This window comes from Pantherophis guttatus, chromosome 3 (genome assembly GCF_059756535.1).
Source record: "Pantherophis guttatus breed Tessera chromosome 3, ASM5975653v1, whole genome shotgun sequence".
Taxonomy (NCBI): Eukaryota; Metazoa; Chordata; class Lepidosauria; order Squamata; family Colubridae; genus Pantherophis; species Pantherophis guttatus.
In genome coordinates this window covers 18,585,479-18,657,567 of record NC_142065.1, presented here as the reverse complement: position 1 = coordinate 18,657,567, position 72,089 = coordinate 18,585,479, and the positions used below count along the sequence as shown (strand labels likewise).

Genomic DNA, 72,089 nt, shown 5'->3' with positions numbered 1-72,089 from the left:
CATAAGTCTATAAAGCTTTCTTTCTATGAATTTACAGTATTATCTATATACCAGCCAGTATAAAATACACATACTTCTCCAGTCTTTTTTACTAGCATATCTTTTTTTGTTTTTCTGTATCCCTTATACTTAAATTGAATCAGTTTTCATTCCCCTTTCATATAGGCTAAATTGTTCAATTACATAATCCTTCAGTTTTTCCGGGCCATGAAAATCACATTTATTTAATAAAAACAGCCTGTATTTACTCTACCTGTAGCAGCAAGCAGTTTTCACTTTCCTAAAGACAGATTAGAGTTGACTGCCCACTCTATTTTTTTTTAATAACTATTATACTACAACCGCACAAGTTTACAAATCAGAATTGAATTACCAAACTGAGGGAAATAACCATTATTCCTGAGGGAGCTGTGCAGGTTCTTGACTTGTTTTCTTTTAAGGGAAAGTTTTAAGAATTAGCAATAAATGTGATCAGCTATAGCTAAAAAATGATGCTGAGTTATTATTTTGTGAAAATCTTCAGGGGTCGCATAAAAAACAAATTTGGTAACTGATCCTTTGGAGGAAATATATATATATATATTCATACACGTGTGTGTGTGTGTGTGTGTGTGTGTGTGTATGTATATATACTCTGCCTTCCCCAAAATAAAACATCCCCTGATAATAAGCCCAATTGGGCTTTTGAGCACATGGCAATAAGGCCAAACGCTTATTTCATGGTTCAAAAAAAATATAAGACAGGGTCTTATTTTCAGGGAAACATGGTTTTCTATCGAAGCAACCTGGTCTACCCAAATATGGGAAGGAGCATACTGCTTCCTTTCGCCTTTCAGCCCCAATCCAGGAGCCCTCAGTCAGTCGCTTTCACGACAAACTATTTATTTTGTGTTAAATTTATATTTGCTGACAAAGAAATAAAGGGAGATTAGTATAGATCTATTTCAAGCTATTTAGCTCTCATCAGCTACCCATACCCAGGATTCGACCTGGGCTTGCTTGCATATTAGGCAGATGTATTAATCTTTTTTAACCAGATTAATACAGGGTATGGCTTGTGAGGGGAATTCTGTTTGAAAAATAAAAGACTGTGTAGTTAACATTTGTCAAAATCCACGTTCTAACAAAACCAGGATAAAAGTTATGACATCTTGAGGAAACTTAAACTTCTTCTTTTTTTTCAACTCCTACTGCGAATACTACTCCAAGCGCTCCAAGATTAACATATCAGAGCTGCAAAATTCCAAATGACCACTAGGTGGGAGCAAAAGACCCCCAAAGCTCAAATATTTGCTGCTATCTAGAGATCAGATCTGATATAACTCTAAACAGTTCCTTCCAATTTCTCTCTTAATAATATATTAGCAATCACTTTAAATAGGTCTATATCATAGCTGCAAAATTTAGATGACTCCTACATAGAAGCAAAAAAAAAAAAGAAGACCACTCTAAATTTTGGCTGCCGTCTAGGGAGCCTACAGATTTTTACAGCATTGATCAGCAGTTTGTTAAGTAACTATTCTCATCCTATTGGACTGTGGCCAAAAGTCATTCTTTAATAAAGAATTTTTAAGAAGCTACTTTTAGATCACATTATGATGAAGTATAATCATCTACTTTTGGTCTGAGCTGAATTGGAAGTGTCACTGCAGGGTTTAAGACATTTCTTCATTGAGCATTAGGAGAAACATTCACACTTTTACTTTTTCATTATTATTCGTATCACTTTCCAAGATCCTTGCCTTTTTCTATGACACAGTGGAAACTGTGACACTGTGTTCTTTCTCAACAGCTGAGAAGAATCTGAACTTATTTCCTTTTCTTTTCCCACATTATAACCGCCTTAGTAGGAAGGTTGGCCTCTTGTGCAAATACCACAATTCACCCCAGCTACATTGTTTCCGTGCAATTATAATGTAAAATTAATGTATGAAGACAATAAAATTTAAATATATTTAATGAGAGGGGAAAGGAATTTTACTATCCCAAAGCAATTTCATTGTAATTTGGAAATGTAAAATACCCCCAAAGAAAAATACATACTTGTAAATGATACTTGAAAAGAAAAGAAAGTCTTAAGCTGCCTCTTCCACATCAATTTTGCTTTAATAAAATAATAAAACAATAAAATAATAAAATAAAATAAATAAAACAAAATAATAAAATAAAATAAAAATGTTTCAGCTGTTTATATTAGGTAAGACTCCCCAAAATGGGAGGGGGAAGTAGTGCATTTTATTAAGCTTTCAACATATTGCCATAAACATTTCTCGAGAAAAAAAAGCAGGTTAAAGATAAACATTTCCCCTATCCATTTGTGTTTGGTGCTCATCTCTGTTTCTTAGCTGAGGAAGCCAGCATTGTCCGAAGACACTTCCATGGTCATGTGGCCATCATGACTATATGCACGGAAGGTTGTTACCTTCGCACCAAAGTGGTACCTATTTATCTACTTGCATCTGCATGCTTTCGAACCGCTAAGTAGGCAAGAGCTGGAGCAAATAACGGAAGCTCACCCCATCGCACATCGCTTAGGAAAACAGATTCCAGGTCCCTTCCCTGAAACGTTGCCTCAAGTGGGGTCTCAGAAATGTGCTTTTTTTCCAAGGCTGCCCCTACCTTGTGAAATATCTCTTCCAGAAATCCAGAAGGATCCCACCCTTTTCCCTTTCCCTTCCCTTTCCCTTTTCCCCGCTTATGTAGCTTTTGGGATTAGTGATCTTCAAGTCAGTCTTGATGCCTGCATTCATGCAGTTTTCTTGGCCCACATTTTCATAACGGTTTGCCATTCCCTTCTTCCTGGCCCAAAGGCAGCTATGCTTAAGGCAGAACTACCCTGTTTCCCCAAAAATAAGACCCAACTGGAAAATAAGTCCTAGAATGATTTTACAGGATGCTCGTAATATAACCGGCCAGTTCGCTCCCACAGAGAGGGTCTCCTCAGGGTGCCATTGGCCAAATTATGTCAGCTGGCGATACCCAGGGGGAGGGCCTTCTCTGTGGGAGCCCCTGCCCTTTGGAATGAACTGCCCCCAGAAATTCGTAAAATCTCTGATCTCTGTGTATTTCGCTGTGCCCTCAAAACCATGTTGTTCCGCCAGGCTGGGCTATCAATGTAAAGATTTTAATTAGTTTTAAATGGGATTTTAAATTTGGGGTTTTATAAATTGGGCCTATTATTTAATAATTTTAATTATTTTTAAATTTTGTCTGTCATTGTGTTTTTAATTAGGCTGTACACTGCCCTGAGTCCTTCGGGAGAAGGGCGGTATAGAAATTAAATAAATAAATAAATAAATAAATAAATAAATAAATAAATAAATAAATAAATAAATAAATAAGCCCTACCCTCAAAATAAGTCCCAGTTAAGATTGTCAGCCAGATGGGTGCATTTAGTACTGTATTTCCCCAAAAATAAGACCTAATGCATCTTTTGGAGCAAAAATTAATATAAGACCTGGTCTTATTTTGAGGGAAACATGGTAGTATTCTAAGTTTATAATCCAGTGTCTTTAACCACTGCACCCAACTGTCACTTGTATACCAATTACTACAATGTAAAAACAATATCTGGTTTACAGAAATAAAAATATAAATGGTAAATGATTCAAATATGGGATTTATTTATTTATTTTTTAGCTACTGTACAAAGCTGCAGTATGGAACAAGACATTATTAAATAGATGGAGGGTGGATGAATGGATGGATGGATTGAAGGATGATTCTTTGGCTGAGCTTAAAATGTGAGGCCCTCCAGCTTTTGTTTGTTAACCATCATCCTTTCTTGGAATTAACTCTCATATAATCAAAATCTGAAACGAATCATTACAGGTAATCCTTGACTTACAACAGTTCATTTAGTGAACAGTTCATTTAGTGATCATTTAAAGTTGCAACGTCACTGAAAAAAAAGTGACAGATGACCATTTTTCACAGTTACAACTTCTGTAGCGTCCCCATGATCATGTGATCAAAATTCAGATGGCAACTGGTTCACACTTATGACCATTGCTGTCGTGTGATTCCCTCTTTACAACCTTTTTGACAAGCAAAGTCAAGGGGGAAGCCAGATTCGCTTAACAACCGGGTTTCTAACTTATCAACTGCAGTCATTCACTTCACAACTGTGGCAAGAAAGGTTGTAAAATGGGGCAAAACTCACTGAACAAATGTCTCACTTAACAACAGAAATTGCAGTCGTTAAGTCAAAGGCTACCTGTACATGAATCAGCATTATGAGCCACAGTGGCACAGTGGTTAGAGTGCAATACTGCAGGCTCAAATCTCACCAGGCTCAAGGTTGATTCAGCCTTCCATCCTTCCAAGCTGAGTAAAAGAAGGACTCAGATTGTTGCGGGCAATAGGCTGATTCTGTGAACAGCTTAGAGAGGGCTGTAAAGGACTGTAAAGCAGTATATAAGTTTAAGTGCTATTGCTAAAACATATGAAGAATGGTTACATGAACTGGGCATGGCTAGTCTAGTGAAGAGAAGGACCAGGGGAGACATGATAGCAGTCTTCCAATATTTGAGGGGCTGCCTCAGAGAAGAGGGGGTCAAGCTATTTTCCAAAGCATCCAAAAGTCAGACAAGGAATAATGGATGGAAACTGATCAAGGAGAGATTCAACCTAGAAATAAGGAGAAATTTTCTGACAATGAGAACAATCAACCAATGGAACAGCTTTTCTTCAGAAGTTGTGGGAGCTTCATCACTGGAGGCTTTCAAGAAGAGATTGGACTGACATTTGTCAGAAATGGTGTAGGGTCTCCTGCTTGGGCGGGGGGGGGGGGGGGGTTTGGACTAGATGACCTACAAGGTCCCTTCCAACTGTTAATCTGTTATAAATGCTATTGCTATCTGTGAATTGTGCATAGGAAAATATGAAAGTAGCACAAATGATATCAGGGATGCTGTGCAGGCAATTTAGAATTGGTTCATAGAAATCCAAAATGAGTCTTGTGCATGAAAATAGCATTGTACTGATATCCAATCTCATGGCCCATGATATATCTCATTGGTTGAAAGCAGATCCTTGGTCTGTTGATTTACTAGTTTGCTACTTGTTTGTACTATTTGTCATAGCCTGATGAATTGTTATTGGGAAGCCAAGGTAGCCTCCAAGTCTAATATTTCTGTTTCAAACTGTCAACTTTATATAATTAAATGGCCCAGCAAAATCTCCCAGTAACCTGAAAAGAAATTCATTTCCCCTTATCATTCAGTATAATAATTTGCATGCCTATTCCAAATCAACAGTTGAATCAGGCTTCATGTATCATTGCTTAAAAATAAATAAGTGTGGCTACTTTCTTTAATCTGCACTGAATAAGAGAGATAGTCTGTAAGTTATCTTTGAAGATTCGACGATGATGGGGGGGAGGAGGAGGAGGAGGAGGAGGAGGAGGAGGAGGAGGAGGAGCAGGAGGAGGAGGAGGAGGAGGAGCAGGAGGAGCAGGAGCAGGAGCAGGAGCAGGAGCAGGAGCAGGAGCAGGAGGAAAACAGAAAACCAAAACAGAAAAATGGTGAAAACATGGTTTATTTTTGTCCTGCCGTAATAAACTGCCCCCATCCTTCTATATTTAAGATAAGTCATTAATCAAAACTCAGTTCTTTGAGTTATTCTTATTTTCCACTTGTGAAAATCTAACTTGAATTTATTTCAGTCCCACAAAGTGCCTTCTGCATTACAACTTAATGACTTTTTAACTAAATCTAGAGAGTGTTATCCTCTCCCTTGCCAGCTCTATCTGTTCCTCAAATTGATCAAACTTTCCTAACTGGAGGGTTACTTTGACTATTACAATGCCCATTCTGTATTTCATCATATTATCACATAATGATAAAGGCTTAGCAACAGTCAAAGATACTGAGGTGGCCATTTTAGGAATACTTGTGAGATCTGGCGATCTTGTGAGATCCGGCCATGAGTGGTGTATATGGGTTTTTTAATGTCTTTTATTGTATATTGTTCTTATTGTTTTTGTTGTAAGATGCCCAGAGTCCTCAGAGAGTTGGGCGGCATAGAAATACAAATAATAAATAAATAAATAAATAAATAAATAAATAAATAAATAAATAAATACATACATACATACATACATACATACATACATACATACATACATACAAACTATTCCATAGAAAGTAGGAAAGAAGAAGGGACATAACCATCTTAAGGTATTTTTAAGAAAGTTCATCATAGATATATTTTAACTAAGAAAGCTAGGATCGGTTATAGTGGGCCCTTCATAAACTGTAAGACAACTGTAAAGTTCTCCTGAGTCCATCATTTTCAGCAAAGAAACTCCATGAAAATCAAAATATTGGGGACACTTGTATACAAATGGATTGCATTTGCATGGCAAAAACATATAGGAAAACATTCAGGAAAAATGAACAGAAACAAAAGATACATCAAAGTACTGTAGAGATAATGGGTTGCTGATTAAAAAACACCATTAAAAATGCACGTATTACAAAACTCTAGCATCGGCATTTTTATGGTATGGTGGTGTTTGTGGAAAAATTGGGCAACTTGGAATATGATATAGTAGTGATATCAACCAGATTAATAGGGTTCCATACATTCCTATCATCCTACCAAATGTCTGCTTTTTAGGAGGTTAATTGTTTAATTTATCCAAAAGTATAGCTTCGAACCTCATTTTGAATCTCAATACCTTTCCAGATTTGGCCTCTTTTTTATTTTAACAGCAAATGTGCTTCTGCAATGTGATCAAACCGATAAAGATGTGAAATGAGCTCTGAACTGACCCAGGTAAAAATAAATCAAGTATATCACAGAATGACCACTAAAAAGATCACTATTATATATCACTGAATGTCACTGAATGATGCCAGGCTAGAAAGTGGGAGATTGTGAATTCAAGTCTTGTCTTAGCCATGAAAGCCAGGTGGGTGACTTTGAGCCAGTCACTATGTCTCTCAACCCAACCCACCTCACAGGCTTGTTGTTGTAGGGAAAATAGGAGGAGAAAGGTGTATTGGATATGTTTGCCACATTGAGTTATTTATAAAAGTAATAAAGGTAGGATAGAAAAGGTATATAAATAAATATATAATATATAATATAAATAAATATATAAATAAATATATACACTGCCACAGTGGCTCAGTGGCTAAGACGTTGAGCTTGTTGATTGAAAGGTCGGCAGTTCAGCAGTTCGAATCCCTAGTGCCGTGTAACGGGATGAACTCCCGTTGCTTGTCCCGGCTTCTGCCAACCTAGCAGTTTGAAAGCACATAAAAAATGCAAATAGAAAAATAGGGACCACCTTTGGTGGGAAGGTAACAGTGTTCAGTGCGCCTTTGGCGTTTAGTCATGGCGGCCACATGACCACGGAGATGTCTTCGGACAGCGCTGGCTCTTCGGCTTTGAAACGGAGATGAGCACCGCCCCCTAGAGTTGGGAATGACTAGCACATGTGTGCGAGGGGAACTTTTACCTTTATCTTCTTATAAATAAATAAAATTTAAATAAATAAAATTTAAATAAATAAATAAGGTGGGTTACATTATCACACAATGGGTTTAAATAGGCAACTAGTATGCCACCCAATAATCCACTTTATAAATATAATCTTCTAAACTGCTAAGGATGATCTACGCTGTCTGTGGTTTCTGGAAGCAAACAAAAAAAATGGAATGGAAATCTAATATGGTTTAGCATGACCGGGGAATGTGTATTGGCTGCCATTCAAGAGGAAGTCAACCTCGAGACAATTGCCAAATATACCATTCTAGCATGAATTAGGCCATTGTAGAAAATTTTTTCCTTGACTACGTTTGAGTTGGAGACGGACAAACATGTTTGTCCCAAAGGTGCTTTTTCAAGAGGCAACTGGACTGTCGTGTTTTTCTTTGAAGACGTTTCGCTTCTCATCCAAGAAGCTTCTTCAGCTCTGACTGGATGGTGGGGAATGGAAGGATTTATATTCCTTGCAGACAGCTGGTCATTTGCATCCTTTTTAGAGAGTTGTTGAGGCCACTTGGGGGTTTGTTGTGTCCTCAGGGTCTTCTTGGAACTTGGAAAGGACTATGTTGGGAAGCTGTGGTTTCTGCAGGATATTTCTGACATTTAGCTATGCCCTTTGGGATGAACACCCTTCGAATGGTATGGGAAAATGAATAGATTTCCCAAACAATGCAGACTACAGGAATCATTTGCGCTTCAGTTCGAGATGCAGACATCACAGACTCATCTCCAACACCCAGTGAAGGGACACAGGGCAGAAATATCCTGCAGAAACCACAGCTTCACAAATCGTCCTTTCATCAGAAGGCACCACACCCATTTGCATTACTCAGGGACCCTGAGGCCACAGACAAACTCCCAAGTGGCCTCAACGACTCACTAAAAAAATGCAAATGACCAGCTGTCTGCAAGGAATATAAATCTTTCCATTCCCCTCCATCCAGTCAGAGCTGAAGAAGCTTCTTGGATGAGAAGCAAAACGTCGTCAAAGAAAAACACAAAAGTTCAGTCGCCTCTTGAAAAAATATCTTTGGACCTCCTTGGACTAATTTAGAAATAATTCAACCAATCTTTCTTTCTTTCTTTCTTTCTTTCTTTCTTTCTTTCTTTCTTTCTTTCTTTCTTTTTTCCTTCCTTCCTTCCTTTCTTTTCTTTTCTTTTCTTTTTCTTTCCTTCCTTCCTTCTCTCTCCCTCCCTCCCTCCCTCCCTCCCTTTCTTTGAAAAAGGATTTTGCCATTTTTGTAACTTCCTGACTCCATCATTGCAGGTTCAGGCTTTTTATTGGTATTCTGTTTTAGTGATATGCCCCTATTTTCATTTTTTTAAAACTTTTCCCTCTTGTCCCTTAGTTTTTAAGAGACCTCTTTGTGTAACCATGTTGGTCTCATCTGGTGTCTTTTGTTTCTTTCTCTCTGATATTGTTGTTGTTTGGACCATTAATATTTTGCTTTTGAGAGTTTCCCATGCACATTGAACTGCTTTTCCTCCTAGGATTTCCTTCATGGAATCCTTCCTAATCTCTCTCTTAGTTTGTTTAAATCAGCTCTCTTAAAGTCTAAAATGACAGGATAACTGTCTTCTGGTATTTGAGGGGCTGTCAGAGAAGAGGGAGACTAATTCTCCAAAGCACCTGAAAGCAGAACAGAAGTGATGGGTAGAAATTCATTAAAACAAGATCCAGCCTGGAACTAAGGATAAATTTCCTGACAGTTAAAAAAATAATAATCTATGGAACAGCTTGCATCCTGGATTTGTGGATGCTTTATCGCTGGAGGTCTTCAAAAAAGAGTGGACAACCATTTGTCCAGGATGCAATAAGGTCCCCTGCTTTGGGCAGGGGGTTGGATTAGAAGACCTCTGAGGTCCCCTCCTGCTCTATGACTCCATGAAGAACAGAAAAATAACCCATCTCCCCCAACAATTCGCAGATGGTGTTTAAATTGAGAAATCAGATCAGCCTCCACTTGGGGTTAACATTTGGGAGCAATTACTGGAATCTGGGTGCCAAGGAAATTGTGGCAAGAAGACAGGAGGTTGCTATTATTGAAGGAATAAGGAAAATTAGGAGCCTCAGAGTAAATAGGAAGTAAGAATCAGAGATGAGATAGAGTACTGTTGCAATGATAGTAGAAATAAGACAAGCTCAATATTAAGGACCCTAAAAGCTAATTATCAAAGAAGATCAAAATTTAGGGAAACAGAATGAGAACATAAATGTGAGTGTGAAGTTAGAAAAGACAGGAAAGAACAACAAAGTTTTAAAAATGAAAAAAAGGAGTACAGATGAATATATTAGAAAGGTGTATGGCCTAAGGAAGGCAAATCAGGGATGAAATCCAGCAGGTTCTGGAGAAATTTTGAGTAGTTCGGAGAACCGGCAAATACCACCTCTGGCTGGCTCCAGAGTGGGGTGGGAATGGAGATTATGCAATATCCTTCCCCTAGGAATGTGGAGGGAATGGGAATTTTGCAGTATCCTTCCCCTGCCATGCCCACCAAGCCACATCACACCCATCAAGCCACAGAACTGGTAGTAAAAATATTTGAATTTCACCACTGAGGCAAAAGGATATCCTAAAACTGAGTGTAAAGAAAAGGAGGGGGGATGTTAAACAAAACAAAACAACAAGTAGGAATAAGGAAAAAACAGAAAGGTCCTTCTTGCTATAAGAAAAAGAAAATCAAGAAGATAAAGTATAACAGAGAGGAAAAGTCTTTGAGTTGTTCAGTTGTGGGAAATAATTGTGTACATTTGTTTAATTAGTACTATAGTTTAAAACTGCAAACTACAGTGGAGAAGCAGAGACTAGTTTTAAAGGTATTAAAGGTGAAGCAAGGAGGGGGGAGGGAGGGAGAGAGGGAGGGGGAGAGAATGTATGCACAAGGCTGAGTGTTAGTTTTGCAGCCTCAGCCTCATTTAGTAACAAAACATTGATTTCTAATAAGTTCCTGTTTGCTTTAACCATTTATTCTGTATCAGAGCTAAAAGGATTATACTGGGTTAACATTTCCTTTGAAAAATAGTTTGAATAATGCTAAAGGTATATCTGTTTATCATTCACAACCAAGAAATGCATTTTCCAATATTTTATTGGATTTCCCAGGGATGAGGATGAAAATTGATCCATTATGCCCATCAGTCTAAAAGGATGCATTGCATTGTTGCTAGATTTATTTTCGGGGGAAAAAAACCTGTAAACTGGGAAGCGTTCAGCAGAAGTTCTTGCACAATCCAATTCCCAAGCCACAGTTTAAGGGAGAAGGAAATGCATGAGCTATGTCGACATTCCAGGGGTCAAGAACAGAGGCCCAAGAAGCTGAATAAAAGTTAACTCTAAGTTGAAATAGAATAGAATAGAGTAGAGTAGAGTAGAGTAGAGTAGAGTAGAGTAGAATAGAATAGAATAGAATAGAATAGAATAGAATAGAATAGAATAGAATAGAATAGAATAGAATAGAATAGAATAGAATAGAATTCTTTATTGGCCAAGTGTGATTGGACACACAAGGAATTTGTCTTGGTGCATATGTTCTCAGTGTACATAAAAGAAAAGACACGTTCATCAAGAATCATAAGATACAACACTTAATGATAGTCATAGGGTACAAATAAGCAATCAGGAAACAATATCAATATAAATTGTAAGGATCCAAGCAACAAAGTTACAGTCATACAGTTATAAGTGGAAGGAGATGGGTGATGGGAACAATGAGAAGATTAATAGTAGTGCAGATTTAGTAAATAGTTTGACGGTGTTGAGGGAATTATTTGTTTAGCAGAGTGATGGCATTTGGGAAAAAACGGTTCTTGTGTCTAGTTGTTCTGGTGTGCAGTGCTCTATAGTGTCGTTTTGAGAGTAGAAGTTGAAACAGTTTTTGTCCAGGATGCGAGGGGTCTGTAAATATTTTCACAGCCCTCTTTTTGACCCGTGCAGTATATAGGTCCTCAATGGAAGGCAGGTTGGTAGCAATTGTTATTTTCTGCAGAAATAAAACATATAAAGGAAAATTGTTCAGAGAAAAGATGGAAGGATGAGAGTAGAAACCTCTTCTTCAGCCTAGCTATTTTTGGCTGGTAAGACTCCGGAACCAGAACACACAAGCGGATAATGGTTTACTGACTTAACCCATTTTTTATTTATTTCGTATGGTGTAACAGAATATAGTGTTAACCATTGTTTTTATTTTATGGTACTCATGCTGCTGCTTCTTGCTGGGAGATCCTTGTGAGGTCCAGCAGCCAAAATATGTTATTTAGCCATGACAAAGTCACATTGCCTGGGGTGCATCACAAGGAGGCTAGTCTATATGGCACCCAATAGTCTATATTGTGGATTCACACAATACTTGTAAACCATTAAGAGCTGCGCTATCAAAAATTCTAAGCCACAGAAGTCTGTCTGTCTGTCTGTCTGTCTGTCTGTCTATCTATCTATCTATCTATCTATCTATCTATCTATGTGGTACAGTGGCTTAGAGGTGGAGCTCTCGCCTCACAATCAGAGTTCAATCCTAGGTAGAGGCAGCTATTTCTCTCTCTGGGCACACTGAGAATATATCTGCTGGGAAAAAAATCTGCATTGGTGACAGGAAGGGCATCTGGTCAGTAAACACTCAGCTCCATTCAGTTGCCCAGACTCCGCCCTGCAAGGGATTATGGGGTTGTTAAAAGAGGATGATCTATCTATCTATCTATCTATCTATCTATCTATCTATCTATCTATCTCTCCCTCCCTCCCTCCCTCCCTCCATCTATCATCTATCATCTATCATCTATCATCTATCATCTATCATCTATCATCTATCTATCTATCTATCTATCTATCTATCTATCTATCTATCTATCTATCCATCCATCCATCCCTCCTTTCCTCCCTCCCTCTATCAGCTATCATCTATCATCTATCATCTGTCATCTGTCATCTATCATCTATCATCTATCTATCTATCTATCTATCTATCTATCTATCTATCTATCTATCTATCCACCTATCCACCTATCCACCTATCATCTATTAAATTTATTGGCCGCACATCTTACCATAGGGTAACTCTGGGCATCTTAAAGTTGCATAAAATCTAAAACATAAAACGTTAAAAACAAACATTAAAACCAAAAACATATATGGGGGAGGGCAGGGGCAGAGTGGGGAGGAGGAGGTGGGATCTGTTATTTTTCACCGGAATTTCCTGAAAACCTTTTAAAGTTTTTTTTTTCCACTGATGCTAGAAATCAATTAGAAAATCTCCATCAAACCTCCAAAGTTCTCTTTTAGTGAAACCTCTTTATCACAGATACTTAATCCCAAACTCTGCTTTTAAGGTGATTTTGTGAGTCCATGAAATCCTACAAAAATCCAAATCAAGCTTGACTGTCAAGGGGACTGTTTTGTACAGATCAGGACCTCTAAGGGCTGCTCTTCTAAGACATCACTTCTGAAAAATGTTGCTGAAAAAAAATGTTGCTTTCACTTCGCATTTCTTTGTAAAATGCCAAAATGAAGAAGATGGAAGGAAAATAAGTGGAGAGGAGTGACTGAGAGGTTCACCTCCTAATCACCAAGGGGATGACATAGTGAGGACTTTCTAATCATGGCATTTAGCGGAAGTCCTTCACTTTTGGTAAAAGCCATCAGATTTTCTCTAAAAGAACAAATATTTTAGAAACTTCCCTCTTTTTTTAAAAAAAATCAGAATTAACAGGGACTCAATTTCAATTTCCACTTCCAGCTTTACTAGGTTATTTGCCAAATTCATTTTTTTAAATTTTATCTATTTATTTATTTCCCACCTTTATTATTTTGATAAATAATTGAGGGTGGTTGATTATGAGGCGAATTGAGTTTAGAGAGAGAGAGAGAGAGAGACTGGCCCAAAGTCATCTAGCCAGCCATCATGTCTAGAATAAGACTAGAATTCACAATCTCCTGGTGTCTAGCCTGGCACCTTAACTACTTGGCAAAACTGGCTCTTCGTAGCATTTTTGCAGCATCTTTCCATTTTCGTAGACATTATCCCATCAAATGATAAAGTCCCTATGGAGCTACCATATTTTGCCCCTGATTCGTAGATATACTCTGTGTGCAAAAGTAGTGGAAAAGTGTGTGCATGCATATGTGCGTATGTGTGTGTGTGTGTGTATAGCTTCACAGGAAGGATAACTAAGCTTGCAAATGACATATAGAGTTACTTGAACGAAATTTCAGATGCTTCATTCTTTTAAAAACAAAAAAGGAAACTAAGAAGGTAAGACTTTGAACTAGGTGGCCTCTGATTCAGTCCAGACCGAATCAAGTTATTTTCTAAAGATACTGAATTGGAGCCAGACAAAAACTTTCTGGCTGGTGGGTGCACAGCTCTAGTTTGAGGCAAAGCAATGGAATCCACACAAGGAATTTTACAGATGGATCAAGGCAGATTCAGATAACGATGCCTTCTAATACCTTGTGCTCTTCTACTTCTTTCCTCTTAACACAATCGCTCGCTCTCTCCCTCTCTCTCTCTTCTTTCTCTTTCTCTTTCTCTCTCTCTCATGCGCACCAATTAGGTAGAGAAAGATGGAAGGCCTGAATATTTTTCTTTTGATAGCACCAGAAGCAGATCTTAATCAGTGGCACTTCTTCCTCATCCTCCCCTCCCTCCCTCCCTTCCCTTCCCTTCCTTTCTCTTCTCTTCCTTCCTTCCTTCCCTTCCTTTCTTTCTCCCTTCCTTTCCTTCTTTCTCTCTTTCCTTCCTTCCTTCCTTCCTTCCCTTCCTTCCTCCCTTCCCTTCCTCCCTTCCTCCCTTCCTTCTTTCTTTCTTTCCTTTCTTCCTTCCTTTTCTCTCCTTTCTTCCCTCCCTCCCTCCTTTCTTCCCTTTCTCTCTCTCTTTCTTTCTCCTACACAGACATACAGAATGAGACAGAGAAAGAGAGAGGGGGAGGGAGGGAGGGAGGGAGGGAGAGAGGGAGAGAAGAGAGAGAGACCTGCTATACTAAACTCAGTCCACAGGGGAAGTAACCTGGAGTTCATCATCAGGACATATCCTTCAAAGAGAAGTCTTGTCTCTGTCATGATGGATTGGCATTGCTTCTCGGTTACTAGATTTCACCTTAAGAATGAATGCAATGAGGCAGTTGCCCTTCAGGTCAGAATTAAGTTCCAGCTATATAGATTTAATCCTCCTTCTTTTGAAAACAGTGTTTAAAAAGGAACTGGGTGCTGCACAATAGATGGCTGCAGATCGTACTTGCACCGACGCAAGAGAGAGAGAAAAAATAGGCCACGATAAGTGGCTGAAAGCATGCTTTGTGACATTCAGAATAATGTAGGAAACATGCCAGAATCAATTTAATTGCCTTGTGTTTAAATATACAGAAAAGTGCAGGTGCATTTTCATATGTCCCCCCTCCTTTTTTATTTTATTTTATTTTATTTTTTTGGCAGCCTACTCTCTACTTAATTGCATGTTCTTAAAAGGAAAGAAATTTAGCCGACCTGTTTACAGAAAATACTGCTCTCCAAAATTTATTTTAAGAAATTGCTCATTATATATACATAACATATCTATAATGTATGCAACACCTTGCCTTTAATGGCCCGCTGGCTTATTATAAATAGATGACCATTTGCTTATATATATAAAACCATTATTCTAGGTTAATACTAGAATATCACCATATAAGTGGGTAGCATCAAAGCACTGTTTGCTGAGTCAATATTTTCTAAAGCCTTCAAGATTTATTTCTCTGGATTCTTTTTATGACCAAGAAAGATAGTCCAGGGTGGGGCACTGGGGCAAGAGGCTGGGGGAGATTTGAAAAGAGGCCAGCTGGAGAGGGCTTGATTTTCAATGAGTTCATCTAGCTGTGATTAAGACTGGCCATTCATATCAAATTCTCACATGAGCAAGAAAATGGTTAGTTGGAAAAGAGGGAACTTGGTTTTTCCTATCAAATAGCCTTTAAAAAATGTTTCTGTACATAATGCGGTGTTTTACAAACCTGAGTACATTACCCAAAATTGGCTAAAAATGATTTTTCTATGAGTAATACAGATTTACACAGATTCATTATCATTATATCATTATAGTGGAAGAACTTGCCTCCAGAAGTTCTGAGTGCTGCTGCGATGGGATTCAATTTTTTTTACTGCCGGTTCTGTGGGCGTGGCTTGGTGGGCGTGGCATGAAAGATAAGGACACGCCGGCAGAATAGAAATTTAAAAAGTTTTCCTACCGGGTTCTGTGGGCGTGGCTTGATGGGAAGGGGTCTTGTGACTGAGTGGGCATGGCTATGAGTGACATCAAGTTGGCCATGCCCACTCAGTCACAAGACACCCCCCTCCACCAAGCCAGGCCCACAGAACCGGTAGGGAAAAAATTTAGATTTCACCCCTGCATGGCATGGCATGGCATGTCTTGGTGGGCATGGTTGGTTGGCACGGCAGGGGAAGGTTACTGCAAAATCCCCATTTGCTCCTGATCAGCTGGGACTCGGGAGGCAGAGAATAGATGGGGGCGGGGCAAGTCAGAGGTGGTGTTCACCGGTTCTCTGAACTACTCAAAATTTCCACTACTGGTTCTCCAGAACTGGTCAGAACCTTCTGAATACCATCTTTGGTGCTGCAGCATTGGTGGTTTTTAAGAAGAGAATTGACAACCATTTGTCTGAAATGGTATAGGATTTCCTGCTTGAGCAGTGGGCTGGACTAGAAGACCTCCAAGGTCCCTTCCAACTCTGTTGTTATTCTGTTCTATTATTTTGTCACTCTGTTATCTTTTATAATAGTTGTATTTAAATTGACTTAAAGACTGCCATGGGTACTAACATACATTTGAAAATCTCCCAAAGTGTTCCTATTAAGACAAAAAAAATTGATGAAATTAACAATGGTAAATGAATGGTAAATGGGTTGAAATGAATAGAATAGAATAGAATAGAATAGAATAGAATAGAATAGAATAGAATAGAATAGAATAGAATAGAATAGAATAGAATAGAATAGAATTTTTTTTATTGGCCAAGTGTGATTGGACACACAAGGAATTTGTCTTGGTACATATGCTCTCAATGTACATAAAAGAAAAGATACATTCATCAAGAATCATAAGGTACAACACTTAATGACATAATGACATAAAGATCATTCTATGATCGTACTTTTTATAATATGTCATTGAGTTATGATCATTCTTTCAGCAACTGTTCAAATGACAGAGCTGAAGGAAGGCACTTATGACCAGTTCTTGCAGCTCCTTAAGACTTTCTGATAAGTGATTTTAGATAATGAAGGGAAAATTTGGGAAGCAATGACATGATGGAAGGTGGAACAGCATACCCATAGCAATACCTGAAGCTGTAATGCAATGTTCAGCTCATTGGCCCGTAATTATTGCCACCATCAAGAGAGGGCAATCTGAATTCTTCCATCTGTTGCTCTACTATAACTCCCAGATTTGCTCACCATTTCACTTAACCACATTAGTTGGCTGCTAAAAGTAATACAGGTAGTCCTCCACTTACAACTGTTCGTTTAGTGACCGTTTGAAGTTACAACGACACTGAAAAAAGTGACTTATGACCGTTTTTTCGCACTGATGACTGTTGCAGCATCCCCATGGTCACGTGATTTAAATTCAGATGCCTGGCAATTGGTTCATACTTATGACCTTTGCAGCATCCCTGGGTCATGTGATCCTCTTTTGCGACCTTCTGACAAAGCAAAACCATTGAGGAAACCAGATCCACTGAAGAACCGTGTTAGTAATTTGACAACTGCAGTGATTCACTTAACAAATGTGGAGAGAAAAGTTGTAAAACGGGACAAAGCTCACTTAACAAATTTCTGACTTAACAACATAAATGCTGGGCTCAGTTGTGGTCGTAAGTTAAGGACTACCTGTAGTTCAGCAAATTGTAGAGATTGACAAGTTCACGACCTCTGTTTTACAGTAGTTTGGGCACAGGCTTTTCCAGTACTAAACCTAGGTGTTTACAGGCAAGGCATGTACTTTGTCATCAAATTATTATTAATTTTCCCTTGCAGGCATCTGTATGTACATTTGCTCATCATCCATATGTAACTCTCGGGGGAGGGGGGCAAAATCTGAGCACTATGGAATTTGAAGGGTCATTTAGGTCATCGGATCCGACGTAAGAATGCTAATTCAGGCCATCCCCATTCGATTGCCGTTCAGCCTATGCTCGTCCACCGCCAGTGACACATCCAGGCCATCTCCTCCCTAGATATAGATCTGTAAAGCATAGAAATGATTTTGAGAAATGGTGAGCCATTTAATTCTGCACCATGCATCTTTTGTTGTTTGTTGCTAACTTTCTGTTACCATTAGGATTTGGGTTTAGAAAGGAGCGCTGAAAATCTGTCTTCCAAATATTGTCCCAGCCTTTCGGTAATTTAAGCTCGAGGCAACTGCAAATATTTGTGGAGCCTAGATTGATGAATAATTCCTGCCAACTACAGAAAGGAAGGAAAACTGAGTTGAAGATGGTCTTTAAAGCTATGACACTGCAACAAAGTTCCTGAGCAATGAAGGAACCACTTTACAGAACTTCTGCATCGCAAGCATTTCTCCTGCTATCACCAATTTTTTCACCAATAAGTTTGCGATTGACACACACCTCTTTTTTTTATTATTATTATTTCTGCTGACCTAAAACTGCAGAGAACATAGAAAGAATGCTACCTGATTTCATCTGTGTCCATTTTCTTTTGTTCCAGTTAACCAACAACAGATTGCAAGGCCTGTCATTGAACCATAATCCTAACCTCTCATTTGCTAATAATGCAGCAAAATGACAAAACAAAAAAATAACCTAAAGCACTCTGCACACAAAAAAGGAAATGAAATGAAATTGCTAACTTCTGTCCCCTGTTCTTTCTCCCCCCCCCCACCCGCAATACGCATATTTGTCTCATCTGGTGGTTTAGATTAAAAAAATATGTCTACAGGCTCACTACTGTAGTGTTGTGGTCTGTCAGCCACCGGCCCCTCCAGCAGCTAAATCAGATGAGGAGGCGGAGTGGGAGTCGGGGCCAGGATAATCTGAGAGCTCCAAGGGGGAAGAGGGAATGCAGCTGTGCAAGACAGAGACAGAGGCAGAGCCTGGGACATCTATTAGCCCCCAGACAGAGAGTCAACAGCCCCCAGATCCAGAGGAGGATGAAGGCGAAGAGGAGAAACAGTCCTGTGCCTGACGCGCGGATGCGTAGAAGGCAGAAGAGAGGAGAACAGCGGGACTTTATGGGCCGGTCCTCGGGATGGAAGAGGCACAGCTGCTAGCTTTTTTTTTTTTTTTTTAAATTTGATTTATATGCCGCCCTTCTCCGGAGACTCAGGGCAGCTTACAATGCGTTAAGCAATAGCCTTCATACTTTTCTATATTTTATACAAAGTCAGCTTATTGCCCCCACAATCTGGGTCCTCATTTCACCTACCTTAGAAAGGATGGAAAGCTGAGTCAACCTTGAGCCTTGGAGAGAATTGAACCAGCAGTAATTGCAGGCAGCTGTGTTAATAACAGGGTGCTTAGACCACTGTACTATCAAGGCTCCTAGCTAAACCCCACCCTAGCTCTGGGGATAAAAGGCAGGGGGCAGAGACGAATAGGTGCGGCAGACAACTATTAGACTCCACGTCGGTCAGCCACTGATAGTCCAAATTTCTGAATCTTTTCTGGAACTGTATCAGATTTCTTTCTTAGAATCTGTGGCATTGAGAGGTGCAGTTCAGAGTGTGTGTGTGTGTGTGTGTGTGTACATGTGTCTCTGCTATTGGAAAAAGGGTGGGGGATGGTGAACAGAGGTGAAAAATAGACATTCCACAAGATCTGCCGAAGCTACTCAATGGAAAATGCAATTTTCTACAGTTTCAGACCAAACGGATCAGAAGAAGAAATAATTGAACTCCGTTTCCCCCCAAAAGCAATGCAGTGAGGGAGAATCAGATCTAGACTTCTTCCCAAAGTGATGCAAAACCAGACATGTTGAAGTATTCTTAGAAGTCGCTATAAGAACCTCGTGGGCTAGCATTTGTCTTTGCCAGTGAGCCAACGTAAGCTGACTTGGCTGCCAAAGTAGCACTCCAAGCAAAACTGTGCCGCCAGACCTCTATTTTTTAAATTAACATTGCTATCTTGGCAGTATGGGTAGTTAAATCAATGACCGTGCTCACTCAAAGGAAAACAAAGGCAGGTGATATTGGTGGCCCTGGAAACAGTCCAGACCTTGACAAGATGATATTATAGGCAGCAGCAGTTGTAATGGCACAATGTCCAAAGCAGGAATATCTGTTTTAAGTCAAGGAGAAAAATATACATATTCTGCTAAGAAGCCATGACTGAAGAAATAAAAGGAAATCAAGCAGCACAAATTAAGATTATGGTCCTTGGGAGATATTATGTTTAGCTGCAGTTATGAACATTATTTTGTTTATTTATTTATTTGATTTTTATCTCACCTTTATTAATTTATAAGTAATTCAAGGTAATAGATATGTTATTGTTAGTTGCAAAGTCGTGTCTGACCCATTGCGATCCCATGGACAACGTTCCTCCAGGCTTTCTTGTCCTCTACCATCCTCTGGAGTCCATTGAAGCTCACGCCGACTGCTTCAGTGACTCCATCCAGCCACCTCGTTCTCTGTCGTCCCCTTCTTCTTTTACTCTCAATCTTTCCCAGCATTAGGCTCTTCTCCAGGGAGTCCTTCCTTCTCATTAGGCAGCCAAAGTATTTGAGTTGTAATAGATATAGTTATGGATATAAATATATAGAGATGTAGAGAGAGATAAAGAGAGATAGAGAGAGATAGAGAGAGATAGAGGTAGAAATGATAAAAGATAGAGATAGAGATATATAATATCTAGATAGATGTCAGATCTCTGTATCTGCATTTCTCCAGAAGGGGGCATCTTTAATTACTTTCTTTAACTTATTACTTTCTTTCCTATGTATCTTCTATCCTGTAATTTATTGATTTTTAACTTTTAGCCTGGTGCCTAAGAGCCCTGGAAATTTTCACACCTTTTGGGAATGTAAGGTAAGGAAGGGCCATGTGGGTTACATCACTTGAAAGCTGCTGGAGGATGACCCTGAGAAAGTTCCCTTATCAGTTTTTCAGAGCGGCCGGTACAGTAACATCTTCGGACCTGCGGATTGGCTGAATCCACATTGGACTGTTGGGAGGGGTTTCCAATTCCTTTATTCTAACTGCATGGCCTGAGGGTCCCTCAGAGCCTGCTTTCTTTTCACCCTGCTATCACCCCTGTTCAATAAAAGGTTCCTTTTGAAATGGTAAGTTTTGAGTGTCTTTACTTTCTTGAATAAGGGGCAGAGGCCGGGCCTTACATAAGATGTGGCTATGGATATGGAAATTGATATGGAAATAGATATGGATATGGATAGATGACATGGATATAGATGATATAGGTATAGGTATAGGTATAGGTATAGGTATAGGTATAGGAATAGAATAGAATAGAATAGAATAGAATAGAATAGAATAGAATAGAATAGAATAGAATAGAAGGGACCTTGGAGGTCTTCTAGTCCAACCCTCTGCTTAGGCAGGAAACCCTACACCACTTCAGACAAATAGTTATCCAACATCTTAAAAACTTCCAGTGTTGGAGCATTCACAACCTCTGGGGGCAAGTTGTTCCACTGATTAATTGTTGTAACTGTCAGGAAATTTCTCCTTAGTTCTAAGTTGTTTCTCTCCTTCATTAGTTTCCACCCATTGCTTCTTGTCCTGCCCTCTCCTGCTTTGGAGAATAGCTTGACTCCCTCTTCTTTGTGGCAGCCCCTGAGATATTGGAACACTGCTATCATGTCTCCCCTAGTCCTTCTCTTCATTAAACTAGACATACCCAGACATATATATATATATACATATATATATATATACATATATATATATATATATATATATATATATATATATATATACACACATACATACATATATATATATATATATATATATATATATATATATATATATGCAAGAATTAGTAAAAAATACTCCCCAATTTGTTGGAAATGTGAGGCAGATCTAAGGTCATATTACCATATGTGGTGGGAGTGCTCAAAAGCAAAAAGTTTGGCAGCAAATAAGGAGCTGGTTAGAAGAGATGTTAATGTTCAAAATAGAAGTCAAGCCAGAATTTTTCTTACTGGGCATGACAGATGGCAAATATGACAAAAATGTAACCTATTTAATATTGCACATACTTACCGCAGCAAGACTAGCATTTACTCAAAAATGGAAGTGTAAAGAAATACCCTCAGAAGAAGAAGTAATACACAAAATCTACAGCTGTGCAGAGATGGATAGACTTGCTTTAGAACTCAAAGACAAAAGTGAATCAAAATACTATGAAGTCTGGAATAAATTTTATAATTGGTTAGATAAGAGGAAGAATTCCAAAAACAAGGGATAACGAATGTCTGGAAAGGTATATATCAATGTATATCAATATATCAATGTATATTGAATTTGTGAATGTAATATAGGTTTATTAAATATATGTATAGCTGTTTAGGAAGTAAAATATTGTATACTTGATATATAATTAAATAGGATATTTAATTGATAACCTCCCACCGGCCAATACGCTCTCACAGAGAGGGCCTCCTCAGGGTGTCGTCGGTGAAGCAATGTCGGCTGGCAGCCCCCAGGGGGAGAGCCTTCTCTGTGGGGGCACCCGCCCTCTGGAATGAGCTCCCTCCCGGATTACGACTGATCCCAGACCTCCGTACTTTCCGTAAGGCCCTGAAGACTTTTTTATTCTACCAAGCCGGCCTAGCCTAAAAGGTCTGATGGGTTAGTTTTTTAAATTGTATAGATGTGGGGTTTTAAATTGGGAGGCTGATCGATTTAATTTATTTTAGTTATTTTTAACTTTTATATTATATGTATCTTAATTCCGGCTGTCCACCGCCCTGAGTCTTTCAGGAGAAGGGCGGTATATAAATTTAAATAAATAAATAAATAAATAAATAAATAAATAAATAAATAAATAAATAAATAAATAATATAGATTAAGGAATATAAAAATTGGATATTTTCAAATATCTGGTAAAGTATGACACTTATATCAGTTTCATGAATCTTAAATTGTATATGACTAATATACCAAACCTTTTTTTTATTTTATTCTCTTATATCAGTTACATGAGCACAGTGGTTAGAGTGCAGTACTGCAGTTACTTCAGCTGACTGCTAGTTCAGCAGATCAGCGGATCAAATCTCACCAGCTCAAGGTTGACTCAGCCTTCCATCCTTCCGAGGTGGGTAAAATGAGGACCCAGATTGTTGGGGGACAATATGCTATTTAGTATACTGTCTTTGCTGTAAGCCGCCCAGAGTCCTTGGAGAGTGGGCGGCATAGAAATATGACTAATAAAAATAAAATAAAAATAAAATGAATCTTAAATTGTATGAGACTAATCTACCAAAACTTTTCCTATTTTATTCTCTTATGCTCAGCAAAGTTACCAAAAATGTTGGTAATCAGTAAAATTTTTGGTCATGAATTGGTCATCCCAACTGATTTTTGCACAGAGGAAGGTGTTGAAGCTGAAGAACAGGAGAATGTGGTGAAGCTTCAATAACCAATTGTAAATGCAGACAGTGATTCTATAAACATTCATCTCTTCTTCTAAACTTTAGAGGAATTTCAAAACCTGTTTATCATGTATCACTTGGATACAGGCTAAACTAAAATAACTTTGGGGATCAGGTTTTTGCAATAATCTTAACATAATCCAAGAACAGGGTTTCACTCTTACATGTTTCTTTTCCATTTTTTTAAAAACCAGTCTGTTTTTACAAGAAAATGCTGTTTTTACAACAAATCTAATAGCCCCCTTGAGGAAATGATCAGCAAGCAAAAATTCACATATTTTGGGCCATGAGTGGATAACACACTAGGGAAAATAAACTCCTAGTGTTGGAACAGTTGAGGGACATATATGAATGAAATGACAAGAAATAAGGAGGATGAATGTGATCAAGAAATTATTTAGAATGGTGAGCTAAATCTATTTTATTGTAACAGAATCTTGCAAATTTGAAGGTAAAGATCTCCTGCCATCACTTTTAATTGATCACTGAATCCATTCAGTCTGGTCCTTCCTAAGTTTTTTTTTTTTCTCTGACTGTTAGGTGAGTTCAGTCTCCTACCTCTCTTGTCTTATCATTCCCAGGGCAGCATCTCTTTTCTTCAACCCCCAAAGCCACCCACACATTCCATTACATTGTGTCAGTCTATTGGAGACATATACCCATGGGCAAAATCTTCAGAGGAAAATCAGCCCGCAGAAATAATCATGGTGGGATGAGTCTAAAGCTGTCCAGCAGCCTTATTTAAGGTTTCCCATAGCTGTTAGAGAAGGATGAGCAGGAAATGCTACCATCTGGTCACTCTGAATTTTTAGTTCAATATTTTGCTGCTGATGTTGCTCAGTTTCACCGTATTTTTTTTTTTTTAATTTGATTTATATGCCGCCCTTCTCCGGAGACTCAGGGTGGCTTACAGTGCGCTAAGCAATAGCCTTCATACTTTTGTATATTTTATACAAAGTCAGCTTATTGCCCCCACAAACTGGGTCCTCATTTAACCTACCTTAGAAAGGATGGAAGGCTGAGTCAACCTTGAGCCTTGGAGAGATTCGAACCAGCAGTAAATTGCAGGCAGCTGTGTTAATAACAGGGTGCTTTAAACCACTGTAGTACCAAGGCTCTTCCTGGTTTCATGACTGGAATCCAATGTGGTAGCTGAAGTGACATTTGACAATGTTTATCTTTGACTTCATTTGGCCAGTGGAATCCCAAAAAGTGATGAAGATGGTCTCTTAGTGTGTCCTCTACTACCTGTGGATTTTAATCCATACTCCTATTGTTGTTGTTATTTTTCAGTTTGCTGGAGAGAACATAATGGAGTGACTCCCTAAAGTTTTCGATTCCTCTTTGGGAGGGGAGCATTTTCACCAATCTTGATGAAAGATGTGGTGCTCCTATTCCTCAAAAGGTCTTTCCTGGTACCAGAAATTTTGAACCATGATCCAGTATCCATTCTTCCATTTTAAGGAAATGGAAGTAGTAGATTCTCTGGAAAGTTTCTAACTGGGATTCAGATCAAGTCTTAGGGTTGAAACAGAATTGCTTCCTTTGTTTAATAACTTTACTGCCTTTCAAAACCACTGTGTAAAAACAACCTACCAGATGGTCCAATGCATTGCCCCTCAATCAGTTGGCAGTCACCAGAAATAGTGCAATGGCATATTCTCTCCTCCACAAAAATGATATACAGCAAATAAATAAAAGTAACAACAAAGAGAAGAAGACAAATGCTAGACTGAGATCTTGGCCTGATCTGAAAGGACTGGTCTTGAGTTCCCCTCAAATGTTCTTCTCAGTGTTTATATTGTCATCCAAAATAGAACTGAGTTGGTTTGCAGTTAGATGAGGGATTCAGATGCAAATTATAAAAGCAATTTAGAAGCGGGAAAGTAGAATCTGTCTACCCTACTTACAACCAATAACTAATAAGCCTGCAGTTAATACATTTCTCAGGATAACTAAAGCTTCTATTTCTCCCCACTCACTAAAAGTCATTTTTTATCTCATCAGTCAGATAAAAAGAGAAAAATATTCATTTCAAGTAAATTTAAATAATGTGTCTTTCTGAAGATTAGTTTGATTCCTGGGTCAGTTAAAAAAAAAAAAACTTCAGTTGAACCACAAGAGAGAGATAAAAAAGAATATCAAGGAAAAGGGGGGGGGAAATTGGCCAGCTTTTTTCTCCTTCCAAAGGGGTACAACAAAGAGTCTTTTCTCAAATGTCAGAGATCACAACTTTTCATTCAAACAGAATGATCAATCCAGTTGTCCTTTTATTGTCTTCATCATCGCTTATGTAACAGGATCTGATTTTATCATTCTGCTTTGTAATCCTTTCCCCTTAATGCTTAAGGGATAATAGATAAATTACATCTTAGCTGTGTAGCTGAGACAATATCTTTTCTCCAAGGAACTCTTTGTGCCTGGATAACATTGTATAAATATACTGCTGCAGCATCCACTGAAGGATTCATTCAGGTTCATTTCTAGCATGGATCATATTGCCATGCACTGTGCTTTGGCTGAAAAAATGTATCTTCCAGACCAAATATTTGAGAGGGATAAACAATGACAGCTGAAAGACAGGAATCCATGATGGACTGCCAAAGGCAAAGAGCATATACAGGATAGGACTGGTTGCAAGAGGCTGGATTTTCATTTGTAGAGATACTTCAAGTCAAGCCTTAGACCAGGGGTCTTCAAACTTTGCAAATTTAAGACTTGTGGACTTCAACTCCCAGAATTCCTCAGCTAGTCATGCTGGCTGCGGAATTTTGGGAATTGAAGTCCCCAAGTCTTAAAGTTGCCAAGTTTGGAGACCCCTGCCTTAGGCCAATGGAAAGATACTTTAATTTCCACAATGGATGATTGGTTGGAAAAACTGATGGGACTAGTGGAGATGGCTAAATTGATAGCCTCAATCAAAGAAAAGAACACCTCCAACTTGTGGCTAGGTCCACATTTCTGCTTGGAAACCACTTCTGGATTTTGTGTTTGAGATGGAAGAAAAATGAAACTTGGACTTTGGGGTTTGCAGATTAGATAGGTTTGTTATTATGGAAATGGCTAATACAATTGGCATGTAAAAGTAAAAAAGTTGAGACTGCAACGTTATTATCTTATATTATTGCACAAAAAAGAATTGGAAGTCAATGCTTTTCTTTCTTTTTCCCCCTTTACACTTCTGTCCCTTCCCATTTTCCTGCTATTTTATTTTGTATGTTAGAACTTGATAAACTTAATAAAAATTTAAATATCAAAAAGTCAGGTGTTAGGCCAGCTAAACTTTTTGGGAATCTGTGTGGACTTCTCTCTAAAACTAGTTCTGGGAAGAAATCCTGCAGGGTATTTTATAAATATATATTTTATGGTGTTGGAAAAAGATATTTTTCTGCCCATGTTCTTTTGCTATTCTGGTTGGCTGTTGCTTGTCAAGGTAAGTCTTCCATTGGAGCAGGGAGGGAGGGAGGGAGGGAGAGAGAGAGAGAGAGAGAATAAAAACAAAAGATTTGCATACAATGTGAATATATATAATATATACATAAAAATAACCAGAAAGTATACAAAAATGCAATACCTCTCCCCACAATGGGAAACCTACATGCCTACTCACCACAGAGTTTACCTCCTAACTATTGACTTCAAGGGCTGATCTCTTCTTCTGGTTCTATATTTTCAGTGCAAACTTGGAGTCTTTCAAACCCAAAATGTCTTCAAATAAAGGACCGTATTCTGCTTACCTTTCAAAAAAAAAAAAAAACCCTTCTCTCTATAAAATAGCATACATAGTCTCTAAATGCATGTTCTCATTCAGTGACCTCTCCTTGGGCATTTTAACTATGTGATCACAAGCATTTGAAGTAGGAAGCATTGCATTCAATTTAAAGAAAAGCAGCCATATTCATGAAATTAGTCTTGGCACTTTTTAACTCACTGGAGGCTCCCAGATTCCTTATGAGTGACCCACAAAGCTGTAAAGCACTAGGGGGGAAAGTGGTAGAAACAAGGAAAGTAACACTATATTTAAAAAATCAATAAATGGTGACACTTATTAAAAGGGGTTTGGGAAAAATATCTCTATCCATTAAATAAGGTACAGTATTTATTTGCAGCTTGGATGTCAAAACTGAAGACTATTTTGTGAAGCTTAAAGAAAATGCAAGAATTAGCCTGCACCTCAATTCCAAACAATCAATATATTTATTTTGTCACATTACTCTGTAACAGGCAGGAAATGTTTCAGCTTGACTTGTTTTATTTACAAACGTATTTGGAATTAATTAATGCCTTATCTAAAGAATCTAAATCCTTTAGAATCAAAGGAAGGGAATATATATTTAGATGGGCTTCTTTATAAGTCATTGAAATGTGAGGTATATAAAATGAATTTCTCATTTGTAGATCTAAACTTTGCACAAGGCATGGTTTCCCACCAATTCCTTTCACCTGTGTAATAAAGCCGATTCATTTCTTCCCTCTTGTTTGGAATGTAATATTCTATAAACCTATTCTTCTAACAATAAAAAAACTGACACGTGTCATGTTTCACTCATTTATCCTGCTTTAATTAATGTCTATCCTTTCAGAACTTGGTAATAAAATTTGATTAGGAATAATTACAAGTGTTTCATTATTGTATTATTATGGGTGCTATTATTATTTTCAGAAATATGTCAATCACTTTAAATTCAATTAGTATTACCTATCTATGCACTAAATTTTCTAGGAAAAAATGATTGATTCCCCCCCCCGCCCCATTTATATTTGAGATTATTCCTATTCAGACTTCAAATTTCACAAAAAAATCACCTTGTGATTTTTGTGGCTGCCATCATGGAACATTTTGAATGAATTATGTGCAGTCTTTAAATACTAGAGCAGGGATCCCACAAGCCCCAGGCCATGGACCAGTACCAGTCCATGGCCTGCTAAGAACTGGACAGGGCAAGTGAGCTGTTCTGACCCGGCTCCCAAGCACACTGTTTTTTTTACTAATGTTCCCTTTATTAGGAGTATCAGTAACCCCAGCAAAGAGTATTCTCTCACACACACAGCAAGCTAATGAAGTCTCTAAGTGCCTGTGAAAATTGAAGCTCGCTCCCTTTCCCCCTGAAATGGCTCCAAGCCACCAGGAGTCTCTCTCTCTCTCTCTCTCTCTCTCTCTCTCTCTCTCTCTCTCTCTCTCTCTCTCTCTCACTCTCTCATCACTCTCATTATCAAAGTCCTGGAAGTGCCCTCACTCTTTTTCCAGCAGTGGACACACATAAACACACACATGCTCCAAAGGCGTGCCCGACTCTCAGTACCGCAGATTACAAGAAAGAATTCTGATACAGTTCCAGACAGGATTCAGAAATTTGGACTATCACTGGCTAACCGACAGGGAGATGAATAGTTGTCTGCCACAGCTATTCGTCTCCGCCCCCTGCCTTTTATCCCCAGAGCTAGGGTGGGGCTTAGCTAGCAGTGGTGGCTCTTCCATCCTGAGGACCGGCCCATAGTTTCCCATTGCTCTCCTCTTCTCTGCCTTCTGGACATCTGTGCATCAGGCACGGGACCCAGCTGTTGCTCCTCTTCCTCATCAGCCACCTCCAGACCTGGGGACCTGTTGACTCCTCCCCTCTGGGGGCTGATGGACGGCCCAGGCTCCGCCTCTGTCTCTATCTCTGACAGTTCCATTCCCTCTTCCCCCTCAGAACTCTCAGATTGACTTGATGCTGGCCCCAACTCCCATTCTGTCTCCTGATCTGATTCGGTTGCTGGAGAGACCGGCGTCTGACAGGCCACAACATGAGCGAAGCTTCATTTGCACCCATATGAAATTTAGGTAGTATGTGAAACTATTCCTCCTCCTCCAGTCCATGGAAAAATTGTCTTCCACGAAACTGGTCCCTGTTGCCAGAAATGTTGGGGACCACTGTCCTAGAGGTTTTATATGACAGACAATACTCAACCTATAAGATCAAATGAATGAAGTTAAACAAATATTAGTAGAATAAAGTGTAAGAACAAAAAATAGCATAATGTTGACATGTTAATTGTTATGGGATCTTCTTTCCTTGTCATGGTCAAGTCCAACATCAATATGTACTATCAACAAGTATCAAGGAACTGTCGTGGCACAGTGATGAGAATGCAGTACTGTAGGCTACTTTTGCTGACTGCTGGCTGCCAGCAGTTCAGCAGTTTGATTCTTACTGGCTCAAAGTTGACTCAGCCTTCCGAGGTTGGTAAAATGAGAACCTAGTTTATCGGGGGCAATATGCTGACTCTGTAAACCACTTAGAGAGGGCTCTAAAGCACTATGAAGCAGTATATAAGTCAAAGTGCTATTGCTATTGTTATCTGCCAAGATTCTAGTACCATCTCAAGGTCTACTGCTTTCTAATTTGGCCTTTATTTTTTTTTTCAGTGTTCAAGAACAAATACAAAGAACAAATAAATCAGGGGGTGAAGGTGAAATGATGGTTCCCAGCTGCCCTGGGACTAATATTCCTGTGTGCTATCATCAGAAAGAACACATACATTTACAAGAAATCTTTCCAGAAGGCACTTTGTTGATAGATCTCAAACTTGACTACTAGAGTCATCTTACCAATGTATATTACATAAGACATTACAATACAAACATACATTCAGTAATTTGAATGGCAAATTAAACTTCTTTCTAGATTTTTTCCCCTTCATATTTCTGCCAATAAATTCCATTTTCCCCCAAGCGCAACAGATTTGTCTTTTCTGAAAACAATAGCAACATGCAGATGGCTTCAAAAGAGATGCAAATGCTGGGAAAGAAAACCATGTGCATGTCTGAAATCTAATAAGACTCAATAGTTGCCAGACAGAATATCCTTCTAAATTATTACCAGACAGAATCATATGAAATCACTATCTTGACATTTCTTCAGAAATGCTATCTCTGTTTTTCTCCAGAAATAACAATAGCAATGAGACTTGTGTACAGCTTTACAGTGCTTCACAGTCCTCTCTAAGCCATTTACAGAGTCAGCTATTGCCCTCAACAATCTGGGTCCTCAATTTTATCAACCTTGGAAGGATGAAAGGCTGAGTCAACCTTGAGCCCATCAGCATCGAACTCCTGGCAGTCAGCAGAGTCAGCCTGCAATACTGCATTCTAACCACTGTGCCATCATGGCTCTTAAGTCTATTCCTTAAAGGTACAATCAACCATATGCCTTTCAAATGGTGATTTAGGGATATAAGTGGTATTTGCATAATTATTGTATTTTGGAAATTCTATCCTTTATCACTACATAAATATCAACTATTTTCACGCCCAACACCATTTGCAGGTAGTCCTCAACTTACAACAGTTTGGTTAGTGACCGTTAGAAGTTGCAACAGCACTGGAAGACAACCCTAAAATTAAAAAAAAAATCAGTTAAGATGGTAAGAACAGGTAATATTATCTTTTTCCTTGATGGCTTACTCCTCTGGTGGATAGTAATATTCTACTTTCATATTGAATTGTGGGTTTCCTGAATTCTCTCTATAAGTAATCCTCAATTTATGACCACAACTGAGCCCAAAATTTCTGCTGCTAAGCAAGACTGTTATTAAGTGAGTTTTGCTCTATTTTATGACCTTTCTTGCCGCAGCTGTTAAGTGAATCACTGCAGTTGTTAAGTTAGTAACATGGTTGTTAAGTGAATCTGGCTTCCCCATTGACTTGCTTGTTAGAAGGTCGTAAAAGGTGATCACATGACCCCAGGACACTGCAACAGTCGTAACTACCTGCCAGTTGCCAAGCATCCGAAATTTGATCATGTGACCATGGGGATGCTGCGTTTGTTGTGTGAAAAATGGTCAAGTCACTTTTTCCAGTGTTGTTGTAAATTTGAACTGTCACTAAATGAATTGTTCTCAGTTGAGGATAACCCAGGGGTGAAATCCAGCAGGTTCTGACAGGTTCTGGAGAACCGGTAGTGGAAATTTTGAGTAGTTTGGAGAACCAGCAAATACCACCTCTGGCTGGCCCCAGAATGGGGTAGGAATGGAGATTTTGTAAATCCTTCCCCCAGGAGTGGAGAGGGAATGGAGATTTTGCAGTATCCTTCCCTTGCCATGCCCACCAAGCCACACCATGCCCACCAAACAATGCCCACAGAACCGGTAGTAAAAAAAATTGAATTTCACCACTGGGATAACCTGTAGTAGAAAAACAAGCTAGAATGTAATAAATCAATAAAATAATAAGCAAACCAATCTAAATGCTTAATGTAAATTAAACAGAGTCAATATGATTGTTTCTTGAGCCATTTAATAATCTTCCCATAATACTGAGGAGTACTGTTTAATACCTATGTTTGGAGCAGGGATGTCAAACTTGATTTCATTGAGGGCCGCATCAGGGCTGTGTTTGACCTCGGTGGGCCAGGGTGGGCATGGTAAGCTCGACGTCACTCATGTCGGGGGCGCCTGTGGTGGCCCAAGCACTCTGTCAGTGAAAATGGGCTCCTGACCTGTATTTCTGGCTGCGACAGCCTCCTGCAACCCACTGCCAGCAAAACAGAGCTCAGTAGGGCCACACGTGGCCCTTGCGAGCTCCGTTTTCACTGGTAGATGCACCGTGGGCCGGTCCTTCACTGTTTCAAGAGGGGCCCTGTGGGCCAGATCTAAGCATCCCATGGGCCAAATCCAGCCTGCGGTCCTTGAGTTTGGCACCCCTGGTTTGGAGTAACCTCATCCAAGGCTTTGGGAAGTCATCACTTCCTGCAATATAAGGAAAAAGCCCAGGATAAACAGAAAGAGAGAAAACGAGAGGCGACTGCAGTATACTTATTGTCAGCGCTGATTTGAAACCAGGGAACATTTAATCAGGACTTTCCTTCCTACTTCTAGACCTACCATATTTGACAGAAATTTGGAAGGAACATTAGAAGCCGTTCCAGAGTTTTCATGACCTTTTGTAACTATCTGCTTGTGATAAAAGAACAGTCAGGTTTATGAAAAAGCTTTTCATGCTTTTCAAGGTAACTTTAGAGATTGCTGTAGCTATCCAATTCACCAAAGATGCAATTTATAGTAGCAGAGTTTTTATAAACTCGAAACAGGCAGGGTTGAGCAGATCAATTTTAAAAAAATATTCCTTTTTATTGTCTGTGTTTGCTCTGGTCCATTGAATTTGTTATTATTAATATTAATATATGAAATGTATATGCTTCCCATATTAAATTTGTATGCTGGCTGACTTCCCGTAAAGCATTAAAAAAAAGGAACAATACAAAATACACAAAACCCACCCAAAACAAAGGTACAGAGATGATAAAGAAAACAAACCTGGATTGTTTGTCCAGGTTTGTCCAAAAAGGAAAGGAAGAAAAAGGATGACACTCATCCTTACCAAAGACCTGGACAAAGAGCTATATCTTCAAAACCCTATGAAACAATAGTGTAGGGACTGTTGAGATCTTGAGAGGTACTTCATTGCAAATGGCACTACTACAGAGAAGGCATGTGGCTGGAGTCCCAATGGGTGGTATTGCTTAATTGAAGCAATCTGGAGCATGCCTACCTTGCCAGTTCAACTAGACAGACAGATGCGGTGGTGGGATTCAAATAATTTAACAACCAGTTCTCTGCCCTAATGACCAGCTGGGTGGATGTGACTGGGTGGGTGTGGCCAACTCAACATCACTCCCATCGAGGGGTGCCTCGCCTCGCCCAGCGTCTCCTTGCCACGCCTGGCCATGCCTCACCCCTCCCCTCCCCTCCCCTCCGAGCCACTCCTTGTCACGCCTAGCTGCTGGCCCTGCAGCCCAGCTGGGTGAGCGGCTGGACAACAAGGTGAGGAGTGGCTGGAGGGGGGAAGGACAAGGTGGGGCCAGGTATGGGGAGGCACGCTATTCATCCAGTTCACCGAACTGCACAAAACGTTAGCTACCGGTTCTACCGAACCTGTGTGAACTAGTTGAATCCCACCACTGGACAGATGCTATGGAAACTGGTGGTCTGTCAAGCTTATGCTATGTTGGGCTTTATAAGTGGTGAACAGCACCTTAAATCTTACCTGCAAGCAAACTGGCACCAGTGCAATTCTCAAAGCAGAGGTGTTTCATAGACATACTGAGACACACTCATCACTGCTCATATTACTGCATTATGAACCAGCTGAAGTCTGATGACCAGGGTGTGAATGATATCTGAAGGGAACCCCAATTTAGGAAAGGGTACAACACAGATGATCCTGTGTAAAGGCCTTCCGGGCCACAGCTACCTCCTACTCATTGAGCAGGAGTTGTAAATTGAAAAAGTCCCCCCTCCCAACTGTGCACTAGGAAGTGCCAAGTGATGGGGTAGCAGCAGTGGTGGGATTCAAGTAATTTAACAACCGGTTCTCTGCCCTAATGATTTCTTCCAACAACCAGTTTGCCAAACTGCTCAGAAAGTTAACAACCGGTTCTCCCGAAGTGGTGCGAACTGGCTGAATCCCACCACTGGGTAGCAGGGTGGCAGTGGGGGTCAGGGCAGTGGTAAGGGTGTGGGGCAGCAGTAGCCCTCCACAACAGTCCCAGTTTCTCATGTGGCCATTTAGGAAAATTAATCATCCACCCTTGATATAAAAGATATAGCAAATTACCCATAAAAGGATAGGTGGTTTTCTTATCTTTTAAAATTAAAATACTGTCTACTTTTCTTGAGGTACATAGCATTTTCACCTCTCAATTGTTTCCCAGTCCCCACCCCACCCCCCAAAAAAATAAGTAGCTGTCATGCACTTCAGGAAGGATAAAACAATTACTATTTCTTTGACTCCAGGCCTGCCACATGAGCAAAAGATAAAATCAAGCTTGCAAAAGTTTTTCATTTCTCATAAGTCTTCAAGCCCTCTGCATCCATCACTTGAAACATTAAAATACTAGGGGACATTTCTATGATTAATGCAGGGGTGAAATCCAGCAGGTTCTGACAGGTTCTGGAGAACTGGTAGCGGGAATTTTGAGTAGTTCAGAGTACAGGCAAATACCTCCTTTGGCTGGCCCCAGAGTGGGGAGGGAATGGGGATTTTGCAGCATCCTTCCCCTGGAGTGGGCTGGGAATGGAGATTTTGCAGGATCCTTCCCCTGCCACGTCCACCAAGCCATGCCCACCAAGCCACACCACACCATGCCCACCAAGCCACGCCCAAAGAACCGGTAGTAAAAAAGTTTGGATTTCACCACTGGATTAACGCAAAGACAACTTCACAGCATTTAAGGGAGCAGGGAGAAAGTCCTAAAACCAGACTTTCTGCAAGAGTTTTTATCTCCTCCAAAGAAGCTCTAATGGCTGAAAGTTATCTTCAGCATGGTCAACCTGTGAAAAAAGTCATGGCCATTTGTAGATAAGAAAAAGAGATTTGGACACCAATAGTCTAGAATGTACACATATAAGTTCCACTTTTTCGTTCAGCTTTGGCTAAATCACAGCCGTTTAGTTTCATTCCCTAATCTGTATAATGGAAATCAGAGTAACTTAATTTACAGGATTGCTGTGCACGCAGATATAATTAGAAGGATGTAAAACACTTCACAGTCTAAAGTTGCTTTGTGAATTGAAATTGGTCATTTACTTGTCTTCATGCTGATTGCTTCCTGGATCTTGTTCAGTAATTGAAAATCCGCAGACTGTCTTTTATAGTTGTTGCTGATTTTTCTTTTTCTTTTTTTTAGGTTTGCATAAAATAATGATCATTAATACCTAATTTTTTAAACAGGAAGCCCAGAGGTAAAACAAGATACAGTAACATAGATTGACTTTTATTATGTAACAGCAACATAATAAATAAATTTATGAAGTCATATGGCCTTTACAAAAAGACAGAAAAGATATTGCACCAAGTTTAGGTACTGGCTATTTGGACTGAATATTTGCTAAAGAAAAGATGGGGCACCACACCCAAAGTTAAGCGCAATTAAGTCCCTCTAATTTCAGTGGGGAAAAAATTAACTTGGAGTTAGAATCTTTCTCCTTGAAATCAATGGGACATTAAGGCTGCAATCCTTTACACATATCCCCGGGAGCGTCTCCCACTGAATTCAGCAACATACTTCTGAGTATATATGCCTAGGATTGCGTTGGGCAGGGCTTAACTTTGCCTAGGCAATGCCCCTGAGAGTTATCATCATTATATACATTTACGGAGTTAAGGCAAAACCAGATAACACTTTGAAAAGGACAGAAGGCTTGAGAAATAGATACCATTTAAAAATAAGAGGGAAGGATTTCCATCTCCACCTGATAAATTTAGCTATATCTAAGGAATGCATTCGGCTGATTTTTTTTTTAAGAAGAAGCTACTCTCAATCACTGAACTAAAAGTAAAGTCTAAGTGTATTTAAAAAAAAAAAAAGGAACGGCTGTTTTGCAGAGGTTTGCCAAAATGATTCTCTTTAACTCTGGTAAGCAATTTTTTTAGCGTAATAAACTCTTTCCTGGAACTAGAAAATCCTTTCTATAATATACAAATTCCTTTAATGTTCAGAGCAGGGGTGAAATCCAGCAGGTTCTGACAGGTTCTGGAGAACCGGTGGTGGAAATTTTGAGCAGTTCAGAGAACAGGCAAATACCACCTCTGGCTGGCCCCAGAGTGGGGTGGGAATGGAGATTTTGCAATATCCTTCCCCCAGGAGTGGGGAGGGAATGAGGATTTTGCAGTATCCTTCCCCTGGAGTGAGGTGGGAATGGAGATTTTGCAATATCCTTCCCCCTGGAGTGGGGTGGGAATGGAGATTTTGCAGTATCCTTCCCCTGCCATGCCCACCAAGCCACGCCCACCAAGCCACACCACACCCACCAAGCCACACCCACAGAACCAGTAGTAAAAAAATTTGGATTTCACCACTAGTTCAGAAAACATCTGACTGTGACATACAGATTTTCATAGGGCAGTCCTCTTTGAGCTTAACTATTTGAAGGAAAACATATGTGTGACTCTTCCAGAAACAGAATACACAAAAATTAATTAAGTCAAAATGCTTATCAGTAACTCTTCCTTTGCAACCGAGCAGCATGAATTTATGTTAATTTTTAGCACAAGGGGAATAAAGATATAATTCATATATTAATGAACAGTTCTTTGGCAGCTATGTGTTCATCTTGATTGAAGTTTTGATCCAGAAATTCTTAAATTGTAGACCTGGTTGCCAGTCTTTTAAAAATGGAATCGGGGGATGGGAGGGAAGAGGCAACTATAATTATTGACTTCTCCCACAAATCCAATATGTTCAGTTAAGGAACCTGGAATGAATCTTGCAGGCAGCTTCATTCTGTAACATCAAGCATAGATACGCATTGTCTGCTTTTAAGTCTTGCTTCCAATGTCCTGTATTTAAACACACAAAATTGGTTGAAATCTCAGGATGAATTCAAAGAGGGTCAAAATGCCATACAATAGAATCCAGATTTCACCCATGAGAAACCAAGAAAGAAAAATCAATCCAGAGGATGAGAAGATGGTCTTCAGAGAACAGAAGCAATGATTGGTCCACACCTAGGTGAAAGTCACAAGGCGATTGATTTTACAGGGGAAAGACCAAGAAGCCAGAAAACGTGGAATACTGCCATCCGCCAACCAGGTTACCTTTCTCCAGTTTAAGGTAGACCTTATCTTCCTTGTCTAGGTAGAGTAGGACTCCATTTGTGGCAGCTTCACGAGTGACATCTTTGTCCCCAGCAAAAGCTGAAATGACTGGTTTCCCGTTAAGCATCAAGTTCACCTGTCAAAAATAATAATAATTTTAAAATCCTTAAATACTCAAGTTAAGACATAGCCATTCAATACTACTAAGGTTGATGGGAAGCAGGGGTGCTATTCAGCAAGTTCTGACAGGTTCTGGAGAACTGGTAGCGGGAATTTTGAGTAGTTTAGAAAACTGACAAATACCACCTCTGGCTGGGCTCAGAGTGGGTTGGGAATGGAGATTTTGCAATATCCTTTCCCTGGAGTGGGGTGGGAATGGAGATTTTGCAGTATCCTTCCCCTGCCACACCCACCAAGCCACACCATGCCCACCAAGCCACACCCATAGAATCGGTAGTAAAAATAATTGAATTCCACCACTGATGAGACGGTTCCTTAGAAGGCCAGTGCAGCCTAGACACTGTTTGCCAATTTCAACATCTTTTCAGAAGTAGCAGAAATAAACAATTAGGTAAATTGAATGTGGGAAGGATGGAAATAGAAAGACAGACAGCAAATTGGTTGTGGGAGTGAAAGAATATTTATTTGATTTCCATAGTCACCCATATCAAGAAGTGACTCTGAGTGGAGTATATCATAAAAAAAAGCATTAAAACATTAGAAAATATATATGCCCATAAACTATTGCCATAGATATTAATACAGCCATGAAACAGAACCATTAGTATCCTCAGGGCCCCAAACCTGGTCACACAACCAGGTTTTCATGGCGTTACAAAAGGCCAACAAGATTAAAGTCAACCTAACCTCTGAAGAGTGGATGTTCCAAAGGGCAGGATCTAGGACTGAGAAGGCACATCTCTCGGTCCTCCCCAGAATATTCCTCCTTCCATTTTGCTATTGTACTGTGGCTTAGCTATGGTCTCAATGTTATTTAGGAAAACTATAAAATGAACCTAAAAACTGGCATGCTATACTTCACTTACCTTCCTCTACTTTTTCAATAGCTCCTTAACAGTTACTCAGACGTGCAACTGTACATGTGCAACGATTAAATTATACCTTGGTTCATTTATCTTCCTATCAAGATAATTAGATTCATCTATCTCCACATGTGCATATTGTAAACTGATGGGTAAGTGGAAATCTAATAGGGATGTGTGGACATGAGATCCAGCAGAGCTTTTCTTAGATTCTTATGCTCACTGTGGAAAGCTTCCCATATGATAATATCATTATAGAATTAGAAGGCATACCAAATCTAAATCATCCCGCATTCCATGCAGACATCTAAATTAAGATTCTGTGACAAATAGCTACCTACCTCTTTGAACCTATCATGATAAAGGGAACCCACCATGTTGCTTTGATTGTTGACCCTTTATAGATTTTTTTCCTGATGTTCAACTGGAATTTGCTTTGCTGTAATTTGAATTCAAAACAAAATGGCATGCTATCTTTTTAAAGGAGGGTATGGGGGCCTAGAGGTTAAGACAGAGTTCCCCAACCTTTCTGGCTTTGTGGACCAGCAGGAGATGGTGAAATGATGGTTCTGTGCAAGTGGTCAGCAAGTGCACACACACAGCTTCATTTGTGGTAGTGGTGGGCATGTGCGCCTTCCAGAAAAATGGAGCACACATGCACACACATGTCCATCGCTTCTGTGGCCCAGTTCTGAACAGCTCACAGCCCAGTAGCGGGCCACAGCCAGGGGGTTTGGGGACCCCTGGGTAAAGATACTGGGCTTCTTGACCCAAAGGTTGGCAGATTGAAACCCAAGTTTTTGCAAGTTTGTGACCTCCCATTCTTGTTCCAGCTCCTGCCAACTAACCATTTGAAAGCATGCAAATGCAAGTAGATAAATAGGTACCACTTTGGTGGGAAAGTAACAGCATTCCGTGTGCCCTGGCATTTAATCATGTTGGCCACATGTCTTTGGATGATGTTGATTGCCTCAACTAGGAAACAGAGATGAGTACTGCCCTCTAAAGTCAGAAACGACTGGACAGGGAATACATTTATTTTTTTTATTCTTTTAAAAGTCTTAAGAAAATTTTGGCATTATAGTTTTCCAGAGAGGAAACAGTAAATTCCATCAGAGAAAAGCCCAAATTAAAAGACTGGGCAGACCCAAGCAGGATGGGGGAGAGGGGAAGAGGCTCAGAGTAGCCATATTCTAGAATCTCTCAGGAGAGCCAGTTTGGCCTTGTAGTACAAGCATTAGGCTAGAAAGCCAGAAACCGTCAGTTCAAGTCCTTTCTTATCTATGAAAGCCAACTGGCTGATTTTGGGCTGGTCACTTTCTCTCAGCCCAACTTACCTCGTAGGATTGTTGTGTGACAAAAGAAGGAGGAAAATACATTGGATATGTTCACTGTCTTGAATTATTCGTTAAAGTAATAAAAGCGGGATAGAAATAAATAAAATAAATATATCTAGTAGATTAGAAAAGGAATATGTTGGAACTCAGTTGCCAGAATTCCCCAACCATCATGTTGGCAAGGAATTTTGGAACTTCAATCTCAGCACCTCTAAAGAAATCTTCAGCGGGCACCAAGGACCCCTCATTTCAAACCTGAGCTACAATATTCTCCTTTATCAGTTTCAATTCTTGCTGCATCAACATTTTCCCCCAAAATTCATTCTTCCATGGGTATTTGATTTTTGAAAAATTGCAAAACAGCCCTCTTACTAATATGTTCATGAAATGCATAGACAAATTTACACACATACGCTGTGCTACATCTGCCATCAACAGCATATAAAGATAATGCAGGGAAAAGGTTCCTCAGTAAAAATGTAATACACACACACACATGTTTTATATATATATATGGTTTTATATTTATATATTATATGGCATGTGGGAGGGAGCACACTGCATCCCTTTTGCCTTTCCGCTCCAATCCAGGAGCCCTCAAGCAGTTGCATTCATGACAAACCACTTAACCATTTAACAATTAACCATTCACTTAATCTCTCCCCTGGCTCAAATTGATGAAGGGAGAAGAACTTGTGACTCAGAGATTAATACAACTGCCTAACATGCAGTAGGCCAAGTTTGAATCCAAGTAAGGGAATGGCTAGCTGATGAAAGCTAATTAGCTTGAAATAGATCTATACTAGTCTCCCTTTATTTCTTTATCAGCAAAATATAAATTTTATATATATATATATATATATATATATATATATATATATATATATATATATACACACACACACACACACACACACATACATATATGAAAACTTGCACAGCTGAACAAATAAATGACAAATAAAACAGTTATATTTTAATTTTAGAAACCTTAAGATCACATGAAGCAGAACACTCAATACTAAAGAGTCTATAGATATCTTTATTTAATCACAAACTGGTAGTGCAGTGAAAATCAATAGAAGATGATTCATAGATAAACCATACTGTAGTACATTATTCTGGTAATAGGGAGCCACAAATTCTGGTAATAGGAAGCCACAAAGTCCCATAGTTTTGGAAGAAAAAAAACACGTTAGTAATCTGTGTCAGTGAGCCATAAATTGGTTTAGCATATTCTGGAAACTCAGTCAAAATAATTCGTAAAGCTTAGCCTTACTGTGTTGTGTAAGCATAGCTGACTGAGTTTCATTTCACAAATTATAGCCAAACAAAGCATAACTTAGAAAAAGTTTAAGTCACAGAATTATGCAGGTGGCTCCTTTATTTTTAATAGCCCTTGGTCTATTATTCTTTGTTTTACTTTGGATTTTATATTTTTCATGTATTTATTAATTGTTTTTAGCTCTGTTGTACACTACCCAGAGTTGCAATGGTTGAGTTGCTTGCTTCCAAGATGGGTAGCTATATAAATTGGAAGAAATAAAAGGGGAGAGAAGGAAAGATGGAAGGGTGAAAGAGAAGAAGAAGGAGGAAGGGAAGGGAAGGGAAGAGAAAGAAAAGGAAAGGAAGAAGGGAAGGGAAGGGAAGGGAAGGGAGGGAAGGGAAAGGAAAGGAAAGGAAAGGAAAGGAAGATGATAGATGATAGATGATAGATAAATGAGAGAGAGGGAGAGATGGAGAGAGGGAGGGAGAGATCTAACTAGCAGATCTAACCCTGCTAAGTTTTTTAAAGTTCAATGAAGGCCAGTCGGGTACTACAGTCTGCCAGCAATTAGTTGAACTAATAGACTTGATGTAAATCAGTTTCTTCTGCTCTGAATTATCAAAGGAAGATGAACTGAAAATATTTTAAGAATCAATTACCTTAGTGACTCTTAAACTAACTGGCTAAATACAAATTTATATCATTCCTATAAGGTAGAGCAGCAGACATATACATGTTTAACATTGAACTGGACTTTTCCCAACTGTTGTAGATTTGATGAATTATTGTGCCTTGCAATACTAATTTTGCAAGCTTCTGTATTTATTTCCCAGAAATAAGTCTCACTTGGTTCAGTGGACAAACTGCCAAATAAGTGAGCAGCAAGCACAGCAGAGGAGATGACTCTTGATATAATCTTAAATTATTCCCAAATTGGAGACAAGTTGTAAGCATCACTGAATTTCCATGAAATAGTGAAATAGTAGCAAATACAACATCTTAGGGAATTGGAAAATAGCCCAGAAAGTTCAAAAGAATCTTATTTAATTTCAAATGGAAGCTTTTTTTTTTCTTTAAAAGGAGAAGTTTAACTAGATGGCATATAAAAGGAACAGACAGAAATGTAAGACTGCTTCAGGGAGCTTAGAAATTATTTTAAACATAACAGGAGTTCAAATGAAATACACAATACAGACTAGAAAAGGCATAAACAGTTTTAAAATGATGCCAATAAAAAAAAGGAAAGTATAAAAGGCAAGAAAGCTTTATTTTACAAAGTGGAAAAATGGAGAAATAAACCATTAAACAAACTAATATAATATGCAGCATTGGTGGGATAAATAAAAATGGAATCAGAAGAGCCAATATCCATGACATGCAAACTTATAACAGAATCTAAATTCATCAGGGTTAGGAATGAAAGATGACAGTGAAACTAAACAGTGAATACCTAATTCTTGAAAGCAAAACAGTAATTAACAGAAGGCAAGATCATTTTTTACCGAAGGATCTTGACAAACTTGAACATTGGGCGCTATCTAACAAAATGAAATTCAATGGTGAAAAAAGTAAGGTTCTACATTTAGGCAAGAAAAACAAAATGCACAGATACAGAATATGTGGTACCTTGCTCACTAGTAGTAACTGTGAAAGGAATCTTGGAGTCCTAGTGGACAATCATTTAAATATGAGCCAGCAGTGTGCAGCAGCTGCCAAAAAAGCGATACAGTTCTAGGCTGCATAAACAGAGGGCTAGAATCAAGATCACATGAAGTGTTAATACTACTTTATAATGCCTTGGTAAGGCAACACTTGGAATACTGCATCCAGTTTTGGTTGCCACAATGTAAAAAAGATGTTGAGACTTTAGAAAGAGTGCAGAGAAGAGCAACAAAGATGATTAGGGGACTGGAGGCTAAAACATATGAAGAACAGTTGCAGGAACTGGGTATGTCTAATTTAATAAAAAGAAGGACTAGGGGAGACATGATAGCAGTGTTCCAGTATCTCAGGTGTTGCCACAGAGAAGAGGGAATCAAACTATTCTCCAAAGCACCTGAGGGCAGGACAAAAATCAATGGGTGGTAATCAAGGAGAGAAGCAACTTAGAACTAAGGAGAAATTTCCTGATAGTTAGAACAATTAATCAGTGGAAGAACTTGTCTCCAGAAGTTGTGAATGCTCCAACATTGAAAATTTTTAAGAAGATGTTGGATAACCACTTGTCTGAAGTGGTGTAGGGTTTCCTGCCTAAGCAGGGGGTTGGACTAGAAGACCTCCAAGGTCCCTTCTGTTATTCTATTCTATTCTATTCTATTCTATTCTATTCTATTCTATTCTATTCTATTCTATTCTATTCTATTCTATTCATTCTATTTTTTAGAAAAAGTGATATGATAGGTTATGGAACTCAACCATGTATTGCATCTGGAATCTACAGAGGAAGGCACATTTTAAGAAGAGGGAGCAGGAATACAAAAGAGCCCAGAATTGGTCCTTTCCAATTTCACTCATGGAAACTGTTCACCAACTGAAGACCAATTGCATATAAATGTGTACCTAATCCCCTCAAAGCTTTGTTTCCTTTCTTCCTGGATATGTATCCCACCTTTCTGTTTATTCCAACTCTCAGGGCAATTCACCACCATAAAAGAAGCAGACTACAAAATACAAAAAAATGTAAAACCAAACCAACATGTGAAATAATCGTTAGAAGAAACAGTAGCTAAGCAAAATGTTTTACCGTTTTCTTACACATTGAGAAAAAGTGAGAGGCAATTGCATTTCCTTAAAGCTGAGAGTCACACAGAAGAAACCCCTTATCTGTAAACTAAGCAGCCAAGTTTCTGGTAAGGATGGCATACTCAAAAGAGCCTCTCATACTGTAATATCAGGGAGAAGTAACCCCATAAACAAACATGTCCAAAGTCATTTAGAGCTTGAAAGGTCAACACCAGCATTTAAACTGAGCACGGTAATTAAATGGTAGCCAGGAGACATTTTAGTATAAGGTATCATAGGATTCCAGTATCTTGCAACAATCAACAACCAGCAGCTTGCCTGCTGCACTTTTGCACTAACTGCAATTTCCAGACATTGGTAAATTTCCAGAAAACACCCTGCATTAAGTCTGCCCTTTCTGGTGAGTGTGTGACTTTCTCCTTATCAACGGAATCTCTATCTTATCTAGGTTTAATTGCAATTTATTTATCCTCATCTTGCCTATTATTAAGATTAGGAAGTGTTCAAGGAAAGAGTGAAGGCAAATGAAGTCCAGGCAGAGAAAGAATATCATGGCTTCAAAACCTAAAGGACTAGTTTGGACAAAACTCAACAGCACTTTTTCGTGTGGCTGTTGATAATAATAGGATCGCCAACATGATCGCCAACATCTGACGATGGATATGGAAGGAGGAGGAGGAGCAGGAGCAGGAGCAGGAGGAGGAGGAGGTGGTCTTCAAGGATTCTGATTTCTTCCATGCTTCTAAGCATCTCTTCCTAAGCACATTTGTGACACTATTGTGATACTGAACATCCAAAGCCCAACTCTGATGGCCTGGAAGGGTACCATGGTCAATTATACCAAAACTATCCAAGAGAAGGAATAAAATTGAGTCTCCAGAACAAGTCATTTATGAGATATAAAAGCAGTCTCAGTAACATATCCCAAAATAAAACCCTGAAATAGATTCAGAAAAATCTGTTTCATCCTCTCATACTTATTTAATAGAGAAGTCTACCCAACTTCAGAAGACTTTGGTTTGGGTACAGTATTAAAAGCAATGAAAACCAAGCAAAATTGAGAACAGAACAATGTGCATCTTGGAAGAAAAAAATTCATCTGAAACCTAAAGGGGCTTATATTCACCTTAATGCAATGTCTGGAGGAAAAGCATCGTTAAAATAATCAAAGTAGAAGCCATGCTGGTTTCTGGGGTGATGCTCTAGGGCAGGGGTGTCAAAATTGAGGCCTGGGGGGTGTTTAGATCTGGCCTGCGGGGCCACCCTTGAAACAGTGAAGAACCAGCCCATGGTGCTTCTGCCAGCAAAGAGGTTGGGAGGGCTGCAGGCAGCCCTCCTGTGGTCCATTTTCACTGGCAGAGTGTTGCAGGAGGCCGTCACAGCCAAAAATGGACCTTGGGAGCCCCTTTTCATTGGCAGAGCACTCGGGCCGCCACAGGCGCCCCTGACACGAGTGATGTCGAGCTGGCAATGCCCACTGTGGCCACGCCCACCATGGCCCCCCAAGGTTGAACACAACCCTCATGCGGCCCTCAATGAAATCAAGTTTGATATCTCTGCTCTAGGGAGATGCCAAAGGAAAGGCATCATGACCAAGACTTCCCTGGACTTCTTGGGTGACATCGTTTGATCAACAGGATCTGGATCATTCTAGCTGATTATACAGGATAAGCAGAAATAGATAGATTGTCAGATAGTGAAATTCTATGTCAAGAAGAACTTTATAGGTTGTGATATATTGATGTATCTGGAGCTGGGAGGCAAGCTTTTTCCAGTGTATAAAATCATCTGCATTTAGATAGGGACTCCAACATTTGCCATCAAACATTTGCAACCATCCCAGAAGGCTTCTGCTAAGCAAAGTCCACTGGAGAAGCCAGATTCGCTTAATGACTGTGTGACTCACTTAAGACTGCAGAAAAAGAGGTCTTAAGATCAGGTGTGATTCACTTAACAACCATATCATTTAGCAACAGAAGTTTTGATCCCAACTGTGTTCCTAAGTCAAGGACTACTGTAGATAGAATCACTCAGTGGGATCTCAAGGAATTACCAATCCTTGACTAATGCTATTTGCTTTTAATTATGCATTCTTTAGCAGATCCTTCTATAGTTAATGAAGTTGCTATCCATCACTTAAATAAGTAGCTTCGTATAATCATTCCATGATTTTGATGTGGAGTAGAGCAGGGAAGGCAATATTTACAGATCTTCATATAGCCAAATTTGGCTAACGGACCATATCTCTGGTGGCCACTGCCCATGGCATATTTGTCTGCTACAATTATATTATTATTAAGTCAAATGTAATTATTTTTTGTAAGAAAAATGCAACATGATTCCAAAAATTAAAACACAGCCAAAGCATTAACTGAATTAGATTGCATGCTACTGCAGGCTACTTCTGCTGACTTCCGGTTGCCTGGAATTTGACAAGGTTGACTCAGCCTTCCATCCTTCTGAGGTGGGTAAAATGAGGACCCAGATTGGTGGGGGCAATATGCTAACTCTGTAAACCGCTTAGAGAGGGTGGTAAAGCACTGTGAAGTGGTATATAAGTCTAAGTGCTATTGCTATTGCTATGTATCTGCATAGGCATATGAAAAAAAAAAGTGAGTAGATCCTGGGAATCATTATATTCCACACATGTTATTTCCTTTTCGAAACAGCTAGGCAAATTCATTGCATAATTTTCCAGGTATTGCTGGAAAGAAATATGAAGCCAATGGCATACATAGTTTTTGGATGTAATGCTGGGAAACAAAATATAGCCCAGTGTGAAGAAGTGAATGGGACTACAAAAAAGCTGAACTCTATTCAGTGAAATTAAATACTATTCATGTGACTTTTCTCATTTTTAATAATGTTCTCATTTTGTCACATTCAGAATTAGAATTGGTGGTAATCAACTCTAGGGTCTCATTGATGGATGGATTGATTGATTGATATGACTGCCCATCCTACTAACATGATTCTGGGCAATTAAGACAAATTTCAAAACAATAGAAATACATATATGTGTGTGTGTATACACACACACAAACAGAAAACCACAGAATTTAACAATCATTGGGGAAAAAAAACACCCTCATGAATAGTATGGTATAAATATTTAAAGATTTGTATGGGTTTCTACATGAGAGCTAATTTGCAGATTGCATCAAGTCATCCTTCACTGGCTAAAGTGAGAGAATATTATGTATGCTTTCATGTATGAAATCCTCATGTGCAAAGAACTATTTACACCTCTTAGCTGTGACCAATAACAACACAATTTCAGGCACAAGGAGAATAGTTGGAATTGGACTGCAATTTTTCTGAGACTGGGGGGAAATGCGAGCATCTGTATGATATGCTAATTGATCTTTTAAATACATATTTATTCAATCATCAGATAATCATCTGGAAAATTAACAAATCCCATTGCGTCCTACATACGTTAAAATGGCTTCTATACTGACGATGCTGAGTCCCAAATTAGATATTACATTCCATTAAGTTTCTCTATTTGAACTGGAGAAAGGATAGAAAATAGCATTTAACCCCTTCACTCCCAAAGGCTTAAATCCAGGAAGCCCTCTCTGGCACTTGCTCAACAGCTATCTAACAACTTTGACATCAACACACAGTGGAAAGCCAAATGGGCTGCTGAACGCCCAGATAAAAGGCAGTTACATAGATGACCCTACACAAAAGGTCCCAGGTTTTGACCTTCCTCACCAGCGTTGGTCAACTCTGAACAGGATCCATGCCCAACATGGTGTCTGCCAGGACTCATTGTTTAAGTGGGGTCTTGTCTCTACCTCTCTGTGTGACTGTGGTGCTCCTTGATAAAATATCCATCACATTGTGTCTGAATGTCCGTCAAGAGCTTACACCGGCCCAATGTCTGATTTTTTTCACCCTGTCCTTGAATGGCTGGGTGGACTGGACATTAACATTTGAATCACCATAAGTCCATGTATTTGCCATACGCTAAATAAATAAATAACCCCCCAGCTGATCTTCCACTGGAAAATGCCTTTCCTGAACACTTGTTCTTTCTGCAAGGAAACATATATATTTGGATCCCATTTCTTTTTTTTTTTTTTTTTTTTGGTGTGGAAAAGTAATTTCCAAAGCACAAACATCAGGAGTGGAAAGAATTAATTAGATTGACTTAAAAATTGTATGTAAGTCATTCTTAAGGCTTTCATTTATTCTCCTAGCTTTCAGTATAATATAGTCAGTATAATATACTATACACACACACACACACACACACACACACACACAGTATAATATAGTATAATATAATCAGAACGGTCAAACAATTGGCAACTTCACATCTCAACCAACAAATGCTCTGTCTTACACATTGGCAAAAAAAATCAGAACACAAAATTCAAGCTGGGCGGATACGACCTCATAGATGACCCTCACTCTGTCAAGGACCTTGGAGTACTCATCTCAAATGATCTACATGCCAGAGCTCACTGTAACAGCATTGCTAAAAAAGCATTAAGAGTTGTTAACCTAATCTTACATAGCTTCTTCTCTGGTAATATTGAACTGAAAACTAGGGCATACAAAACTTTTGCTAGACCAATTCTTGAATACAGCTCATCTGTCTGGAATCCGCACTGCATATCGGACATTAATACAATCAAACGAGTCCAGAGATATTTCACGAGAAGTGTCCTCCACTCTTCTGCTCGCAACAGAATAACCTTATGCCATTAAACTTGAAATTTTGGGCTTAGACAACTTAGAACTTTGCTGTCTTCAGTCCAACCTAAACGTAGTACATAAAATTATCTGCTACAATGTCCTACTTGTCAATGACTACTTCAGCTTCAACCACAACAATACACGAGCACACATTAAATACAAACTCAAGGTAAACCACTCCAAACTTGATTGCAGAAAATACAACTTCAGAAACAAAGTGGTCAATGCCTGGAATGCACTACCTGACTCTGTGGTTTCTTCCCCAAACCCCCAAAGCTTTAACCTTAGACTGTCTACTATTGACCTCACCCCATTCCTATGAGTCTTTAAGGGGCGTGCTTAGATCTGTTATCTAATACACGCTTGACAAATAGATAGATAGATAGATAGATAGATAGATAGATAGATAGATAGATAGATAGATAGATAGATAAATAAATAAATAAACAAACAAACAAACAAACAAATAAATATAGTATAGTATAGTATAGTATAACAAGAACTGGAGAAGAGGGTATTCAAAGTCCCAACTTTTTTTTTTTACAAGGATTGTAAAGAAAAAAAAGGAGATTGAGCTTTCATTGTGTAGTTTCAGCTGCATTCTTTGAATTTATGCTGCAGATGTCTCGGGGGGTACAATGCCAAGGGAATGGAGGGGCTTCCCAGGGGTTCTATTTATTTTATTAATATATTCATTTTTTTATTCCACTCATTACTTTATTAATAACTTAAGGCAGCAAACATACTTAATATGGTATGTTAAATAGGATCCTCCTCCTATTTTCCTCACAACAACAACCTTGGATTGGGCTGAGAGAGTGGCTGGCCCAAAGTCACCCGCCTGGCATTCATGCCTAAAGCAGGACTAGAACTCACAACTCCTAGTGATTGGCTCAAAGTCACTCAACAGGCTTTCATGCCTAAGGCAGGATTAGCATTCACAGTCTCCAATTTTTACTACCGGTTCTGTGGGTGTAGCTTGATGGGCATGGTGTGGCTTGGTGGGCGTGGCTTGGTGGGCGTGGCATGGGAAGGATACTGCAAAATCTCCATTCCCACCCCACTCCTGGGGAAGGATATTGCAAAATCTCCATTCCCACCCCACTCTGGGGCCAGCCAGAGGTGGTATTTGCCTGTTCTCTGAACTACTCAAAATTTCTGCTACCGGTTCTCCAGAATCTGTCAGAACCTGCTGGATTTCACGAGGCCTGAGGAGAGCTGTAGCCCTATCAATGCAGCCCTCGGGTACCTGCAAAAGCTCTTGCCAGATCCTGTTGCACTCAGAGAAAAGTTAAGATTCAGCTTGAATATATAAAATGTCTTTATTGTTGTCACACAACTTAAAGGATAGAAAAGCATCCTCTATCAAACTAAGAGTCAAATTACATGTATACAAGTAGTCCTCAATTTACGAGCACAACTGAGCCCAAAATTTATATTGATAGGAGAGAAATTTGTTAAGTGAGTTTTGCCCCATTGTACAACTTTTCTTGCCATGTTTGTTAAGTGAATCACTGCGGCTGTTAGGTAAGTAACATGGTTGTTAAATGAATCTTGGCTTCCCCCATTGACTTTCCTTGTCAAAAAGTCACTAAAGCTGATCGCATGATCCCGGGACACTGCAATTTTCACATATATGAACTACTGTGTTTTTCCCAAAATAAGACTGGGTCCAAAAGATACATTATGGCTTATTTTCCGGTTAGGTCTTATTTTGTGAAAATAAAGTACTAAACGCCTCCGTTTGCCGATGATCTTAACTGGGCCTTATTTGGGGGATAAGGCTTATATTATGAGCATCCTGAAAAATCATGCTAGGCCTTATTTTCCAGTTGGGTCTTATTTTGGGGGAAACAGGGTAGTTGTCGAGCATCTGAATGTAAATCACATGACCATAGGGGATGCTGCAATGGCCATACGTGTGAAAAATGGTCTTAAGTCACTTTTTTCAGTGCTGTGGTAACAGTCACGAAACAGACTGTTGTAAGTCAAGGATTACCTGTATATGCATGATTCGAAAAAACCCTGAATTTCTTTCTCCCTTGCAGAGGAGGGAAGCCACGCTTTTCTCAAAATGGGTTGTTATGGCCACCTGCTTAATGCTTTCATAAAGGAATTCTCTATTTCCAAGCTTCATGCCTTGCTAACTTCAACTCTCACCATTTCTGAGGCATAGGCTGTAGACTCATGAGCTCAGGCAACGCAGGAACAGATTACAACGAAATTGCTCTCGAGCTATTGCAGTAATATATTCAGCGAAATGAAGATAGGCATTATAAGCCTAGGAGAGGTATGCTCTGTTGACCATTCATTTCCCCAGATGCCGTTCCACCTCCTTATCATAGCTCATCTTGCCGCCTTCTTTTTTTTTTTTAAGAGGCAGTTGGTTGCAGAAATATAAGGAGTTTAAAAGGGAAGCCCACAACTAGTATTTAGTATGTCTTCCACCATGATGCTTATCGTCTGCAATGATTCTGAAGTAGAAATGAAAGAGGCTTTTAAACTACCATCACACAAAAAAAGGTCTAGCAATCTCTCAAAGTCTAATCACCGCCTTTATAACTTCTTGGCTCCTGGAAAACAATGGACTACACATAAGTGAGTAGCCAACAGTACAACAGATTTGAAAGGGACCTTGGAAGTCTTCTAATCCAAGCCCCTGCTCAAGCAAGAAACCCTATACCACTTCTTAAAAACCTCCAGTGTTGGAACATCACTGAGCCTGGTGGCGCAGCAGACTAATAGCCTGTTATAGCCTGTTATTAACATTCAGCTGCCTACAATTACTGCATGTTCGAATCTCCCCAGGCTCAAGGTTGACTCAGCCTTCCATCCTTTCTAAGGTAGGTAAAATGAGGAGCTGGTTTGTGGGGGCAATAAGCTGACTTTGCATAAAAAAGAATACCGCTTGGGGGGGGTCGAAAGCCCTACTAAGCAGCTATATACAAAAGTATGAAGGCTATTGCTTAACACATTGTAAGCCGCCCTGAGTCTCCGGAGAAGGGCAGCATATAAATCAAATTAAAAAAAAAAAAACATCCACTACTTCTGGAGGCAAGTCATTTCAGCCAGGAGTCCAAAACAAACCAACTTCATGAACATTGTATCGCTTTGTGCCTTCTAAACATACAAAAGTATATGACATCATCTTAGAAAGCTGGCTTCGTATTTCAAGGGAAATGATCTGAAATCCTAATGTTATTTTCTATAAGAATTTCTGGTACATTGCTATAGATTTGTTATGACTCAACCCTACATATCTTTGCTTAAAAATTAATTCTTGAGAACATTTATCACTAGCCAATGATGTTTCATGCAAAATTGTTATACCATCACAGTTGTGCCACAATTATTTCCTGTCCATTTCTGGCCCTAGTTCAAAGTTTTGGTGCTGAGCTGTAAAGACTATAATTATTTAGGACCAGTGAGACTAAAGGAACATTCCCAGCCATACTTATCTATGCACTCATGCAGTTAAGGATAGTTTGCTTGGCAATTTGCAGCTCTTCCAACTAAAGCTCTACTTTCTTTTATTTTCTTTTCTTCTAAAAATTGTTTTTATTGAACATTTTCCAACTTTAAAAAAAACATAAGTACAAAAGAAAAAAGGGGGGAAAAAGAAAACAAATACAAATACAAATAAATAAAAAACACAAGCGACACAACAATGTAATATAATTTTACAGCTTTCCATATCAGCATCAGAGGTAGGTTTTCAGCAGGTTCTCACCAGTTCTGGAGAACCAGTAGCAGAAATTTTCAGTAATTTGGAGAACCAACAGTAAACATTCTGACTGGCCCCGTCCCCATCTATTCTCTGCCTCCCAATTCCCAGCTGATTGGGAGGAAATGGGGATTTTGCAGTAACCTTCCCCCGGAGTGGTGTGGGAATGGAGATTTTACAGTATCCTTCCCCTGGAGTGGGGTGGGAATGAAGATTTTACAGTATCCTTCCCCTGCCATGCCCACCAAGCCACACCCACAGAACTGGTAGTAAAAATTTTTGAAACCCACCACTAATCAGCATGTATATTCTGCTTTTGTAATTCACTATTCAATATTTGCCTTCTCATAAATTTTAACAATTCTAGTAATAGTATAATAATCTACCTTCTTTTCTGTAACATTTCAGATTTTAACGCTGCATTTTGAACTTTTAAAATCTGCATTGTATTGAGGTTTTCCAAATTGTGTAAGTTATATAAATTGGGGTGGCCTTTTATTATTTACCTGTTCCTATAAATCAGTGTTTTGTAAAAAAAAAGACATATTTAGCACATATGGACTTCAACTCCCAAAATTCCCCACTCCGCATGGCCATTGTTAAGACTTCTGGGAGTTTCCACAGATCTTACAGTTGCTCAGGTTGCTGTGCAGAGCTACAGAAAGAAATAACACACTGGTATCCTGATGGAATGTTTTCTGAATTCCCAGGAGGCAGGAGTACATTTCAGAGAAAGAAGAAAAGTGCAATTTAGTGTGGGAGAGAGAGAGAGTGAAGACAGCTGCTCCCTAATAGTTTCCAGAGTATATGTTTTAAGGTGCACGTAGTCTGCTTTAGTTTGGCAAAATGACTTTTCTATAGGCGAAGAACAATAAAGGAAACTGCTTACAAGAATTTCAACAGGTCTTTCTAAATTTTTAGGGTCTGATGCCTTTAGATATAGACAAGCTCTCTGCATAATGTTTTATAAAATATTTCTTAGATGCATGTACTGCTTTTCAAGGTCACGCAAAGTGTTAGTTCAGCTTTCTAATGCCTTCTTAAGGCCACACTTGGACTATTGCATCCAGCTTTGGTCGCCACAATATAAAGGATGTTTAGACTCTAGAAAGAGTATACAGAGAAGCTGTGCCAACTTAATTTTGGCTGCATTGCATTCCTGGTATTTAATGCTCTTTGATGAGTGAGTTATGAAGAAATTGTGACATGAAACTCAACTTGGGACATTTTGGACAAGCTGCCATATCTAGAATGGGCATGTAAGACTGTAATCTGATTTCTCTGTTAAAATCTATTAGTCTTTCTTACCAGTAGCTATCCGTATTGTTTCATTCATGTTTATATTGGATTCTTTTGATATGTTATATATTTTTAATATTTATTTTTTATTTATTTATTTATTTATTTTATCATATTTGTATACCGCCCTACTCCCGGAGGACTCAGGGTGGTGAACAGCCAAGATAAAAATACAAATAACATACAAAAGTTAAAAGCTATTAAAAATAGATTCAATAGTTTGGGCTCAAAAAACAAATTTAAGACATCCAATTTATGTAAAACATTTAAAACCCAATTTAAAAGGGAGAGTTAGGCCAGACCAGCCTGTTGGAATAAAAACGTTTTTAGGGCGCGGCGGAAGATGCGTAAGTCTTGGATCCTCTGTATCTCCGGGGGGAGCTCGTTCCAGATGGCAGGTGCCCCCACAGAGAAGGCTCTCCCCCTGGGGGCCGCCAATCGACATTGTTTGGCCGACAGCACCCTAATAACCTACAACATGATGCTTTTAGACTAAAGCTAATATCCAATGTAAGTATGATAGAGGGGGAGGGAGGGAGGAAGGAAAAAAGGAAAAAAGGAAAGAAGGAAAGAAGGAAAGACAGAAGGAAAGACAGAAACATTAACCATGCTAGCCTCAAAGATTATTTTTTTTAATTCAACATACCTGAATTGTTTGGCTCTGGTAGACTTTAATTACATGAAAATTAAAACTGTATATTCCTTTTCTCGGTGCTACAAACACAGACTCCAATGTAAAGAAATTGCCCACATTTACTAGGATCTATAAATAAAAGAAAAGAAACCAGTAATTAATGGAAGCATTCCAAGCTCTGGAAAACAATGAAATAATTATTTTGAATGAACCCAAGTTTAATTACAGGTTTTGCGCATTGTTCATCTGACACTGAAGTGTATGCAAATAGTCTGATTTTACTTCCAACATCCTCATAACAAGATGTAATGTGTGCTATTATTATTTGAATAAAACCCACTTATTTTCAATTAAAGGTATAGAAATTCCTTCCTCGCATTCTTTAACTTCTCCACATGCTTAGTTGAGAGTAAACATTACTGAAAGCAACAGGAACCTATTTCTGAGTATACTTAGAGTCATGTGACATATTTTTCTACAACCAGCTGAGAGGCTGCTCAGTTCCACTACAGTTCATGCTGGGTTTCGAGCAGGTGAGTCATCTCATCACATGGAATAGAATTACTTAGATAGCTAAAAACATTTAGCACAAATCTTCAAGTTCTTTAGTTACGTAAGCCTCACCAAAGTAGCCAGGCAGATACAAACAGAAGCACAATGAATGCCAGCTGTTGAATAAAGCTGCCCACAAACTTCTGTTACTCAAGCAAGTGGATCAAGCTTTACAACACTTCTGAATCTTCAAGATTATTTGGCCAATGAATGAGAACACTACAGAATTTCCTTCAGCTATTGATGGTGCAATGCAAGGCATTTGCTACACTGAATCGATCCGGAACATGCTCAGATCCAAAACCATGGTTCCCAATAAGTACGCAATAAGTACAACCATGGCTGTAGAGCCAACCACTCAGAATATAGCCGTGCCAAGTAACAGCAACATTAGGAAGGAGGAGTATGAGAAGCTGGAGAAGTACCAGGGTCTGAAGGAGGAACTAGAGAGGAAGTGGAATGTAAAGATCAAAGTGGTCCCAGGGGTAGTACAAGCATTTGGCCTGTGACTCCTAAGATGGGAGAGTGGCTCCAACTGATCCCAAGAACCTCAGAGCTCTCTGTTCAGAAGAGTGCAAAGTTAGGAGATATTGTGCGGAACCCTCGAACTCCCAGGCCATTGATAGAGGACTCAAGATGGAGGAAGACACATACCATCTATAGGGATAAGAAGGGAATTTTTAGATGACAGATAGATAGATAGATAGATAGATAGATAGATAGATAGATAGATAGATGATAGAGAGAAAATAGATGATAGATAGATAGATAGATAGATAGATAGATAGATAGATAGATGATAGATAGATAGATAGATAGATAGATAGATGATAGATAGATAGATAGATGATAGATGATAGATGATAGATGATAGATAGATAGTTAGATAGAGATAGATAGATAGATAGATAGATAGATGATAGATAGATAGATGATAGATAGATGATAGATGATAGATGATAGATGATAGATAGATAGATAGATAGATAGATAGATAGATAGATAGATAGATGATAGATAGATGATAGATAGATAGAGATAGATAGATAGATAGAGATGGAGGGAGAGAGAGAGAGAGTTGACAACTGACAGACACAATTAGCACTGTGCATTCATGTCTTATTTCCATCTCCTTCCACAATTTTTTGCACTCTTCTTTCATCAGGCATATATTGTAGATCCAGGATGTGCTCATGACATGAAGTTATTCCATGTCTTGAACTATATGAGCATCAATGTTCTTATGGTTGTCCTCAGCTGGAAACAGATTCTCCATTCATCTCAGTGGGAAGGATGACTATGTCTTTATGAAGGATTGTGCCATGAAAAATTCCATTTGGTAGCTTGGAGAATCCCACTTAACTTTGGAATGGATAAGGTTTTAATGTAAAATAGGCAAGGCTGGATGTTATAGTTGCTATTACTGATTTGTTTCTTTGTTTTAAATTGTGTGCAGACTCTTTTAGAGTTTACAGTTCAGTTTGTGAATGCTTCCATCTCAAATTAGCTGGGAATGAGGTTGAGGCTACCATCCATCTCCCGCTTAAATTTACTGAAACATTCACGGGTAATCCTACTCACTTTGGAATGCAGACTCCAATATTCCACACAAATTGAGAGCCAACATCAGATAGTCTGAAGTTGTATACATGCAACATTTCTGTTTAAAAGACCCCACATTAACATTTAGTGTTTTCTAAATAGAAAGGATAATGTTTCTTCTCCCAGATCTATACCTATGTCTTACTTTTAATTCAAGAAAGCAATGAATAATTATCCTGACTTTTTTTTATCAACACTAAAATTCTTGAATTAAATCTAGTTTTGAGGAAAATCTGTAGTTTAGTAGTATAACTATTTAGAATTCTTGTCTTCATTTCCTGAGCAATATCATTTCTCTGTCTATTCCTTACAACCTTAACATAAACCCCACCTTTCCCACTAAGCTTGTGCTTAATCTCATAATCCTTATTGCTTACAAAAATGATAGCTGAGTTCATAAGAGAAACATGCATTTCTGTTCTTTGCTGCTCTTGAGCCAATCTCTCCTCCCTAACTCTATTATTTTTGTTGTTGATGTCTCTTTTATTCATTAAACATGAAACTCAGTCAACTGAACATTTAAAAATGTGTCACAAATATGATTGACTGGTGCTAATGATTGATACAGGTTGCTGCCAGCATCCTAGGTATCAACCAAGTATCTTCTTAAAATGTACAATGTTTTGAGTAGCACAGTTTTTTGTAGTTCCTCTGGTGTTATTGCAGGAAACTGCAATTTTTTGTTGTATTTTGTAAAGTTCAACACGGTGCCAAGTGCCCCAATGACAATGGGTATCACTATTACATGTTTCATCCATAATCGCGTAGTTTTGATGGCCAGGTTGTTGTTGTTGTTGTTTTGTTGTTGTTGTTGTTATTGTCATACAGTCAGCCAGATGTATAGACATGATTTGCGATTTTGTCCATCTATCAGGCCCTTACCAAGGACCACATATAGACAGATGGTGTTGTTTGTTAAAGGTATTAGTGCAAGCTGTAAGCTCTTCCAACTAAAGCTCCCTTTTGCAATTGATTGATGTTGATTTTGTCAATGTCAATGGTGTTCAACTGGTGCTCAAGTTGTTTTGGAATTGCATCCCAGGTGCCTATTATTGTTGTCGTTGTTTGTCATATAGATGTTTAGACTGGATATTATTTTTTATCCACCTAAAGAGTCCTTCCCAAGGATCTGGGATAGAGATGTTGCTGTTTGATGGTGGTAACAGTATTGTTACAGGCTGCAAGCTGCTCCAAGTAAATTTGCCTTTTGCAATTGACTAAGGATGATTTTGTTAATGCCAATGGTGTTCACATTATACTCCAGAGGTATTGAGACTGCATCCATAGCATCTATTACTATTAACTTTTGCCATGGTTCTTCTAATTCTATTTGCAGGTCTTTATATTTTGTGATTTTTCCCCCAGTTTTTTTTTTTCTTCTTCTATTTGGCTGTCTCCAGATATTGGAATATCCACTATCTGGACATTTTTGTCTTATTGAATAATTGCTAAATCTAGGGTGTTGTGTGACAGATGCTTATCTGTTGAAATCCTAGAGTGCTTTAGCTTCTTCATTTTCTGTTACGTTGTCTATTCTATGGTCCTACCAGTTCTTGCTTGTAGTCAAGTGATATACACCGTTGTTGGTACTTTGTCATGTCATTGTTAGTAATCAATCAGTGTGAACTTCTTGCAGCACCTAACTAGGTGGTCCACTGTTTATTAAGCTTCTTGGCAGAGATGCCATTTGCTGTCTGTTGCTGCCTTCTCAATTCTGGCTTCATAGTGCTTTTACAGCCATCTCTAAGCTCTTTACAGAGTCAGCATATTGCCCTCAACAATCTGGGTCCACATTTTACTCACCTCAGAAGGATGGAAGATTGAGTCAACCTTGTGCCTGGTGAGATTTGAACTGCTGAACTGCAGCTAGCAGTCAGCCGAAGTAGCCTGCAGTGCTGCACTCTAACCACTGTGCCACCTTGGCTCTTTACATGCATTTGTTCTTAAGGTATGGTCTTGTGAAGCCAGATTCAGCCCTTCGGTCTCTTTCTCCAACTTTCCTGCTCTTAGCCCTTTCCAGGTCTTGTTATCAAATTTTCCTGTGTGTTTTTTTTCTTTTTAATATACTGGCTATATACTTGCCTTGCCATATCTGTTTTCTATTCTTCATTTGGTCTTTCATATGGGCCAGTTTGGTCTCTTCGGAGTTCACTAAGTCTTCATGATACCCCAGCTTCAGTGCATCACTGTTCTTCAGATATTTTTCCAATGTCCTTTTTTTTTTCTTCAATTGTCTGGTGGACTTACAACATTCCATGCCTACCTATGTTCCTTGGTAAGTAGATTCTGTCAACATCAATGCATGGATTGAAGCACATAATTCATTGTGATTATTTTGTGGGGGCTTCCTATCCAGGACTTCTAGTTTTGTTTGAGTCAAATCCATTCTTCCAGCTACACATTTCATGACTGGAATTATCCAAGTATTAATCGCCTTGATAGTATTTCCACCACTGAGTTTGGACCTTAAATTTTTTTTCAATTTTCTGATGTATTCATTACTAACCTTCTTCTAGACTTCAGTATGCCTAATGTTGACAGTTTATTATTATTGTTATTACCTGCCTGGCCAGTTTTGCAATCCTCTATCCATTAACTGGGAAATAAGACCCACTTCATTAAATCACTTTTTTTAAAATAAAAGTGTAGAATCCCAAGGCTTTCTATATAATACAGAGGAATTTATAAAAATCTGAACTATGGCTCATGCACTCATGCAGTTCTCATCTCTGCCACAAATTTATCCGAGAATCTAATATAATATACCTTTTCCGGCTTCTCCTGGCACCAGAGATGTATTAACACTGTGCTTTGGACCTTTTAAAATATCATCTACTTTTTCATAATTTGTTGTCTTTAAAATTGCTTTATTGTTTTATTCTGCTTTGTATGTGTCTGCCTCTAACTCTGCCCTGTTATCTTTTACCAGAGGGCACTGTTCAAAATAAATGTAACGTGCTGTGAAATATCCACTTTGCATATTGTACATTTTAGTTTGCCTTTCAATTAAATTCCACACAGTCGCGAACCCTTTCTTATAAATAAACAGGTCACCCTCTGAAGTTCTCAATAAACTTTGATGGAATAACAGCCATCTAACATGTGCTTTGCATGTAAGGCCTATTTTTTTTTCAGCAGCCTTTCTCAATGCGATGCCCTTGAAAGTTTCTGACCATAACATCCATTAAACTCTGATCCCTAATCATTCTACAAGGGGCTGACAAAAAAATGCAGCCCAACATATCTGGAAGACAGAGGAACAGAAAACCTTCTCAGATCATTTGCAAAGGATGGGAAAGGATTGTGTCTTGTAAAGTGGATCATCCACTGATATGATACAGCCCAAGAGAAGTGAGATTGTGTGTGTGTGTGTGTGTGTGTGTGTGTGTGTGTGTGTATCTATATCTATCTATATCATCTATATCTATCTATCTATCCCTGAATAAATATTACAGCATAAATTTATCAGCGCTCCTGTCGAAAACAATTTCTTTAGATTACATAGAGATAGCTAAAAAATTAAAATGAATAACACAAAACTGTAGATCCAGTACAAGACTAAACTTTATAAACAGCTAGATGAGAAATCATCATTATTATTATAATAAAAAACCACATATAGCATATTATTTAAACAATAATAATATATTATTGTAAAAGTAATGGAATGTAATATTGCATACTCTATGACTCTACCATCTAAAAATATACTAGTACCAGTAACAGGAAGAATAGCTTCATCTCTTCTTTTGCTCTGCAGAAAAAAAAATATTTGTAGAAGTTCTACTTGGGTCATTTTCATAAGACAAGTTGTAATCCTTCTCCTGTGCCTTGATGTCAGCAACATCAATGAAATGGACAGATCATCCACTTCACCCCATCTATTTGACCACCTGCCTAAATACATTTCTGGGAGCTTAAAGGAGAATAAACTCCATTCAATGGGACTTTCTTCTCAATAAACATGTATAGGATTGGAGTGTACCTTAGCAATATGTTTTGGGATCAGTCAGGGTAGGGATGTACTTCAGTTGTCATGACAATTCTAGAAGCAATATTGTTTGCATATAATGAGTAACATATGCTGGCTAATATGTCCAGTAATGAATGTGAAGATGTAAATGAAACATATGAAGGCAAGAAGTGGATGGTATCTCATAGGAAAATGGGAAGTTAAAACTTTGCAGAAAGAGTAGGGCGTTTTTAAGTGGTACACTTAAGTAGAGGGGAGAAGCATATAATTGAAGCATATACTTTTAAAAGTCATCTCTTATATATCTTGTATCTGGATAGAAGTGGGAAAATACTGATCTTTTGCCTTCTATTCCTTCCCCTGAGAAACAGGTAACTGTCATGGGGTTCCTCCATCTGTATGTATCTTACATTACATATACACCTGACTTCTGATTCCCTGAAAAGATTAATGACAATGTGACTGAGTTGGTTACAAGATTCCTAGGACTCTTTAACACTCGGGAGAAATGCAGATCTGTCAGCCAGTCAAAAAATATGCCTTTAAAAAAACTAAAAAATAACTTGTGGGCTTAATTAAACCCTTCAGCTAATATTTGCAAAAATCTGCTGTATCTACAGCTCTATAAGCACATACAATGCATAAACAGCTGATGGTAGGATATTAGATACATGGATTTTAAACCAGAATTGGCATGATATAACTCCAATGCCTTTCTGTCTTCTCCTTCAAAACATGGATCTTTGCCAGTTCAAAAATTGCATCCTGTAAATGGGATCACTTTCAGCAGGAAAACTGACACATTTGTTTAATTTTCCTATTGAAACAGATTGATTATATTAAGTCACATTAGATCAAAATTGGAAATGCAAGATGTTATTTTGGAAAGTAAGAGGAATACATTTTTTTTTCTATTTTTCCAAAAGATATGGGTAAAGGAATTATTATTGTCTATTTCAGGAATGGATTTGGAAGAAGGGAGGGGTGCAGAAAGTCCTTCCAAGGTTGCAAAAATCTGCAGTGATGCTACTAAGGTGCAGTGAATTTTCCAAAGGACTGCCTCCATATTTTACTAGTGAGATCTGACTCAGTTTTATCAGTACATTATCTATATCCATGCCAAATACATGCCGATTTAAGTACAGAGTAAGTCCGGTGTAGGATATAGGTTCTGTAGGGTGCAGAAACCTCATAAAAGATTTGAAAGATTTAAGATTGAAAGATTTGAATGATTTTGAAAACTCATAAAAGGTTTAAGCTGTTGGGAAATCTGATTGCTAATCAACTGAAGAGCTTCTGAAGATTTGGAGGTTTTCTTTATATATCTTCACTTTATCTCTCCTCCCTCCACTTTGAAGCCTTTAACAAATTTCCAGCTATTTTTTTTTTCAGGATATCAATGTTAAATTAAAATACCAAAATCTTATGCATTGCTATTTCTAAGTAAACATTCTCAGGAATAAACTACAAGGATACATGAGTAAGTTGATTTTTACAGTCTTCCCTCAGTATGCTCTCTGAAGCATTAAATCATTCCTGTATTGTCTGGTATCACCTCAATTATTCCAGCACATCAAGAATAGTAAAATTGTTACTTATGTCATAATGTGAAACAGATTCTTTGTGTATGTGTATGTGTGAAATCCTAACTGCCAGAACTTATTTAACCCTCCATGTGCCTTTAAATGTAAAGTGGAAATGTAGAAACAGAAATCAATAAGTAATAGAAAAAAAGAACTTCATTCTCAGAGGAAAGCATGCGTGAAATTGCTAACCATCTTTTTCAGAGGAGAAACAAATCTCATGAACTGAACAGAGCGACCGAATGGACCAAAAGCATCTGTCTCCAATTCCTAAGTTTCAGCCCACTCCTTTCAAAGGAGGATTAAAGAGTTTGCAAATCAACTCCACCTGTTGATTCCCACCTACTGTCCTTATCCTATCTCATCTCAGTACTGTAAGCAGCTGCCTCCCTCTCCACTTTTAACCTAGTCCCTTTTCCAGGGGTGAAATCACTTTAAAAAAAAAAACTCACCTTAAACAAAATTCAGGCAAAACCAACTTCCCCACTCCAAACACACGCTCCTTTTAGCCATAGGAAATGATTAGAATGTCTTTCTACTTACGGGCAAGCTACCCATGTACGTTCTTTTTTACCTGATCAAAATAGATTATCCTGGTTTTGTTGCTCATCTCAGAAGGCTCGTGGTTGGTACTCCTGACCGCCGAGAAAGCCACCTTAGAATTAGCAGCCCGTACAGAGATCCCCAGAGGAGAAGAAGAGGATCCCTTAGAATCGGTCGCTGGGTTGGAATCGCAAACTACCAAGCATTTCCCTTCCAGTACGATGGGTTCCGTGTCATTCTGCGCCCAGACGGGGAAAGCGGAGAGAGCCAACGTTAGGAGGATGGTGGGCACCATGGACAGCGCCCTGCTTAAAGCGCCCATGTTCAGCACCAGGAGCGGCGGACAGCGAAACCTTGCGCGGAGCGCCCCAACGTTCCTCTCCTTTCCACCTCTCTCCACGCTTACACAGACCACGCCACAAAGCCAGCTCTAGCAGCCCAACCAGCAGCGGAGGGGGGAAAAAAATCACCACTCTTACACAGACAGAGGCACAGAGGCACACACACACCGCTTGCTACCAGCACAGCAGCAGCAGCAGCAGAAGCTTCTTCTAAAGATTTTCAACATTTCCAGCGGAGAAAAAAAAAGTCTGTTTGATTTTGGAGGGAAGGATCCTTTAAAAAGCAATCGGAAATGTGCTTCCAAACACCTCCTGGACCAAATCAGCTCTTCCCGGTGCCCCTTTCTTTGCCATTGAAACCCCCCCCCCCCGCTCCCAGAATCCAGGAGGAGAAAGCTATGGCGGGAGACGGGGTGGGTGGATGGGGGTGGGAGCCCTGAGGTGAATTATTGACGAAAGAAAGCGAGAGCGAGATCAGGAAGAAATAAAAACATTTGACGTAGCAATGAGTCGCCTCATCTTGCCCCCCATTCTTGTCCTGCAGGGATTTCGCCGACACGCTCAACTATTGATAGCGGAGACTTGCCTTCCAAACTGGCTCAGATACTGTGGTTGAGGCTCGTTTGGCAGGATGCTTTGCAAAAGCGAAGTTCCCTCGCTCTTTACCACGATTCCCCCCAGCGTCATGGCATACAAAAGCACGCCCAGCCCTCGCTCGTTCGCTCGCTCGCTCTCGCTCGCCCTCGCTCTCTCTCTCGCTCCAGCTCCCTCACTACAATTGTCTTTAAACGGAGCGTCTAGCAGCAATGCAGGCAATTGCGTTCTCCGAGGCTACCGTTCCAAGCATAACTTTGTCAGTTGTTTTAAGGCTCATGTGTTAGGGCAAATGTCCCCCTCCCCCCCAACCGTGTTAATTAGCGGTTGGCCCTTCCGCTCGTCTTTGCAGGTTTAACTATTGAGCAATCGTCAGTCAAAACGCTTATTGCAATGCGGTATTTAGACGGCAAACCTCAACGGGATGGTGAGGAAGAAAAAACCCAGTGTGGTTTGTTTCTGAGCAGAAGTTTAAAGAATCGGATGGCAACTTTTTTTTTTTTTTTTTTTTTTTACAGATTTGAAGTTTTGAGTTGCATTTAAAATGTTTATGGAAGCATCAACCTGCAGGAGCGGTATAAAAGTCAAAGAAACCGACCAACAATCAAATTTGTGGGATAAACTGCACTGCACCCAGTCATAAGAGTAGAATATTTTCAATATTTTTCAATACCTGTGCACAAAGCCTTTGATTAAAACCCCTTTTAATATTCATGATAAGGTCGTTGTATTTCTTGAATGCTTCGGTTTCTTTGAAGAAACAACACAACCGGGTTTAAACTGAAACAAAAGTCATAATTTGTCCCCACTTTCATGTTGAGATTCTATTCTAGTGCACTGCCTAGTGGTTCTTTTTGAAAATGTTTCAGTTCATTTATTTATGCTGCACAACAGAAGGCAGGATACCTTGAAGAAAAATAACAATAGCGATATAATTGTGTGCAATAGCATTTCAAGACTGTTTTCTCTGTCTTACCTAGATTATTCATTCTTTGCAACTTCCTTTCAGGAAGGGGCACAGATAGAGATCATATTTGTTAAAGACTTTGAATGAGGCAGCAGGTGGTATTCATTTACTGAAACATTTATACTTAAGATTCTTAAGGTCCCTAAACGTATTTTGAATAATATAACAAAAACATAATACTTCAGTTTTCTTTTCAAAAGTTATACAAACAATTTTAATCAAACCTTTTCACTCTTAAGATTTCATTGTATTTCCCTTCTTTCTATAACCTATTCTTTCTAGTCATCAAAAAAACAAATTCGTTTTCCTTCTTACACAAAATGTCCATATGGAACCAGTAACAGCAAATAAAAGGAGATGTTATGTAATAGCTTAATGACAATCAGCTTACATAAAACAGATCAATTTTCCAAAGGTGATTTGCCACCATTAGAAATCCTTGCTTCCCATTGCTACCACTATCAGTTTTGATCATGAGTATACATCTGGAAGCAAATTATCTAATAATGTCAAGTTATTATTATTATTTATTATTATTTATTAAATTTATATCCTGCCCTTCTCCCCGAAGGGACTCAGGGCAGTGAACAGCCGAGAATTAAAATAACATGCAATATAAAAGTTAAAATAATTAAGAATAAATTAAATTAAACGGCCACCCCAATTTAAAACCCTTAGCAATACAATTAAAAACCCCTAAAATCTATTCAGGCCAGGCCGGCTTGCTGGAATAAAAACGTCTTCAGGGCCTTACAGAAAGTGCGGAGATCCGGAATCAGCTGTATTCCGGGAGGTAGCTCATTCCAGAGGGCAGGTGCTCCCACAGAGAAGGCCCTCCCCCTAGGGGCCGCCAGCTGACATTGCTTGACTGACGGCACCCTGAGGAGGCCCTCTCTGTGAGAGCGTATTGGCCGGTGGGAGGTTATCAGTAGCAGCAAGCGGACTCGTAAATACCCTGGCCCTAAGCCATGGAGCGCTTTAAAGGTGAGAACCAACACCTTGAAGCGCACCCGGAAGACCACCGGGAGCCAGTGCAGCTCACGCAGGAGAGGTGTTATATAGGAGTGCCATGTCGCTCCCGTGATCACCCGCGCGGCTGCATTCTGGACCAGTTGGAGCCTCCGGGTGCTCCTCAAGGGGAGCCCCATGTAGAGAGCGTTAGCGTAGTCCAGGCGAGAAGTGACGAGAGCATGAGTGACTGTGCATAAGGAATCCCAACTCAGAAAGGGGCGCAACTGGCGTTGAGATTGTGTAGCTTTGAATTGTATGGCAACATAATGTTGGGCAAGTTCTTAATTCTGTTTATTGATAAAAATTGAATTTAAAAAATAGCCTTGCTTCTAAGGGTTTTTTTTATCAATTTTATCAATAAACAGAATTAATGACTGCTTCCTGTTACTCTGGGGCATCCCTGCTCATGGCCAGTCATTTTCCAACAATCCACTGGAGGAAGTACCTCCTTAGGGAAAGCAGCACATATGGCCAAATCAATCATGCACACAAAGCCATGTGATGTAATCATTGTTATTCAACATTGACTATCAGTTTCTTATAACAATTAAGTTTCTGAAGATGCTTTTGGAAATTTTCTAGCCTCTTCATGACCTCTGGATATTCATACATTACAAACATATTCAATTTATTCTGTTCCTGTTTATGTTAAGCAACATTATACAAAGCTCAGAAAATAAGTAAACAGTAAATGAAAAGAATAGCATTCTTCCAGGCATTAACCACAGATGTGCTCTACACACTCTATTAAATGAATGACAGACACTCTGAGCAAACTACATCCACATCTACATGTTTCTCCTATTACCTCTGAAGTCTTTCTATTTTTCAATGTCTTTATAGCATTTATGATTTTCTTTTCTTTTTTTAAAGGAGACCTAATATTTAGTTTCATTTTTACTCTAGGTTTTGGCATCTCAGTATAATTCCCATATAAATCTTTGATATGCTCATTCTGTCATTCCCAAATTTCACTTTCATCCCAAATAACTTTACCTCTTTTAATTCAATCTATTCAAATGGAGACTCATTGTTTAGCCCTTTTCACCAACTTTCAAAATAACTGTATTTCTCTGCCTCTATAAGTCATAAGCATTTCTTGCTCTTTGACTACATTTTAGTGACTACAGGTAGTTCTTGACTTACCACCATTCATTTAGTAACTGTTCAAAATGATGATGGCACTACCGAAAAATGACTTAACACCTTTCTCACACTTACAACCATAGCAGAGTCCCATGGAGAGATGATCATCATTCGTGACTTTCCCAGCTGGCTTCTGACAAGCAAAATCAATGGGGAAGCCAGCAGGGAAGGTCATATGTTAAGTGATGTCTCACTTAACAACCATACTGATTCATTTAATGATGCATGGTAAAAATGTTCATAAAATTGGATACTATCACAAGACGCCTCACTTAAGAACTATGCTGCTTAACAACAATATTTCTGGCCCCTATTGTGGTTTTAAATTGAGGATTAATTGTATGGGTTTTTTTTTACTTTGTACATAGGATCTTTCTCTTATCTTTATTCACTTAGACGAGGGGTGTCAAACTCAATTTCATTGATGACTGTGTTTGACCTCAGGGGGCCATGGTGGGTGTTAAAATTTAAAAGATTGTAAAGAAATATGATCCTTACACACACACACACACACACACACACACACACACACACACACACATCCTGTTAGAACCGAAGCTTCTTGGATGAGAAGCTGCTTCTCCCCCTCCTCCTCCTCCTCCTCCTCCTCCTCCTCCTCCTCCTCCTTCTTCTTCTCCTTCTCCTTCTCCTTCTCCTTCTCCTCCTTCTTCTCCTTCTCCTCCTCCCCTCCTTCTCCTTCTTCTCCTTCTCCTTCTTCTCCTCCTCCTCCTCCTCCTTCTTCTTCTTCAAAAAAACAAAAAACAAAAACCAGTCCAGCTGCCCTTTGTATAAAGCACCTTTGAGACAACTATGACCTGGATGACTGAGAATCTCCACAGACATTTTAAAAAATTAAATGAGGACTTAACTGGCCTTAAATATAGGTAATCCTGGACTGATGACCATAATTGAGTCTGAAATTTTGGCCGTAAATCATGAGACTTTTAAAATGGGTTGTCACGTGACTGTGACCAATTTTACAACCTTTTTTGTGATGGTTGTAAAGCAAATGCCATAGTCTTTAAGTGAACACCATGGCCATTAAGCAACCCATTGTTAACTATTGGGAGTTTTTGCCAGAAACTGGAAGTAAATATCTATTTCTGGCAAAAACATCATAGATTACAGTAATGTGATTACAGGGTGTTGCAAATGGCCATAAATGCAGGTCAGTTGCTCAGCACCCAAAATACAGTTATGCAAGAGGGGCCTGGACATTGTGTGTCAAACAGTCACCAAGCAACTGGTCATAAATCGAGAACTCCTGGAGATCTGATTTCCTCTTATATCTAGGTATATGCACACAACATGTTTAACCAGGCCAGGTAAACTTCTCTCATATGCATTTGCCCTGCACATTAAAATTCTTTATTTGGGTTATTTTGGTGAGACAGTGATAGTTTAGAATTCTATGTTAATTCATCCCACTTGGTTAACTTAATCAACCCATTGGACATAACCAGAAAATAAGCCAAATCAATAACCAGGCGAGATGTGTTGTGTGAATACAGATTAAATTGATTTCAGTTCATTCTCCTTCCCCCTTCTAATTCTCCTTCTTCTATAAGTAGTTATTTGAAATACCTCTGTTTATTTGCAGAGTTGAAGTTCAGTCCATTACAGCTACCCGATGCCATGATGGGAGGTGACTTTAGCAAATTACCAAGGACCTTAGCATCCCTGATGTATAATGATATCATTGGCAATCCTCCTTGTCCCTTGTCTTCCCTTCCCTGACATGACATCAGTTGTGACTGCAGCTCTTCCTTTATTCTCCCACCCTGACTCACCACACTTCAAATAATAAAAGATGGCTGATATGAATTTCCATGAAAGTGTGAGTTCTCTATTAATTTAACTGCTTATATATAATACAGTCCAATTAGCTAACACAGCCTTTTATTCTTGAACTTTGGAGATGAGATCATCATCATAAACAATATTTTCGGTTTAAAATTCACAAGATTGTGGATTTTAGCATGCCCCAAGCTCTATTTTTCAAAGGAGAAAGCAATGTTATTATATTCAAAAAGCGCATTGGTTCCCTCTTAAGTGTCTTGTGTGTCAGCAATGCCATAAAATAAATTTATCCTTTGCTGTAGGATGAACAGAAAAGAAAGGTTGATTAAAAAAAATATCAGCATGTTAACTGCACCCAAACTGTGTTCTTAATGTGTCCCCTAGTGAATTTTTCAAATCTTACTACATTTCTAGCTTAGGTTTTGTTTATAGTTTCCACTTCTAGAGGATAAAACAATGAATGCCTGTGTGCAGGATATGTAAGTACTGACCTGGAAGGCAAACAGCACTAATTTCTTTTTTTATTTGATTTTTATCCTGCCTTTATTACTTTATAAGTAACCCCAATGACAGAAGATTTGACAGAGCATTTAAAATTAATTTTTTTTAAATTTAATTTCTATATCACCTTTAGATGCATTCTAGCTGAATGTTCAAGTGAGGAAAAAAATAAGAATTTATGTGCATAAATGCACATCTACGCACCCATATTAATGTATAGAATTGCCAAGACAAAAGCAGATGCATCGGCTATGAGAAAAATTCAACCTCTATTTGAGGCAATGCATTTATCAGGTTTAGGAAATAATATACAAGCTTTAGACCAGAGAAGAAAAATGGTGTGAATTCAACTGGTTGATTGGAAGAATTGAATAATGATTTCAGATTAAAGAGACAACAAACTTAATCAGTTTATGTGATCCATTCTGAATTTCCCATTTTCATTACACAGAAACCGTAAGATCAATAGAAGTGTGCTAATGTGTTTAAATTCCTAATTATATATTTTCTTTTTGGGAGCAAGTTGCAAACCAATTAAGAAACTAAATTTTACAGTTATTGTTTTCCAGTTCAGTTTTTCCCTGTAGTATTTTTGTGCATAAATATCCCAAAATGGAGAAATATGCATACTGATGCAATGAGAAGCTGAATCAAATGGCAATCACGTTAAACCTTTCCTAATTGCTCATCATCTTCACAGTGTTGTCTTAAAGTGTTTTTTTAAAAACAGTAATCAACTCTATAAAGGATCATCTATTCTAGCCTCATCGTGGCTCTACATTATCAAAGAATTGTGATTCAAATGTGTAAAGCTTGCCTTATGGTACTACTTCACTTCCCAATTCTATTTGCCATAGTGATATTTGAATATATTTGAATTTTTTTTCTGTGGTTAATTTGGAAATAAAGACCATTGCTTCTGCATTTCTGAAGGAAGACTAATTACGAATATGGGAACATTTCTACTAGAATAGAAATATTCTATTTCTACTGGAATAGAATAGAATAGAATAGAATAGAATAGAATAGAATAGAATAGAATAGAATAGAATAGAATAGAATAGAATTCTTTATTGGCCAAGTGTGATTGGACACACAAGGAATTTGTCTTGGTGCATACGCTCTCAGTGTGCATAATAGAAAAGATACATTCATCAATTAGGGTAAGATTCAAGTTAGTCCAGCATGTTGTTTCTCACAGCAGCTGGAGTGATCACCAACAGGTGATAAAAACCTGCCCTCTCATGTTGTTCTCATTCTCTTGCAGCTGGTAGGTCAAAACAGGCTCTCCCCAAACCAAAGCAAAAAAATCACTCTTTAGACAATTAGCCTCAATAGGCCTGTCCTCCATGAATTTATCCAATTCCCTTTTAGAAGCCGTCTACAGCAGAGATACTATACAGTCCAGTTTATTAGCACATCTAAGAGGCTTGATAGAAGATTCCTGAAGCTAGGCTACCCAAGAAGTGAAATCTTCCTCCTTTTGTTCATACTCAATTGCAGTGGTGTCAGCGGTTCCAGGTAACAAACCCAACGCAATCAAAACTCTTGAGGTCTGGAGTTTCCTCAAAGTATGAATTGATTAGGAATGTCATATAGAGAGCCGAGGTGGCACAGTGGTTAGAGTGCAGTACTGCACGCTACTTCAGCTGACTGCTAGCTGCAGTTTGGCAGATCGAATCTCAGCCTTCCATCCTTCCGAGGTGGGTAAAATGAGGACCCAGATTGTTGGGGGCAATAGGCTGACTCTGTAAACCGCTTAGAAAGAGCTGTAAAAACACCATGAAGCGGTATATAAGTCTAAGTGTTATTGCTATATTGGCACAGCTACTGAAAACCCAACTCTGAAAGCCCCAAGGTTTTCCTCACCCAAACTAAAACTCAAAGTTCTTGCCCCCAGAGGTCACACATCTGTCACATGGTCCAACCAGATCACAGTCCCAACTCCAGTTGGTTTCAGTCCACACCTTCCCAGCACCTGGCAAGAACATCCTTGGTTCCCAGGAGAAAGAATTCTATTTTAGCTACATATCCCCAGCTATCTCTATCTCCTCCCTCCTGTTCCCACAGCTTCAACTGGTCTTGCTGTGGCAGCCCTGAAGATGCTCCAATATGGCTTCAGGGCTGACAAGTGGGACATTATGAATTTCAATCTTTGAATTAAATCCTTTCTTTTTAATGAAAGAAACATCTACCCATCCTCCAAAATCAATGAGTCGCTGTGATGCAGTGATCAGAATATAAGCAGTGGTGGTATTCAGCCAGTTCTATCCAGTTTGGGCAAACTGGTAGCAGCTGCTGTGGGAAGCTCCGCCTACCCACCCGGATTACATCATGTCCCATTTTTGACACTCTGGGCATGCATGGAAGGCCCTGCGCGTGCGCTCACATTTGCGAACCAGTAGTGAAGATAAGTGAATACCAATCCCTGAATGTAAGGCCCCAACCAAGTCGACCTGGGTTCAGATCTCCCCTTCAATAATGACGTCTAGAGGATTTTAGGACTCTCAATGAAAACGAGTTATGAGAACAAGATGAGGCAGAGAATGGGAAAGGAGAGCCATATAATGGCTGGAGATGTTTAGAGTAACAATGAGTTACGAATATAAAAAATAGATTAAAATATAGAATAGATTTTGTTACATGTTATGTACCACCTGAGCCATTGTCTTGTAGACTGATAAAAAAGTATAATTTTAATGGCATTCCATATCAAATTCATAATCCTTATCTTCATTTATATACAAATAGCTAATGCCTTTTAAATTGCAGGGGCAATTTGCAGGGGCAGTACTACTCTTCCAATGTCATGTGCATGGCAAGAATCCATTATGTAAATTAAGAATAATTATGTAAATTAGATTACAAGGTTAAAGTATAAATATAAAATATAAATGCCTTAGGTCTCAGGCCCAAGGCATTTACATTTTAACCTTTCTCAAAAATGGAGAGAAAGACTGTAAGACAGTGATGGCTAACCTTTTTGCCATCACGTGCCAAACGCGGGGGTCATGCGTGCGTGATCCCCCCCCTGCACAACCCCTGCTTTTGGCATGCAATGACCCGGTGGGCCTGTTTTTCACCCTCCCCAGGCTCCAGAGGCTTCCTTGGAGCCTGGGGAGGACGAAAACTGCCTTCTCCACCCACCCAGAGGCCACCTGGAGGCCGGAAACGGCTTGTTTCCTGACTCCTGGTAGGACTGGAAGGCCCAAAAATCAGTTGGCTGGCACACGCATGCACGCTGGAGCTGAGCTAGGGAAATGGTCGCATGCCCACAGATATGGCTCCGCGTGCCACCTGTGGCACGCGTGCCATAGGTTCGCCATCACGGCTGTAAGAGATAAACAGAGATATCCCAAAGGTGCTTTTTAAAAAGGCAACTGGACTTTGTTTTTCCTTGAAGACATGTCGCTTCTCATCCAAGAAGCTTCTTCAGCTTCTTGAATAAGAAGCGAAACATCTTCAAGGAAAAACAAAATCCAGTTGCCTTTTCAAAAAGCACCTTTGGGACAACCACGACCTGGATGACTAAGAATCTCCATAGACATTTAGTTATAAGCAGAGATAGTTACGTATTCCAAGAGAAGATTATTTGCTGCTCAGGGTTGAACTGTGGGGTCCTTGGGGCTTTCTAAGTGTGGTTGTTTGTTTGCAGATGTTTCATTGTCCATCTAGATAACATCATAATAAGATTACCTGATGATGTTGCAACTTGGATAAAGAAATGACTGCAAGCAAACAACCACACTCAGCACCAAGGAAACCATAGTGACACATATTTAACTAGTGATGCTTGAAGGGAAGAATTGGATTTAGGTGAAGATTTCTGCTTTACAATACAGCAAAGAAAGGAGTAATGTGAGAGAGAAATTTGAGAAACAGTTCCTGAAAGACAATATGCTAAGGAGGTATGGAGGAGCTCATACTCACCCAACAGGACACACACTAAACTATAAAATGGCATCTACAGACATTTAACAATTAAAAAAAAAATACTATTTACAAAATTAAAGAGGATC

General features: G+C 39.0%; 1 protein-coding gene and 1 long non-coding RNA gene across 3 annotated transcripts in view; one reads left to right on the top strand and one right to left on the bottom strand.

Annotated features, from left to right (window-relative positions):
• Window positions 1–34,857: 34,857 nt before the first annotated feature.
• CBLN4 (cerebellin 4 precursor) lies at window positions 34,858–62,758 on the bottom strand. The gene is made up of 3 exons (XM_034433002.3): window positions 61,742–62,758; window positions 53,470–53,586; window positions 34,858–36,837 (listed from the first exon to the last, which is right to left on the bottom strand). Exons 1-3 carry the CDS (start codon window positions 62,030–62,032, stop codon window positions 36,640–36,642), a joined length of 606 nt encoding a protein of 201 aa, XP_034288893.1. The 5' UTR covers window positions 62,033–62,758; the 3' UTR covers window positions 34,858–36,639.
• A 9,082-nt stretch (window positions 62,759–71,840) lies between these two features.
• LOC117674812 (uncharacterized) overlaps window positions 71,841–72,089 on the top strand; it is a 9,240-nt gene continuing 8,991 nt past the window's right edge. The window contains exon 1 of one of the 2 annotated variants that reach the window (XR_004593992.3): window positions 71,841–71,978. This is a non-coding gene — a long non-coding RNA (uncharacterized LOC117674812). Of the gene's footprint in view, window positions 71,979–72,063 lie in introns of those variants that run through there. The other variant, XR_015733635.1, reaches the window with a different exon arrangement.

Coding starts and splice junctions, on each gene's coding strand:
- CBLN4 (XM_034433002.3), bottom strand. CDS start 62,032: ATGGGCGCTTTAAGCAGGGCGCTGTCCATGGTGCCCACCATCCTCCTA. Junction 53,587..61,741: donor GGATAATCTATTTTGATCAG/GTAAAAAAGAAC, acceptor TTTTATTTATAG/ATCCTAGTAAATGTGGGCAA. Junction 36,838..53,469: donor ACCAGAGCCAAACAATTCAG/GTATGTTGAATT, acceptor TATTTTTGACAG/GTGAACTTGATGCTTAACGG.